This window comes from Seriola lalandi, unplaced genomic scaffold (assembly GCF_002814215.2).
Source record: "Seriola lalandi dorsalis isolate HSWRI2012SDOR001 ecotype SW California unplaced genomic scaffold, Sedor1 jcf7180002054866, whole genome shotgun sequence".
Classification (NCBI taxonomy): domain Eukaryota; kingdom Metazoa; phylum Chordata; class Actinopteri; order Carangiformes; family Carangidae; genus Seriola; species Seriola lalandi.
The window spans coordinates 1080448-1150958 of NW_019525419.1; the positions used below are offsets into that span (position 1 = coordinate 1080448).

General features: G+C 41.6%; 6 protein-coding genes across 6 annotated transcripts in view; 3 read left to right on the forward strand and 3 right to left on the reverse strand.

Annotated features, from left to right (window-relative positions):
* Window positions 1–2967: 2967 nt before the first annotated feature.
* On the forward strand, window positions 2968–22001 carry LOC111671081 (uncharacterized). Its single transcript, XM_023428081.2, has 5 exons — window positions 2968–3206; window positions 4222–4547; window positions 17295–17365; window positions 19697–19910; window positions 20187–22001. The coding sequence occupies exons 2-5, from the start codon at window positions 4427–4429 to the stop codon at window positions 20687–20689; spliced, it is 909 nt and encodes a 302-aa protein (XP_023283849.1). The 5' UTR covers window positions 2968–3206; window positions 4222–4426; the 3' UTR covers window positions 20690–22001.
* Window positions 22002–22311: 310 nt separating this feature from the next.
* Window positions 22312–24839, reverse strand: ptger4c (prostaglandin E receptor 4 (subtype EP4) c). Its single transcript, XM_023428079.2, has 2 exons — window positions 23917–24839; window positions 22312–23800 (listed from the first exon to the last, which is right to left on the reverse strand). The coding sequence occupies exons 1-2, from the start codon at window positions 24766–24768 to the stop codon at window positions 23216–23218; spliced, it is 1437 nt and encodes a 478-aa protein (XP_023283847.1). The 5' UTR covers window positions 24769–24839; the 3' UTR covers window positions 22312–23215.
* A 19399-nt stretch (window positions 24840–44238) lies between these two features.
* Window positions 44239–53223, forward strand: pif1 (PIF1 5'-to-3' DNA helicase homolog (S. cerevisiae)). The gene is made up of 12 exons (XM_023428157.2): window positions 44239–44799; window positions 45027–45150; window positions 45413–45538; window positions 46189–46342; window positions 47718–47832; window positions 48380–48486; window positions 48695–48834; window positions 49320–49426; window positions 49570–49657; window positions 50779–50924; window positions 52496–52687; window positions 52918–53223. Exons 1-12 carry the CDS (start codon window positions 44248–44250, stop codon window positions 52960–52962), a joined length of 1896 nt encoding a protein of 631 aa, XP_023283925.1. The 5' UTR covers window positions 44239–44247; the 3' UTR covers window positions 52963–53223.
* A 631-nt stretch (window positions 53224–53854) lies between these two features.
* On the reverse strand, window positions 53855–55665 carry LOC111671134 (cytochrome b-c1 complex subunit 6, mitochondrial-like). Its single transcript, XM_023428158.2, has 4 exons — window positions 55514–55665; window positions 54976–55041; window positions 54448–54609; window positions 53855–54282 (listed from the first exon to the last, which is right to left on the reverse strand). Exons 1-4 carry the CDS (start codon window positions 55559–55561, stop codon window positions 54250–54252), a joined length of 309 nt encoding a protein of 102 aa, XP_023283926.1. The 5' UTR covers window positions 55562–55665; the 3' UTR covers window positions 53855–54249.
* A 146-nt stretch (window positions 55666–55811) lies between these two features.
* On the forward strand, window positions 55812–60771 carry nsun4 (NOP2/Sun RNA methyltransferase 4). Its single transcript, XM_023428129.2, has 8 exons — window positions 55812–55943; window positions 56391–56610; window positions 56884–57043; window positions 57179–57333; window positions 57478–57638; window positions 57764–57888; window positions 58021–58153; window positions 59023–60771. Exons 1-8 carry the CDS (start codon window positions 55851–55853, stop codon window positions 59164–59166), a joined length of 1191 nt encoding a protein of 396 aa, XP_023283897.1. The 5' UTR covers window positions 55812–55850; the 3' UTR covers window positions 59167–60771.
* Window positions 60772–65598: 4827 nt separating this feature from the next.
* Window positions 65599–70511, reverse strand: part of dmbx1a (diencephalon/mesencephalon homeobox 1a) — an 8031-nt gene continuing 3118 nt past the window's right edge. The window contains exons 2-5 of the mRNA XM_023428131.2: window positions 69677–69846; window positions 69241–69419; window positions 68080–68479; window positions 65599–67913 (exon numbers count right to left, since the gene is read on the reverse strand). Coding sequence (XP_023283899.1) covers window positions 67474–67913; window positions 68080–68479; window positions 69241–69419; window positions 69677–69830 — 1173 coding nt within the window. The 5' untranslated portion in view covers window positions 69831–69846 and the 3' untranslated portion in view covers window positions 65599–67473. The remainder of the gene's footprint in view (window positions 67914–68079; window positions 68480–69240; window positions 69420–69676; window positions 69847–70511) is intronic.

The following is a 70511-nucleotide window of genomic DNA, read 5'->3' on the forward strand; positions in this document are numbered from 1 at the left end:
CCATTTTAATTGACGTAAAACAACAAAAAGTCCCACATTCACACACTGGAGAAACTGAAACCAGTGAATCTTTGATATTTCTAGCTAACAGCGATGTCCGTCTCTAGCACTGTCACGAGGTTCACATTTGTGGTTTGGAGTCTTGATTTAATGACTTTAGTGATGCCTTCACTTTAATATCTCCATCGTCACGTCACAGTTTTAACTTGTTGCAACACTGGTGTGTGGAAAACCAGCAGCCTGAGCTGTACTTTGTGTTTGTGCTAAGTAGCGAACATTAGCATGGTAACATGCTAAACTAGGATAGTAACATGGTAAACATTATATCTGCTAAACATTGTCTCTGTGCGCATGTTAGCGTTCAGCTAAAAGCAACGCTGTGCCTAATTACAGAGCTGCTAGCATGACTGAAGACCCTTAGTCTTGTTGCTTAATAAATAATTGAAATGAATAATTGATTATAGAAATAGTCCCTGTTTAATTTTTTATTATTCTTTTGATCATTTCTGATGTACTTCCTTCAGATAAGATTGAGGCCAGAGTGATGCTCTGAAGTCTCACCACTGCTTTCTTCTGTAGTGCTTGTGTCATGTTCTGTGGTTATACATCCTGGTAATAACACCTCTAATCAGGCCATATGCTGACTCTTTGCTTTATCATTTGTTTGTATGAACAGTGATACAACAAACCTGGAGGACGCCTGAAGGAATGCAGCTCTGATGAGGCGTAGATTACTGCAGATTTATTTGTGCTATATTTGTTGAGCGAATGTGGAAACGCGTTGTTATGGAGCTCACTGTTTTGCTCTTCCAGCTACAGTACGACTTTGTCCCACAGACTTGGCCTGGGGGCTTTGGACAGGGTGCTGGATGAGGGGAGTTCCCACTTGAAAAAATGAAAACAAACTTAAAAGCTGGAAGAGGCCCAAGAAAAGAAAGTCACCTTTTGGATGGAGAGAGCACAAAGAAAACAGAGAGGAAGGACAAGCGGTGAGGGCAGTGACCTGTGCCTCCAGAAGAAACTGGAGAAACTTTGGAGGGAATAAAAAAAAAAAACCCCTTTAACTGTCCTTCACATCTGGAACAGCCGCTCTTCTTTTTCTGCCTCCCTTCAGTATCACCACCCAAAATCCAAACCACCCACCCTCTTCCCCATCCGGTCCTGAACTCGGATGTGCTCATGACAGCTACAAAGGACCAGACCAGCACCCTGTATCCATGGTAACCACTGCACACATCCCAAAGGGACAACATTACCTTTTTGGAGAATAGTCAGTCGACTTCGGCAGGACACAAATGATAAAAATCAAAAAAATCTCATATCTTCACGTCAAAAATTGCTCTCCTCATAACTTCAGTTTTATATTCTTGCAAGGAAATGAAAAATTCTACAACAGCCATCATGTTCCTGTGGCTTGCCAGAGACTAAACCTGTGTGTGTGTGTGTGCGGGCTGAAGATATATGTGTGTTGTGCTTGCATGGGGTTTAACTGTGGGTGTACAAACAGTGTCATGCTGCAAATCCCTCTCACAAAGCCGAACAAGTTCATCGCCATGGCTCACTGTGATGGATGATGTAGACACACTTCTGGAAAGCATGCGCACTCTTTAAATTTGTGGTGCCCTCTGCTGAATCTCTGCCACCTGCCTGCTGACTTTTAGTTTACACGATGATTCATTTTACTGTAGATGTCTCACCCCGGAGGTTATTATCCCATTATCTTTTCATCATCTCATCACAATCATTTCAAGAGGTGCATTATTTGGAGTTAGTTTGATGTGTGCCGTAATGTTTGAAGTATGTTTCCAGGAGAGAAAACAGGCTTGTGTTTTGGGTAATATTAGTTAATATTATTTTATAAAGTCTATGTTGTCATCTTGTTTTATTCATTTATGTCACAAATATTAGCTGTTTATGGGCCCAGCGGATCTAGTTCCCCTCCTGTTGTTATTGAGTTCATCCTCATTATCTGACGGTACATTCCTTCATGTCATGCACCTCAGCTGTGTGCATTGTTGCCTTGTTGGTCGCTACTATAAATAGCGCCGTGGCAGCGACCAGGATCCTCCCTGCATTTGTCTCTGCCTCGGTGCAGAAAGTGGGCCCGGAGAAGAAAGCTAAGGAGCTGTTTACCCAGCCTTTGTGCTCAGCAGGCCTCAGTGTTTGCCCTGCAGGGAGTGCCTCAGCTGGAGGGCTGGAGGGTGGAGTGGAGTGGGGTGGCAGGACAGAACGGGACGAACCTGCAAGTCGGAGGGTGGAGAAGGTCCAGGAGCTCCACCGGTAGAGGGTGTGTGGTCTGTGGTGCAGTGAGCTGGGGTATGTGGTGTGTCCATCCTTCAGGCTTGTGACAGCAGGTGACACAGTCTGCTGAAGAGGCCAGGGCAGGACTGACGGAGCAAACACATGAAGCAGGGTAGCAAACAATAATGGCCAGGTGTGCTCACTCAATCATGCATGTGTGCATGGAGGGATTATTTAACTGGCCTACTGGGCACAGGCCCAGCGACCTGAGGGGTCAGGAGGCCCTGGGTCAGAGCCTGTGACTGTTAACATTTCTTGTCGCAAAAACAAAGGGATGAAAAAAGACTAGAAAGTGACTGAAAGCAACTTCAAAGACTCAAAATGACATGAATGACTACAAAGAGTGCAAAGAGAGACAAACCATGACCATAATGAGAAACCCTCTTCCACTCTGGGTGTCTTGCTCTTATGTAGCGGGGGGTGGGGGGCGTCTGTGCCCAGGGACCCATTGTCTCACAGTCCATCCGTGCCTGCACTGCCTGTGTGTGCACGTACAGGCGGAATATAGTGAAACACTGGACACTGATGAGTCTGTCAGTGACTGAAGGACAGATGTCACTTGGCGGATTCTTCCACTGGAACTCTTTTCCAGAAATGCTCCATGCCCGTCCTCTATGACAATCACTCCCCCTCCTTCCCTCCCTCCCTCCCTCCCTCCTCCCAGCGCAGGAACAAAAACGACATCTGAGCTATGTGGATGGGGAAGAGAAATCACAGCACTTTGTAGCGCGGCCACCGCGCTCCGATTTCACAAAAGTCTCTGACAGGCGGAGCGGCGCGCTGTTTTTACGCATAGCCTCCAGTCCTGCGGGGCATTGTAGACATTGTTTAGTAGCTGTGTAGTAGACTCCTGAGAAGACACCGGAGCGGAACACTCTCTGACAACCTGGATACCTGAGTCCAAAGTAAGAGAGTGTGTTTTTTTTTTTTTTTTTTAGAGAAACGAGAGAAGCGCTTGCTTGGAGACGCAGACTGTAGCTGCGTAAAGGCGTGACGCGTGGACTTGTAATGTTAAAGAAACATAATTTGACCGATAGAACCGGGTTGTTGTTTTTTTTTCTTCAGTTGAACTTCACGTTCAAATCCGCTGAAGATCAACTGACACGCAAAAGAAGCAGAAAACAAGGCGTCATAAATGAGCCCGCGCAGAGTCTCTCCTTGGAGGTTTTGATAACGTGTCGACCTTGACTTCACTTTAAAGAGACGCAGAACGTGTTGTGAGAAATTTCCTGCGGTGTTATTTACTCTTTAACTATACAGGCTGTTTGGAGGCAAGACTGAACAGGTTAGTGAAGGTAAGGAGAGGGGAGCCATGCCTGAAAAACTGGCTTCATTTCATTAATCGATGGTTGGATGTGAGTCAGAGCAGAGACAGCACGAGTAGCGAATTGAGGACAAGCATTTCTTACTCTCTGACTGTTTGGCCGTGGTGGACTGTTTGTGTCACCCCAAACAAACCCCTACCTAATTAGATTTTATATAGTCTTTACAGTGCCTGCACCAGTCAGCTGTAAAGTTTATGACCTGGATAGCTCTGCAGTCTGCAAAATGTCCAACTCAACATGTCATTTGGTCTTAAAATACACGGGCTCATCCAACTAACGATGTGTTTTAGAAAACTTCACTTGTTTCCAGAAGAATTTGACCTTTTTATTTTTGAAGAGATTTCTACAAACAAGCTTTTGAAACAAGACAGGATGTGACTGATGCAGAAAATTGGCAGCTGCTCTTATAAAACACTTAGCTCAGGAAATCAAACAAAACATTTGTGATAAAAAATGATCACGTCCAGTGGTGATATATCACTCAAACTTTAAATCTAACTTTAAGACCCGTAATAAAACTGTAGGATGAAATGATTTTAGCTCACATGGTGAACAGTCTGTGCTCACTATCTCCACCTTCTCTGTTCTTGTTCAGGGTGCTGAGACACGGCCAGGAGCCGTGACAGGACACCGGCCAGAGAGAGAAGAGTTTGGCCGCGAAAAAAAGAAAAAGAAAAAAGAAAAGCGAGAAGGAGGCGCCTCTCGCGTTGAAGTTGAGCCGCTTTTAGATGGATTCTTCATGTTTGCTCCAGCCTCAGGGGAGTCAGCCTGCGAGTCACCGTGACAGTAAGGTGTAAAACATGACACATCGCAGCGTATGGATTGCCAAACCCATGAGTTGCACGCAGCGTGGAAGAAGAAGCGGCTCTCCCGTCCTCTCCGGTGCGCACTGGGAGCGGAAGGTTGCGCACAGGACAGCTGGTAAGGCGCACTTCAGATTCTCTAAACTTGCCTATGTACTTGTCGTTTAAAAGATTCCCGCGGCCGTGTAGAAGAATATTATTGGATATATTTGTGCGTGTACTGCTGCTGTGAAAGCAGAGCTGCGCTCTTGTCTTCGTGTTTGCTGTGACAACACTGTTTGATGTTTGATTTCTTTTCACATCAGTGGCTTTTTTTTGCTGAGCTCCAAACATCCCTGCACGCACCTGCCAGCTGTTTTAAGCTCCTAGGGTCGCCGTGACCTGGATTCATTGTTGGATTTAATTTGGTGTTTATTGGCAGTGTTTGGTGGAGGATGGTGGAGGTGTTTGTTCTCTGCGTTTTATGAAGAAAAGTTTTTTGGATTTATGGTCTGAAGCGTTTACAAGGTGCAAGAAGGTGAGTCTGAGGAGAAGTATAAATCAAAATGACTGTGATAGTCTTTGTGTGTGTTAGTGTGTGTGTGTGTGTGTGTGTGTGTGTGTGTGTGTGTGTGTGTGTGTGTGTGTGTGTGTCCTTATTGCTAAGGGGGAAACAGTGGCAGTCAGGAAGTCTTCTAGTGTGACCCTCCTCTGTGGTGGGCTGCACATCTAAATATCAAAGTACTTGTCACACACACACACACACACACACACACACACACACACACACACACACACACAGCTGCATCCATTTCCCTCCTCTCCAGTGACTCTGAGGGGATCAGGGGCAGATGAAGTCTTTTAAGCTTCAGGTGTTTTGACGTGCTGGAAGTCAAGCTTGTTTCTTTTCAGTCTCAGATGAAACTGTGTCGATCGCTTCGGCCTCGTGCGCTGGTGGCAGGGACGCTGTTTCACGAGCTTCTCTTCAACAGTGTTTTTTCCCTCATCAAACTCTGTGTCTTTCCATCCCGAACTGTGCGACTCGTCAGGGTTTGTCCATTCAGAGATGTAGAAGAAATTACATGATGCGTCACTGACTCCCACATTGGTAGATGAACTTACATACTTGCTCACTGACTCAGTGACCCACTGACTCACACATTCATGTACATACGATGTCCTTCAACACGCAGACGAGGCTCAGTCGGAGGCCTCATGTTCACATTCGGATCTTGCTTTGGTGTTTTATCTATATTTTCTTCTCTTCTCCTCCCTGCTTTTCAAAGCTGTTGTACTTGATGAATCTGTGTGTACAAGAGCTTTGGCATCACCTGAGACATGTCACACATCCCCAGCAGGCGTCCCCCACTGAATGCCTGTAAAATGTGTGAAAACATGTCGTGAAACAACCTTGTTTTTCTTTGCTCGTGTCTTTTCAAAATCTCAGGTTTGTTCTCAGGCCGAACGTGAGAGTATCGCCTCTGCTTCAGGCATCTCACACTCCCCCGTCATGCTGCCACGGCTTTCACTTCCTCCAGTCAAAGGTCAAAAGGTCAGCGGCTCCATCGAGGGTCAGGTACTGTGGGCCAGCGTGTTCTCTTTACCAGCAGCCTCCTGATGTGTGGTCTGGTTTGTTTTAACTGGCATGTGGCTTTACGAGAGCTAGCGTGCCGTTTGTTGGTGTTATGGGTTTAACTCTTTTCTTGCTCTGATGCTGTTTTGTGTTGCACCTCGATTTCACAGAATTCCAGTTAAACACTCGTAATTAAAAGGACAATAAATTATTATTATTACCACTCATTTATGTAGAAGCATCCTCATAAATATATTTGGAGCCGCTGTGGCTGCAAACGGGCTCTAACAGTTTGTATCCTCTCCCAGTGGTCTTCATTACTCACTAAGCTTTCAGAAACACAGCCAGATATTTCAAATATTACTTCTATGTATTTCATTTAGGCCACTCCTCTGGGATGTGTTGAGGATAAACCCCCTAATTTTCAGAAAATGTAATTTTCCAAGATATTCTTTATGATCAGGTTTGCCAAGAAAAACATAACAGTCTACTTCACCTGCCATCCAAGGGGAATAAACAGGAAAAAGCAGAACTAATTGAACAAACTTTTGGAGCTCAATAAATATTAGATTTTTTCTCAAAACAAACAAACAAAAAAAAAGAATCACAATGATGGTTGAAATTCTTGATTTCACCAACATCAGCCATGTAATTTAACCGAAAGAAAAATAAAAAACAAAAACAATATATCATAGACTCATTACAAAAAAATATTAATTTCATGCGATGAGAAGAGATGTAGCTATTTACCAGATTTTGCTACTAGCTAATTAGCCACTAGCCACATTTAGCTGGTAGGCTGCGCTAATTTCCATCAGTACATCACTTACAGGTGGTAAAAAGACCATTCGCTCTAACGTTCATGTCACATAATATTACTTACCAACGCCTTTACGTGTCGTAATGGATTTGTTTACTTTGAAGTCACTCTTTAAAAATACAAGCAAAATGTGCATGTACAGTGTAATTTGTTGGCTCAGCTTGAGTTTGGTCTTTGTCATCCAGTAGGTTATGTGTGTAAGTTTCAACTAATTAACCTAAATTATGAATCACGATGATGGTTGAAATTCTTTTCAGGATTAGGATTCTTAGTCTTGCATCGCTGGTAAGACTTGCTGTTAAGTTATTAAAATGGCATTCAGGCAGAGTTAGCAGTGTGTAGTGTAGGTTTTTCTGCTCACCATTAATCAAATGCAAAATAATACTGGATTTAATGAGCTGATGATGCATCTTATTGTAAATGCCCAGGATCAGTCGTTTGTGATAACATTTTATAGATTGTTAGGAGAAAAATCAGATACAGCCGTGGGTTTTGTGATATAACTTTAATTGTTTAGAAAAATTATCCAGGAAAGAATGATTTAAAAAAAAAAATACAATACAATACAAGAGATGAAACGTGCTGACTGCTCAGTGGGCGCACAGCTAAGGTGCATAGAAAGCGTCATCAAACACAGTGACAGGCTTCAACTCTTCCAGCAACAGCTTCAACCTTTTTGCTCCTTCCGTAGCAACATTGATGCAGTGAAATATTCAACCTCTAAACTGGGGCGCAATCATTTCACATTAGTGGAAATCTGTCATTAAAAGATGGATGTGTGCTCTGCGCAGGGAGCCCTGTCTTCAGCCGTGTCTCAGCCTCAGTGTGTAACGTTACTCTGGTTGTTTTGTCCCAGCGCTAATGGAGAGAGTGCACTGAGAGAGATTGATTATGCAACCTGAAGTGCCGCAGGGCAACTTCAATCTGGAAGTGCTTAAAGTACGCAGCGAACCACAGTGATTCCTTCAGGGCAAATTGAAGGAGGCATGATCTGACAAAAAGGAATTTCAATTTGTTAGATGTATTCTTTCAGACAAATGCTTCCCATGCAACTTCTGTTTTCTGGGTCCTTGCTTTTGTGGCAGTGGACAATCTTGTGTAAGTACGCTGGGGGAATTATTTCTTTCTCTGATCTTGAATTGTTTTGTTGTTGTTGAGCACTTCGACTTCTTCAAGTTCAAACAGCTTAAATTATTTAGAACAAAGCAGCAGTTAATACTTTTGGAGCCGCTGATGAAACATAAAGCTAACTCCTGTCCTTATCGCAAAATCTCCCTCCTTAAAACAACTTTTTCTCAAAATACAGAAGAATGTTAACTAGCCCAGCGTTTGTGTCTGTGAGAGTGTTTTTTGATACAATAAGCTGTATTCTTCTGAAATTAGCAGGTCCGATTCATTAATCATAGCATCTGAGGGCTGCTTTGAACTATCAGGCCAGGTCATTAAACCCAGTCTGTCTGGGGCGCGAGCGGGCGACACGGAAACACTTTGGATAGAGCTGGTTCACCCAGACACAAGACACACTATTAATGGCCAGTGTGTGTGTGTGTGTGTGTGTGTGTGTGTGTGTGTGTGTGTGTGTGTGTGTGTCACTGATGGCCACTTTTCAGAGTGTTACTCTCAGGCTCAGTGTGGGCTTAATTTGGAGAAATAACAACATGAGATGGGAGCAAGAAAAGGTCATGAGGGTGGGGGGGTGGGGGCGATGGGATTTCAGAGAGTGTGTGTGGCTTTTTATGAAAGGTGAGCCAGTTTTTGGTGGAAATGTCCAGATACTGATACAGAGCGTGTTTGAGAGAAAATAGGCCATGAAGGGAAAGAAAGACGCAGAAACTGAGAGACGTCCTGTGTTAAATGTATGTGTGAGTTTTCTGTCTATTCCTCTTCACCCTTCTCTCTTCCTTCCCTCTGTACTTTTTGCGGCCTTCTAAGCGCCGCCGTCCTCACAAACACCGGAAAGTGAAATCCTACCCTCTGATCATCGCTCCAACACGGCTAAAATGTGTTCCCATTTAAGGTGAGGCTCACCCAACCGCTCTCTGTGTGGCTTCCTTTTAAAACCAACTTAATCAGGCAGGAATTTGGGTTATTAGGGTCAGGGACACTGGGAAGTTGCCTTAGTGAGAAACAAAGTGAAGGGGAGCGAGAAGGTGAGGACACAGATGTGTCGCATCAGGAGGCTGTCTGTATCTCAGCGCTCATGGGAAAAACAGACCCGGAGCCGCGGATGATGTTGTCCCATCTAATTTACCTGATCGGGTCACAAGACACTTATAAGTCTGTTGCATTGTGGGTTTCTGTGTGGGTAATTAGTGCTAACTGCACATTAGCTAAACTTTCCAGTGACCCTGCACGGTTAATCTTGTAGATGCCGTTCATCCACATCGTGGAAGTTACAGCTGATGTGGAAAATCCTGCAGGAGGTTTGTTGCACTGCCTTACTGTACTAGACAAAAATCTCTCTCTGCTACAAAGAGGCAACAAACACAAGCAGTCAGACCATAACACAGTTTTTAAAGCTGCATTTAATGCATTTTTTTTTTTTTTTTGGCCACTTGCAAGCAGCAGAACAAGCTGTAACCAATGACACAGTTGTTGAAGGAAACATGTAAGGAATAATTTGCCTACAACTCCAGCCGATGCAGAGCAACATTAGATTTCAGTTTCCATGTGAAAAAAGCAAGTTCAGCATTCACTCTCTTGTCGGCCCTGTCTTTTGTCCACCAGCTCCTCAAGGAAATATCCATGTCTTTAGCTGATAAATGCTACAATATGTTCACCGGCTAGATGCTAACTTTGTCTGCCGTACGGTGCTGAGCAGGTAGTGTACAGTGGGTCCATCAGAGTTTAACTGAAAACAGCTGCCGCCTGCATCTGAAAACGAGGCTGACGAGAGTGTTGAGAATGAAACAAAACAGTAAAGCTGTGGGCCCCAAAACCAAAACAGCCTGATAAAAGACACTAAAACGGTCCATGCAGCTGAGGGACCAATGCAAACAACCTCTTTTACGTTACACATAGTCATTTGATCCGAACATTTTAAATATTTGATTAGTGCAGCTTTAAACCAGATCCCAAAGCTTGTTACGCTTATAGGAAAACAGTAGAATTATTTGTATTCGTTAAAAGCATCCATCAAAGTGTACAGACTGACTAGCTGTAGGTTTTTGTCCACACAGTTCTCCTGTACAATATTAAATGATCAACATTTCAGGTGCTGTCTGTTTTGGTTTACGATAGGTCAGACAGGGTGAACTGTTGGTTTGCTAAAACACGTGTTATCGCGTGTGTTTCTTGCTGTTTCCGTAAACCTCAAAAAAATTATGCCTCAAATTACAAAAATAAGTTGCATAAACCCTAGTTCTCCTCTAATTGTTGTTTACACTGTATTACACCACATATCCATTTCTTATTGTTCCTTACAAATCAGTAGATGTTGACTAATAATCCATTTAGGTGGTTTATTTCATTTCCTCCCCACTGGTGTCAGTGATACTTGACGTGACTCTTAACCACTATTGGGAAAGTGAATGTTTTTTTTTTTCTTTTCTCATAATGAAATGTCATTGACAGATTAATTGTAACTGTGACGTGATGAGACGGAAGGCAGAGATCTTGGCAGGAGTTCACAGGATGCCTACCAACAACAATAACAGCTATTACACCTCACATTTACCACATAGACAGTAAAACATGTAGAGGAACTGAAAAGGAAGAGTTTGATTTGCATATTTGAAACTTGTTAGGTGGAAAGTGTTAGTAGGGAGTGTCTGAGCAGATAAACCTACTTATTGTTCATCGCTCCTGCTGTGCACTCTATTATTACAGCCTCAGCTTCCTTCCATGGAGTCAGGTGTCTTCGGTGGTTAAGATGCTGACAGCAGTTCTTTCTTTCTCTCTGTCCGTCGTAACGATGCCATCAGGGCTGCAGCTCCGGGTTAATGCGTTGGTCACGGATGACGCTTTTATGTCCCGTGGAAGCGTGCATTTTATCATGCTTGTTGTGACCCAGTCATCCCAGCACTCTGATGACCTGCAGTAACTCTCCACGGCACCTTTGGCAACTTGAACCTGCACATGTGAGGGCGTTAATCCAGAACTGTTCCTCTTCAAACACATTGTTCTCAACTAAAAGTGCTTCATTTATCCCTTTAAAGAACCATTAGACACGTTCCTCTGTAGTTCTCTTTGGTGTGGAGAGAAGGCTCCAGGGTCAGTGAGGTAAATCACTAATCACTTTTTTGTTTGTCATCAGGAAACCAATAAGTTTTCCTCTAATAGCGACTTCTAATGAGGTCCAGGTTGTACTGTCTAACCCTACAGGCAAGGCTGGAAAGAAGTACTGTTCTCCATAATAGTTAACCCTGCACAGGCTGATAATAATCACCATGATGCCGAAGATGTATCTTAATCATTTCTCTTTTATGATCAGGTTGTACAGTTGATGTGGCGGACATGTTAGGAAACAGTTGACCATTTATACAACCAGCAGATAAATAACATCAGCATTCATTTGGAGTCATGTCCATGGAGTCTTTGGTCTTCATCTTTTCTTAAGCTGCTAAATGCTCCACTATTTAAGCTAGTTGCTTAACTCTGCTGAGCAGGTAGTGAACAGTATGCTTATTAGAGAAAAAATTAGAAAGAAGCTTCTGCAGCTGACAACAAGACTGAGAGAGAGTGAACCAACACATTAAAGTGTTTTTGAGAACAAAACAATGAGCTACAAGATGCTAAAATGCTCCGGTGACCGGAGGGGAAGATGCAGAGTCAGGTGATAATTCTTTACACATGTCTTTTGATCAATTATTGGGGGAAAAAATGAATTAGAGCAACTTCAAATACAGCTGGACATAGACATACAAATGATTCATAACTCAATACTCCTGGCTTCTATATAAAACACTATATTCTACTTCATTTTGGTTCAACTAAAAAATATCAGAAACTAGTGAAAAATGGTCTTTATCATTCCAAAAATCCAAGCCATCTGAGCAACCTCACCCTGCTCCTGACGGATTATTCCCCTGAGCCCACCAGAGTTTCTCTCTCCTGCTTTACTGTCTGTTGCTGGCCTGAAAGAGTCTCAGACACCTACAGGTTCAGATGTTGTCAGTCGTTTAATAAAACCTCCTGGTGGGAGAAACGCAGAGAGAGGAGAGAGGGGAGGTCATGCAGATTCACTCCTCTCTTCACCATCCTCCCCCAGGCTCTGTAGTGTCCACACCTCTGATTACCCCCCGTGTGTCTGTGTGTGTGTGTGCACGCATGCACGTGTGTGTGTGTGTGTGTGTGTGTGTGTGTGTGTGTGTGTGTGTACGTGCTCTGCAGAGTGTGAGAAATTGAGGAAGATAGGGTGTATATTTGTGGGTTTTTGTAGCAGAGAAAGGATTATGAGAACAGAACAGAAAGAATGACTGTGTGGCCGCACCAGTGTGTGTGTGTGTGTGTGTGTGTGTGTGTGTGTGTGTGTCTGTGTGTGTGTCTGTGTGTGTGTGCACACATATGTGTATGTGTTTCAGGGGGGGGTTTAGGTAGGGGGCCTACCTACCTATCTGAACCGAGGCATGGGACCTGCTATCTGTTTCTCATTTTCGGCGGCGCTCTGTGGTTTTCTAGCAGTGACAGGCCTCAGAGTGGAAACTGGCACTAACGAGCAATTACATCCTGCCTGCCTGCCAGGGATTATGGGATTACGGACTGACTGGGCTTCAGTCTGCGCTCCCTTTCTGCACTCTCATTTTGTCATTCGCTCTCTTCCCTCTGTTCACCTTGTCTCTGCTTTCAGGCTTCTGCCATTCAGTGCTTCAATTATCTTTTTCTCATTTGTCTTTCCCCTGGACAATAACCCATTCTCTATTTTTAATTCTCCTTACTTTTATCATGTGATTTCTTTTATTATTATCTCATTCCCTCTATCGCTCCTCCTCTAGCTTTTTTCTCCTTTGACTTTGTGGCTGCCGTGCATACTTAAGACATGCTGTCATTAACTGCTGAAGAGTGAAATTGGTTTAGTCGTAAAGGGGAGGATAGCTCATTTAGAGAAAAAGACATTTAATGTGTATGAAACATTAAATGAAGCATGATGAAAATGAGAAACAGGGGGAGGAGAAGAGAATAAAGGATAAAGGTGCAGTAAACCATGACTCCTTGACATCCTATTAATATCTAAAGAAGTTAAATAACATCTTTTTATAGCTCCAAATCACAAGTTTGCCCTGCAGGACTTTTCTTAGACTCTTGGTTCAGATGAGGGCGAAAACATTCAACCAGTCTGAATCTGAAGGCTTGGTGTTACACCCTGAGGCCCCTTGACTGACACATTGAAAATTTATTAAACTCTGTCAACAGAACGCTACAAGCAAGATTAAAGCAATGTCACACAACCAGTTTCCACACTGCTCTGGATGCATATATGCAGAGCTGTGGGGCTCGTGCATGTACAGCAGATATCAGCATGCTTCGTTTTGTGGGACCTCCACCGATTTTTTCGATGTCTGGTAGTGATCAGACGGCTCTCCTGGTGTTCTGCCTCTCTCTCCTGCATCTCCTCTTACACTGCAGGTGTCTTTTATTGAGCCAGCGGTGATTTACTGTACTCTTGTTTTTCTCCTCGCTCCTGCAATCAGGCACCGTGTTAGTGACAGGTTAAAGCTGGAGGTCAGAACATTTCACGTACGTGCACGCACTTACAGCGGAGAGCAGAGTGCGTTTCTAATAGGAGGTCATTATCAGAGAGGTTTGGCTTTTAGAGGGAGGCCAAACAACAGGAGAGCTCAGAGCTTTCTTCTTTCTATTTTTTTTACAAGGTGAGAGGTTTGTGGAGCCTCTGTGGGCAAAGCTCAAGTCTGAGGGTGTAATAGTATACAGTAGGCACATAGATCACTAATCCGAAACACATTTACGCTATGTTGCCCTGCTTCCTTTCTGTGTCTCTGTTGGAAATGGCAATAATAAAAATCTTAATAACATTATTGAAAGTAATAAAGACAGAATTACTCTTATCATTTATATTTACATGTGAGAGTTTGAGAATGAGGTTTGAAGACTCTTAGCCAAATGTTTGACAGATATATGTAAGTTGGGACTTAACTAAATACTTTAAATATGTGATTTAAATGTAGCTTAACCTCATTAAATCAAGTGAATTTCACTTGAGTCAGAAGCTGCAGCGACGGAAGCTACTGCTACTCTGCTAAGCTAGGCTACTTAGCTGTTAGCAGGACTAGTTTAACTGGTGTTACGATTCGTCCATTATGATTAGATTTAGCTACTGTCTCATGCATGTGGCTTAAAAAAGATGTTGGAGCTTCAAATTTTATTTCACAATTACAGGAAAGAAAGTAACTTTGCTCTAGCTAAGGCTAACTCACCAGCTAGCCTTAAGACACACTGTTTTTTGCAGTTAAGATTCTGTTTTTCCCCCAAAGAAATGCACAGATTTCTTTGCCATAATAGTTTTCATGTTTCAAGATGTTCAAATATCTGATTCAGGTCTTCACTCAGTTTTGAGTTGACAGTGTTTTGGCTTTAGGGCTGTATAGTCATAACGATAATATCAGATGATGGTTGTGAGGTGAAAGTCTGAATGCTGACAATAACATATATAAAAACTCAGAATACCCCTGCTGTAGGACATGTACGCCTGTTTAGTGTACATTATATTGAGTGAGCTGACTTCCTCTTGTGCTGGCAGCCTCTGTTCTTTTACCTCATAAATATCCCCAAAACGAAATCCATCCATCCTCTCCAAGCACTTAAACAGTATTTGGAGAAGCAATTCACAACAGCAGAATAAACTCTGGGAATAGAAGCTCGCTCTGGCTTTATGGGTTTTACTTGCTTCAGGAGAGCTTACCCACTTAACTAACTGTGAACAACAACTGGAGCGCAGAGGACCAACAATGTAAATGGAAGGTGACAAGAACTCCGCTCTCCCTGCTGCAGACATGCAGCCTGACAAACCCAAGGCTTTAATCAGCCAAACAAGGAAGAAACACATGCTCACCTTTCTAAACACACACAGAAACACGCACATGCAATGTTGGATGTGAAACTGTACGTACACACACCATCAGTAGGCTTGTGTCAGTCTGGAGCTCTTCAGGATCAGTGTCCCGCTCCTTCTTTTAATCCTCTCTCCACCCCTCCTCGACTCCCCCACCCACCTCATCCCCTGAAAAGGCTGGAGGCGTCGGGCTGTAAACAGCTCCAGAGTGCCGCGGTGAAATGAACCAGCAGATAGGCCCTTGTAGACTCCTCGCTTGCTGATCTGAAAGGGACTAAACACTCCCAGCTGTTGCATTAGTGACTGAGAATGGCACCTCTCCTGAGACCCAGCACTGATCTGTAGCCCTCTGTCCCTCCTCACACTCCTCTTAGGTTTTAAGTCAGCTCTGAGACAAGGAGTCAGCACAGTTTGGTTTTAGGTTGCAGCAGTGGTGAGTCTGTCTGTCTGTCTGTCTATCTGAATTATGCTCAGTTTGTCTCTCCTCGTCTCCTCTCCCCCCTCTCGGCGTCTGTAACTTCACTTTCCCTTGACTGGATCGCTACAGCTGGAACATGCAGGATTGCATAAATGCATCAACAGGTCTTATCGTGACCCGTGATCCTGAACGTTTTGTCAGTCTTCCATCTCATTGCGCAGACAGAACTGCTGGGCTTGTTTTTGACTTTTAAATAAACATGGTACACTACATATCGGTGAGATCTACGAACACATGAACAGTACACGCTCGGATACGTCGCTATGGGCATACAGCATTGCTGTAGTTCAGTGCCAAGGTTATACAAAGCCTCCTGCAGATGATAGATGTAGCTTCAAACATGTTGGAGGTGTCTGTAGGGAGAAGGCCGTTTCACCTCACTAACTAAAAGTGAAAGAGGGAATAAAAAGGGGCAGAAATGACAGAGCATACAAACCACAAAGTTGTGACACTTTGAGGCATGGTTAAACTGGGATGTATGCACTGATTTGTCGTCTGTTAGACTGCTAAGCAGCAACAGCAAAATCTCAATTACTTACTAGTTTTTTTACCTCGACTTTGTAACAGCCAGAATTCTCCAGAGCGTCCTCCCAGTCATCAGAAGCCCCTACAGCTCTTACAATACAATGAATCAACAGCAGTTTGGATTATTGTTTAAGTCAGTTATCAAGCAAAATGAACAAACATTTGCTGGCTCCAGCCTTTTGAGTGTGAGGATTTGCTATTTCACTCTGTTTTGGATCATTATAGATTTAATATACATGGACAAGAAGTCCAATTGAAAATCTGCATATCCACGACAACCGGGCAAAATCCATTCTCTGAGAAAGATCCTGTGATACGATGGGATGGGATCAGCGACTAATGGGCCTTGACTTTTTTTTTTTCAACTGCTATTTCCAAGATAAATGATCAACTTCCATTCTCACTGTCATACATGTATTTGATTTTTGGATCAATAGTAATTTGAAGATGTTCTTCAAATTCTGATTTTCTTCAAACCAGTCTTACTAATGACATAGCCACGAGTATATTAAAAAAAATTGTTGTAATCATTCCCATTCATTTCCCGGTGCTACTGCAGTGGAAGAAATGGGGAGAAAATCCAGCCATTTTTTGTACAAAAAGGAAGCTGTTTAGTAAAGAAATTGGCGAGACACTGATTTGATTTCCGAGCATAGTTCGGTGGTCTGTTGGATGGTCAGTTCAGCCTGAAATATCTCAACTACTGGATTGATTCCCATGAAATTTCGTACGTAGATGTTCATAGTACCCAGAGGATGTATCCTAACGACTTTTCCAAAAGCAAAGCAGAACTGAAGCAGGATGGACGAGGAGCATGTTAAGTTCCTACGCCTGAGTACGTGGTGCTCTGACCTCCGCTGACTTTCACATTTAAAGGGGCCACAAAGGAACCTGATGACCTAATGCTATGGGCGCTCACTCCCTCAGCCAGCACAATCCTCCACCCTGCACGTACTATATATAAACATCTGCATCCGTGACACTTCTTATCACCTGTCCTGCATCTCCGTGGTTTTTGTCTGGGACCTCCGCGAAGTGCTCTCGCTATGCCTGGTTCCCCCTGCTTGTACCTCTGCCACAGGAGTAACCCTGAAGAATGCCTTTGACAAGTATATCTCAGATGCTGCCTTTTGTTGCTGGACTGGGGCTGTTTGCATGGATGTATGAACCGACAAGCCAACACTAGCCACACTAGCTGGCAGCAAACACTGGTCTTTTACTGAAGCAGCAACAAACATGCTGTCCTCATGCATTGAAGACGTGATTTATGTGACACGTCGGCTTGCTCAGGGGCCCGTGGGGCTGTTTTTTTTACAGTATCTGGACAATTGTGAATGTATAGACATCATATCGCCCGCATGTTGTGCTTTTAGTTTATGTTACCCTTTTCAAAAGGGAGTTCTGGGAGGAGAAAAGCTGACAGAGTGAAGGCTTGTTCTTGGTCTTACATTCCTCTCTCCCTCTTTTTCTCTTTCTCTCCAGGTGGGACCAGATGGAGGGTTCGGAGGAAGGATAGACAGGAGATTACCTCTGTAATGTCAGCAAGGGCCAAGGTTTGTCAGAAACAGACATTGTTGCCAAAAAATCACAGTGAAACTTTTCTCTTTCTCTACTTTTTCATCCTCTCATCTTCTGTCACTTCTACTCTCCACTTTCGCTCACTCCTCTTATTTGCCATCCATTTATCTGAAATCACCATCTCTACAAATAACCACCGGCCTTATCATTTTTCATTTAAACTGTACAGGCCACTATAAACCCGGGGATGACTTATGTGTAGGTATAAATTGTTAATGAAATCCATCCCCACAAGGCTCAGGCCTGAGCTTTCCATAAAACCATCTCAGCACTGAAGCTTTCATTACTAAATTATAAGCCAGTGGACAAAGCTTGATCCGGGACGGAAAGAGAGCGGAGTTATTTGACTTAAGTATTACTGAAGAGTAAGTGAGATCGCTTTTGATAAAATAGGCTTAAGACAGATCTTTGGAAGAGGTCTGTGGGGTTTGTGAGCTCTTATGAGTATTATCTCATTGTTTTTTTTTTTTTTTATATCTGTAAAGCACTTTGTCAACTTAGTTTTGTTATAAGTACATGGTGACAATGAAAGAACCAATGTGGCATCAGGATTGTTACAATTGTAATATAAATATACAGAGGTAAGCTTCCCCCGAAGAAATGTAGGCCTACGCCAAAATCTGCAGGTAGTTTAGTGGGTACAGTACATCATCCAAAATTTGTATAATTTTGGGGAAATATGCGTGTTTGTTTTTCTCACTGAGAGTTAGATGAGAAGCTTGATATCACCCTCACATATGTACGCTAAATATGAAGCTACAGCCGGCAGCTAGTTAGCTTAGCTTAGAATAAAGCCTGAATACAAAGGGGGAACAGTTATCCTGGTTCTGCTAGAAAATGCAAAATGAATAAATATGCTAAAACAATATTAAATATTAAATTGACTTTTTAATTAAAGCTCTGCAGGACCTCTCAGTTACACGTTGAAAGTGTCTTTCAGCTCATTGTTTTGATTTTGTGGCCCACAGTTTTACTGTTTTGGTTCACTGTCACAGCTTCATCAGCATTATTTTCAGCCACAGCGAGCAGGTCTGATAAACCCACTGTACAGCAGCAGATAGCAAGCAGACATAGTTAGCAGTAACAACTGAACGTGTTTTAGCATGGAAAACCAAAACAGAGCTAAAAGAAAGGTGAATATTGGATTTACATTTGCCAGGTGAACAGAAACACAACTCCGTATCTGCTGGTTCGCCATATCAACTTTATAGGATGACAGTATGTCACTGTGATGTTTACAGCTTGTTGCTCTGACCAAAACACACACACACACACAAACACACACACACACACACACACACACACACATACACACACACACACACACACACACACACACAGGCATCTCCATGATCTGACTGTCACATCAAACTGCTTTATGAATTATGACCCATTTTGCAATAATCCACCCAAACCTTGGTAAGGGATTAGCCCAGACTTGCTTTATTTTATTTTTCTAATGCTTGTAGTTGATGATTTCATCAGGTTTGACATTGGGAAATAATATACATGTGTATTGAGCTAAGGAACTAACATTAGTATTACTAGTAAGCAACAAACCAGGTCGTTACAAGCTGTAACTTGCAAATTTCCTGAGCCCAGTGACAAACAGGCTCATTAGGTGTCACAGAGATAGAAAACCTTGAAGTCAACATAGTACAAATATGAAATAAAACCACTGAATGTGAAAACATTATTAAATGATGAAGGAGTAATATAACATATTTTATATATAAAGTATATATATCTGCAATGAGTATTAGCACTTTTCCATAAAAGGAAAGGAATAGCTCCAAAGCTATATTTAGCAAGATCTGTGGCGCTCAGTTTTTTTTATGCAGGAATAAATAACTTCTAGACTTGATAGAACTATATTAATACTACACAGAAATAAACTTGCATTTAAAATTCTTTATTAGGGTAAAAAAATATAGCCTATATTTATATTTGTTTTGATTAATTTGATGGCTGTAAAACATTCAGGAACATCTTTTTTACATGAACACACTTTGCAAATGATCTTTGTTTCTTGAATGTTTAGTACAAATTTTAACCCAAGCCCGTGAAAAATAAGCGATTGAGGTTCCGAATACACATATAAGAATCACAAAAATGATGACATTTAGCCCCGAGGGCCAAACTTTAAAAAGTCATGACTAGAAAAGTATTTGAGGTAGAGCTATAGGATTTTGCAAGGTCCCATGAAATGAATATGAGTCCTAGGTGAGTTGGTAATGGAATGACCCTTAAATAAATCCCTCAGATTTCTCTCTGCCAGCTCACACGTGTCATCTGTGTCCCCGTAGGTGCTGCTCTGGGTGCTCCTCTCTCTGCTGCCTCTAGCGGAAGGAGCTCATGTGAAGGCTGGTGCTGCTGGTGTGGGATCAGACTCAGGCCACGCTGTGGGCCTGCTGGGAGGCCAGGAGGAGCGAGAGCTTCCTGTGACGTTGCCAGAGGTGGTGGAGGACGAGGAGCAGGAAGACGACAGCGACCCTTACTCTACTTGGCATGCTCTATATGGTACTGAAGCTCTGCTGTCTGCTTCACCAGGCATAATACCAGGCAGTATTAGAGTGGAAAGAGGGCATGTGGCTGGGGATCCACTTTGCATCTCATTCATCTAAATATATTTACATGTCATTTAAAAGGTGACGAGTTATTTTAAGTTAAAGGTTGGAGTGAAATTGAAGATTCTGCAGGAGAATTTAAATGTTGCTGCTTATAGTTACTCTGAAAAAATGCTGATGTTCACAGCAACTCTATCTGTTTACCACTCCTCTTTCTTCTCCATTTCAGACCCGTTTGTAATGGACGAGGTGGATGACCATCCCAGTAGTCGCTGGGCGGGGCGCTCTCCGCGCTCCTCTGACCCCACAGAACCTCAACCCAAGGGATCACAGAAGAAAAAGAAGAAGAGGAAGAGGAAAGAAAAGGAGGAAGAGGAAGAGACAGGAAAAAGAGATAAAAAGGGTAAAGGTAAAAACAGGCGGCCAAAGCAGAGCAGCAGGGACTGCCGTGTAGAGAAGAGAGAGATGAGGGTTCGGGACCTGGGCCTGGGGTTTGACTCGGATGAGATTGTCCTCTTTAAGTTTTGCGTGGGCTCCTGCCAGTCTTCAAGAACAAATTATGACCTGGCGCTGAAGACGCTGCTGGAAAATGGGTCGCTGCCTCGGCGCAAGGTCAGCAGCCACCCCTGCTGCCGGCCCGACCGGTACGAGTCGGTTTCCTTCATGGACGCCCAGACCACGTGGAGGACCATCCAGTCATTATCTGCCGCCAGCTGCATGTGTATGGGCTGAAGAGATGAACGAGGGAGAGGGTGGTGAGAGCGGGTGTCACCCATCCTGAAGAGAGAGGAGTCGAGAGGCCTGGATGTAGGAAACAGCCAGAGGGGGGCGCTGTCATATACACAGAGCAGAGGAAGGGATGAAGGCCACTGTTTGACTTCCTGTGGTGCAGTTCCAGTCGAGGAGGAAGAGGTCTGGGTGCAGCTGGACGATAGGAAGCGAAGGTCAAAGACAGAGACTGAGGGGGAGGTCATCAGGGAATCACAGTCTGGATTTACAGTTGCATCATCAAAAGGATGAATTGTTTCCAAGTGAATAACTGGCAACTAATGCAGGATACAGCCGAGCAGTTATTAGTCATAGAGGAGACTCTTTATGTGAACGTGACTGTTTTGATTTGACATGGGCGAGACCTGAAGGCATGAGCTCAACAGATAGACACAAAAGAAAAGACACAGTTAAAGGACTGACGCTGTGTTTATACTCTGATTCCAACTAAAGAGACTCGTATGATGTTCACTGTTACTCACGGTGAAGCCAGCTCCTAACAGAAGTTCAAGATCATTGTTTTCACACACAGAAAAAACAGGGACATTACATCGTATCATTTCTATGTTCAGGTGAACTCAGCCAAATGGATGCCATGCATCTTCATGTATTACTGTATAAAAGTAAAATATATTTATTTCTGATAAATTATTTATTTATTATAGCTTCATATGAGAGCTGTTTTTATGAACTATATATTGTAGATAAATATCTATTTATTGCCAAGATTCAGATTTCATGTTGGCAGTTACTTCTGCTCGCATACAGTACATTCATTTTGTTTTTTTAAAGGTGCTGATTTTTCACATTTATTAAACGCCTCAAGAACCTGATCTGATCAGCTGATTCTATCGCTTGGATGCAATTTACATTTCTGAAATTAGTTGAGTGATTTTTATAAAACAGCGACATTATCCAGAACAAGGATATTCCCTTACATTTCATCCCAGGGAGACTATTTAAAAATCGTTATAACTGACATCAGAAACAAATTGACCCACATACTTGAGAGCTAGTTTTGTGGTGCACTCTGGGTAATGATATCAGCTTTTCCACAGCATAAAGGAAATTCAGTTTTACATGTAGAATGTATGTACAGCAAACAAGTGAAACATTTATACTACAGGACCTCAACATTTCTCTTTTTAAACTGGTCGAGTAATTAAATTCTGTATGTCTCATTATTATTATTATTATTATTATTATTATTATTATTATTATTATTATTATAAAGCTTCTTTTATTTTTGTATGGTATTATCCTCTAAGGGAATAAAGTTTTTTTTAAATATACATCTTGTTATTCCTGGTTACTTGCACAGATTCAGACTGACCTTTTCCAAGTGACATCCACAATGATTTTTGCTGTGAACAGTACCAACATCACCACCTTTTCCCAGTTCAATTTACGCAGGACTTTTTATGTTGTAGCGCCACCTGCTGGTTTACAATAAACAGCAAAATTTGATCCTGTGGTCCCGGGTTTGAGCTGAGGGAGGAGAAGCTCTCCTGCCACCAGTCTGTCAGCTGAGAATGGTTTTTATAATAATAGTTTGATTCTTCTTCGACCAACAGAGCAGGTAAAACTCATCTTCACTGTCACTTTATTTCTCTGCACAGACCCACCAACACATCCAGCAAGTACCACAGGTCATATAGCTTACAGCTATAACATATATATGTCTTTTTCTTTTTTTAAAAGGTGATATGTTCGTTTTGGCTGTTTACAACTGCAAATATCAAAACATTACATGTAAATGTGAAATATAAAACAAGATCATTTAGGTCCAAAAGGTCTACATTCAGTTTTCCCTGCATCATGCAACACTGTTAAATGGCACAGAGTAAATTAGCAGCATGTACATTAAAGTATGAAATGCAACAACACATAATGAATGGTCATGTATTGTGAATGGCACATATGGATTCATACAGTTTATCAAACTCTTAGAGTGTCACACATTTGTACCCATGGGGTATGATGATATTTAGCATAAACTTCCATCTTTGGAAATGGACTCCACAGCTTCATCTAGCATCTTTCAGCAGGAGTTAGATTCTTCTATGAAAGTGACCCTAAAACTACCACTACCAGTGATACTGTGCATCTTTCAATATCCACCAAGTTTACTGCAAACATTCATACAAGTTATATGAACAATCAGCTTAAGCGGGTTTTCTGGGCCTCATCTAAATGGACACATGTTCTGGTTGATAAGAAAAAGGTGTTGGAAATGTAAAACAGGACTGTCATATACATATATGTATAGCCTACTGCACAATCTGCTGTTGTGCTTGTAATGGAAATACATTTAAAACAAAGCCTTTCTGCTGCAGGTTAAATCATATAAGACAGGTGTAGAGTTTATCACTGGCATCGTTGATGTTTCTCCTAGTTGAATTAAAACCAGTTTGCTGCGCAGCTGGAGCATCTGGAACAGCTGTCAGACTTTGAACTGTTTCTAAACTTGTGTCGGCAGATCAATGTCCATCAAAGGCATTTCGCTGACTGACAGGAGCTCGGTGTGCTGAACGTGCAGGTGACGATGTCCACTCTTCTAAGCAGCGGTGTTGGACTTCTTCCGGGAGACGACTTGGACGCCACCTCCTGTTTGGTGTGAGCTGCTACTTCCTCCTCACACCCGAGGATCGCGGTCGACTCGACGCTGAAGGGGTGAAAGTTGACCCGGGCGGTGTCGTACTCCCACGCTTGCCTCATCGCGAAGTCTGTAAAGGATTTATTTTTGATCGACACCTGGTGTTCCAAGTCGTTCCTGTAGCTGGCTGTGCGTAATGACGCGTAACTCGTGTCATTGCTGTGTAAAGACGGGGGGGAGTGTTGACCTCCTACCCAGCGAATGTTGTCCCTACGACCGTCCTTAACCTGTGCCACTGTCCTCTTCAGCCTCTCACAGCCCTTGAGCAGCAGGTTTTTCCGGCACAAAATGTACACCCAGGGGTCTAATATGGGGTTGAATGAAGCGAAGCGGATCGCCAACAGGTCACTCCGGAAGTCAGGCTTCCCCCCAGCAGAAATATAGGCAGGGTCATACAGCTGGTTGACGAAGATTCGCACCTGTCAGGTAGAAACACATGCACAGAGAGTGTGTAAGACGAGTGTTTCACATAAAACAGACGACAACAAGGAAAGTTAAAACACACATTTTGAATAGAGCAGCCTGTCGTCCTTACCACTAAAGGGATGGAGCAGACCAGGAACACGATGGTCATGAAGATCAGAAGCCAGAACATTTGGATCTCCGCCGCCGAGGTGACCGACGGCAGCCGGGGGAAGAGGCGACGTGAACCGCCCTGCTCACACAACTCCGTCCTGACTATCCCTGTCCTCTGGTTCATCCCCACCAGCGACCTGCACACCGCCAAGTTACACAAAACTGTGACTGCGATCAGCACCAGCATCACGCCGCCATACAGGAAGGAGTAGCAGGCTCCGAGTGGATCCATCGCCCTCCAGTCCAGGAAGCACCAGGTCCCGGGAAAGTGCCTGACGTGCTGCCCGAAGCCAAAACTGGGCATGATGCACAATACGATGTTGGCGAGGTAGGTGACCAGCAGCGCAAAACGCGCCATTGTCCGGTCTATGTGCTGGGAGTAGAAATACGCATGGTTTATGGCCAGGTATCGCTCCACGGCCATGGCGCACAGGATGGACATCCCCGCAGACCCGAAGAAGAGCATGGAGAAGGAGAAGAAGTGGCAGAGCAGCGCGCCTCCTGGCCAGCGACTGGCTACGTATGTGGCGATCACTACCGGGCTGGTGAAGCATGTGCCCAGCAGGTCTGTGATCGCCATCCCGCAGACCAGGGTGTAGAAAGTGGTTTCCTTCTGCTCCTTTTTGGAGATACACAGCACAACTATGGCAATCAGGTTCCCCAGGACTCCCACGGCGAACATTGTGGCTGAAGTGACCAGAGACTTGGACTCCAGCCAGAGCGCACTGCGGTTGTGGCTGAGAGTGAGAGCAGTCAGCGGCTCAGAGACATTCGCGTCCAGTTCTCCAAACACAAGAGTGTCGTTGATCATTATTAAAAGCAACACTGCACGAGGCTTAAAGTGCAAGAACTTTCTGTGGTGTTTAGAAGAATATAGCGCTACTCAAAGTAAACCGAGATTAATGGTCCAGTTACATCCTGAAATATCCTGTTTCCGACTGGGCATGAAGTGCACCACGTTGAAGTGTTTCTTCTGTTCTGTGTTTCCAGCAGCGTGTTTGGCTCCTGATGCGCCCACATGAAGGTGTGTGCCTGGCTGTGTTTACACTGCTCAGTGCTGCGGGTTTTTAAGCTGTGTGCTGATGTCAGGACAGTGACGTGCGGGCTGTGAGCGCGGCGACCCAGGTTTCCCAGGAACACATTTCTGCAGCCAAAGTATCAATATTCAACACGGATTAGCCCCAGAGGTAAAATGCCAGCTCACTGTACCCAAGAGCCACATGCCAACATCTGGCATCATTTAGCACAACTTCAAAACCTGATTGTATCTGGTCTGACCATCACAGACACACGCACATTACAGAGAGTTTTAGTCTCAGAAGTTCCGCTCTTTCTTAAAATATAACCGCATGTTCTGCTAAAGTTGCTTTATGTTTGTCAGTGACCGACTCTGATAATGCCACAAGGAAGTGAAGGATTGATCGTACCTGAGGTTACAGTGTGGACAGATTCATTAGAAAAATCTAAGTAATTTATGTCGCCATATATGTTCAAAAATTAAAGAAAGGGATGGAAATTGTACAGATGTCATAAATCTCGCGGCTTCAGCACCTAGGTCAGCGCCGTCAACACCATCAGCACCATGAACAGAGACAGTGGACACGCTGCTGTGGAGTGAGGAGACCATAGTTTGGAAACTCAATCCATTCAGAAAGTACACCTTTAAAACCGTACCATCCAAATCAGCAGCATCTGTCCCTGTTCCACCAAGTGGTTATTTCTCATGTGATTTCTGTTAAGAGTTGTGGTCATGTATTTATGATCTCATGTGAAATCAGAGCGCACACAACCTGATGAAAACCAGAGTCCACACATTGCAGTGAAAAGGCTTCCTCATAAATAAAAAAAAAACTAAAACATCAATAACCTTAGAGCTCTACGTGCCTCCTTTACAGAAAGGGACTCGTGGGGACAAACTGTCAGTGTCACTGATTAAATGTATTTATGGCTCCACAGCCTCCTCATCAGTATGTGTGGACTGGCTTTGACCTCCGGGTATTGTAACATGAATGCGTCCTTCTCTGAGACAACAAACAGTTATAAGCCCAAAGCTCAACATACCTGGAGTGTAATATTTGTGGAGAACATGTTTTTTTAATTTTATTTTGTTTTTTAAATTATTTTTTGTCAGGCTATTTTAAAGAAATCAGCCTCAAAATCATCAAGGGGTTTGAATTTAAAGGCTCCTTTTGAACTCAACCTTTAAAAAGTCTGTCGAGGCTTCTGTCTCTACAAAACATCCACCCACTGAACAGCGCTGATAGACTGAGACCTCTAATGAGGACAGGTCTAACACAGAGGTGTCACGTCGTGCTGTGCTTTCTTTTCACTGTTTGAAGTGGGGCCAGACTCGGGGAGCTGCGATGAATTAGTCAAATAACGTAAACACACCCGTTCAAATGAAGAAATAAAAAATACACACATGGAGAGCTGATTATCTGTCTGAGGAGACGGGGAGTGGCGCTTTTTGTGTGACTTGAAGTGCGACGTTCAATGAAGTGCGAAGTGACGATCAGCCTTATCATTACCGTCTGCACTGAACAGCGTCTGCGGCTCCACTCGCCCTTTTCTCTCTCCTGTATATATTTTTCATAAGCTGTATACCTTTGTGGGTCTCATGACGTCATTCCATCTCGTTTTCATTTTCTTTGGAGTGCGTTTAATACATCCTTCAATTTAAATATCCCCACGGCTTATAGGCGGTATTATAATTTAATGAGTAATCCTCATTAATAATTCAGGAATCCTCAGCAGATATTTAACTGAGGCCCGAATTTTGTTTAGACTTATTTTTATTTGTTCCCAATGGTGAATCTTTTCCTTCAACTGATGGCTAAAATCTGACAGTTCCGTTCCCACCTACTGCGTTTCCGGAGCTGAGCCTCAGCCTGGCGCTGCGCTGCGCTGCGCTGGACGCGTAGGAGCCGCTGCTCTGCGGATGCTAATTGCTACGTGCGCTGTTAAACATTTAGCCGCAGGTGTCTTTATGGCATCGCTTTGTCTTCCCTTGTATTGTGAAGATGTTAGTCACTGAACTCCACCACACGTTGGGAAGACGCAATTCTGTTTTGGGTTTTGGTTTAGAATAAAGTGGACCTTTGTATTACAACTGTAAATGGTGTAGGCTACTGGTGAAGGAAGAACCAAAGGAAAACTACTGCACTGCACTCAAATACAAGTAAAAGTAGCTACTTAAACATTCTTACTTACTTGCAGCTAAGTATTATAAGCAAATGTAGGCTACATCAAGTATAACAATGCACAAGAATGGCCCCTGTGACTGTTATATCTCATAGCCTATATATTATATATATTATATTTTATATATTATTGGATATGTTATTATTTTTAGATATGATGTAACGCTGAATTTGAACAATGTCATATACATAGTTTAATCTATAGCAGTACATTTTATGAGCTGATCACTTGTCCTATATGTAAAATGCTAATCTGAGAAGTAACTTGAAACTAAAGCAGAGCAACAGATGAAGTAAAAGGTAAAAGGTACGACATGTCCCTCTGAAATGCACAGGCCAAAGTGGAAGTAGGCTTTAATGTGGAGTAAAATGGAAATACTCAAGTGAAGTACAAGCACCTAATTACTGAAGTCTCAGAGATGCATGTGGTCCGTTCGTCTGTCTGTCCAATGTCAATTTTCTCAGCTACCGATCATTCAATTGACTTCAAACCTGGCAGGTGTATTGCTGAAGATCTGAGGAAGTACAGTGGTAACAGCCAGTGTAATGTAAACTGCACTTGCCGTTACCATGGTAACCATGTGTCAAAGAACTCTGATGTCATAGTTATTGTGGTTCCTTTTATTCCTTTGATGCATCACAGTCGTACTTCACTGAGGAATATCTACAACCACACAGGAAGAGCAGCAGATTCTTCCACCCAGATTCAGACCAATTCTGACAAATGCTAACTTTAGGTTTCCTTGTGGGCACTTTAGTCACTCACATTGTTAGACTCATCGCACATTATCTCACGTCTGATGAGACAGAGAGCGATAGAGATGAAGAAATCACTTCAGTGTGTGCTGGTGCCAGCGAACGTCTCGATTCTACTATGAGCAGGAGAATAACGAAGGCCGATCCAGCGACAACTGCTGATGCGGAGCCTGTAGCTGTTTTCAAAAGTCCAGCAGCACTGAAACAAATCTGTGGAACTGTGAGCAAGTGCTTAGATAGTTTGGCAATGCACACACCGAGATCACGTTTGTCCATCAACGAGGACCAGAACATGCGCTCCTGTCACCCCATGCAAAAAAAATTACTTATGCCACCCCTGTATTTTAGAAGTAACATTCACGCAACAACACACAGAGGCCAGTATACCATTCAAATAACGCAGTGTATGCAACGCTACAGCACAGAGAGAACAATACATAACAGTGTATAATAGTGTCTTTGTATTAGCTTTATGTCTATCACTATCTAGCGTAACTTTAACCCTTTAGCAGCAGTCTATACCCCCCCCACACACACACACTCACTCTCACACACACACATACACACACACAAAAACTAAAACACACACTCACTCTCACTCTCACACACTCAGTCTCACACACACACACACACACACACACACACACTCACTCACTCACTCTCTCTCACACACACACATACACACACACTCACACACACACTCACACACACACACACACTCACTCACTCTTTCACACACACACATACACACACACACACACACACACACACACACACACACACACTAAAACACACACACACACACTCGTAGATAATCTAATCAGTGGAAATGAAAGAATTCATCATACACAACGGCAGAAAGGTCTGTCTAATGGTAGACTGTGTCGGAGGCTGTGGCTCTCTGTCTCTGTCTGTGTAAGTAGATTCCTCTCCTCCTCTCATGGACTGGTGCCCCCTGGGTGTGTGTGTGTGTGAGAGAGAGAGAGAGTGTGTGTGGATTAGAGTCTCCATACTGTAATTACGCAAAGCTTTCAGACGTCAGTTGCTCTGAGGCCCACATATAAAAATACACTCTATCTATCTCTCTCTACACACACACACACACACACACACACAAACACACCACACACACACACACCACACACACACACACACACACACACACACACACACACACACACACACACACAAACATGCACACAAGAAATCCTTATTACACCAACTCGTCTGTCTGCTCAGCACGTGGGTGGCTACAAGTCATTCAGGTAGTGTGTGTGTGTGTGTGTGTGTGTGTGTGTGTGTGTGTGTGTGTGTGTGTGTGTAAGCATGTCATCATTCTTCTCACCCAGTACACATGATCTTCGGGGACTCCCACTTCAAATTACAGGACTTCAATCTCTTCTCACAGCTTCTAATAAAGTGTCAATGTGCAGTCTGCACGGCTGCTAAGACGGGTGCATATATGAAGAAACCACTCTAGCTTGTTTAATGGTGTTAATGGTTTGATTGGGCATCCCACTTCTCAATAAGCAATAACAGGAGCTTTGGAAGCTTGGCTCATTACTTACAAAACACAATAATTGATTTCCTGTCTTGAGGGGAATCAATATGTAAGTTAGGTATTGAACAGTGTGCAATCAAAAAGTCTGCTGACATGCAATTAAAACAATTCTTTTGGTCCAAGTTAATTTGATATTACGTGATCTGTTGTTGGAATGCAAATGATCACAGCTGTGACCTTTTCAGCCAAAAGTGAAAAAAATGGTGTTTGTGTGGCTTCCCAAACACATTTAGCCTCTTGTTTTCTGGTTAACACTTCTACAGCCTTTTTTTTTTCTTGCCAAGAGTTAGATGAAAGAAATGATACCATACTCGTATCTGTATGGTAAATATACATCCATTTTCCAGTTAGCCTAGCTTAGCACAAAGACTGGACACAGCTAACCTGATAAAACGACGGATGGTACAAAATTGAAACTGTGGTGCACTGGAAGCTGTGAGTCTCATTTCAGGGGCTGCATCCGTCGAAGGCTGCATTTGGAGACAGAACGCGTCACAGTGGCACCAACGGGTGGATCCTTTACAGCCCAACTTATCCCAAGATTCATTGCGTGCTAGTGATGAATCACTTTTCAAACAGGGAATAAGGCGACCTCCACAAAGAAAACAGCAGCAGGAAGTCGCTATTCCCAGCCAAGAAATAGTCCCACATATAACTCCGCGGAAAAGCTTGATTTGTCATTTTTAAACATCAGTTTTTGTACGGATTAAACAAATGAGATATAGCTTGTTATTTAATGAGTTTAGATGTGCATGTAAGCGATTTACCTTTCAACCCAAGCCAGGTTAGCTCTATGCTAACCGTCTCCTGCAGCTGCTTACGTATCACACAGATATGAAAGTGTATCGAGCTCTAATTTAACTCAGCGAGACACATCAAACTATTTTGTATATTTAGTCAAAACAACACATTTGCTCTTTTTCTATTTCTCCTGACTAGTACAACAAAGCAACTGCAGTGTTGTAGTACTAAAGAAGTGCAGCAACCCCAAAAATAAAACAGCACACACGGAGAGAGAGAGAGAGTGACAACACTATAACCGATCACCCCCATCATTTAGTCACACTCTCCTGCTCCTGAGGGCTTCATAGTGACAGCAAGTTTCCTTTCTGGGTAAAGTAAAAGAATGAGATGTGGTAATGGCTCCATGTTGGTGACGTCTCCACCGCTGTTCTAATTTGATGGGGATTGCTCCACTGTCTTTATGTCGTCACACTGCTCTGCGCCGCTGGTGGCGTTGCGTCGCTGCAACGTCATCATCCAGCTTTATCTGATTTTCTCCTTCCACCCACAGACGTCCAATCACACTGCTGCCTCTGCTGCAGTCTGCCAAGCTCATTACACTGGGGAGGCTAAAGCTCATTTACTCTCTCCACTCTCCCCTATGTTATTTCTTTTTTCCTCTCTGGGTCTCTCTTTTGTCTCTGTCTTTTCTTTGTGTATATGACTTTACGTTTGTACCCCTTTCCTCTTTTCTTTTCTGTTGATAGCTTTTTAAAATATTATTTAGTGGTGTCAGTTTATGAATATGGCTAATGTTTATTTTTTCCAGCTGGTATCTTATGTGAGGAAGCCTGTTTATTTGAGATGGTCAACAATCGTGTGTATATTTAGGCCTACAGTTTGGTCTATTGTACATGAGATGTACATAATAAACCCCAGGGGCTAATACATATCTGATCCTCCCACATACAAACACATGCACACACACTAAAACACAATTACTTGATGGGTGTTTTGTCATTAATACTTAATGATTGATATGACTGAACGCTCACATCCCACACATGTCCTACTGCATGTTAGTGTAGGTCAGCCGTGTGTTTGTGTGTATCCAATTGCACGCATGTGCGTGCTTCCCACACATCTCCATCTTTCAGCTTGTCTCATATTATAAAGCCTGGAGCTCACAGTACAGTGTAAGTGGAGAGCTCAGTGGCCGCCTCTTCTCTAAATGTGCTCCGTGTTTGAGTTGTTAATAAATGTGCTACAATATTTCTGATATTTTTTTCTGGCATTGAACTGCTTGCAAAAAAAAAAAGAAAAAAAAAGAAACACTCAAACTTGAACTTGAAAAGGTGGATTTTGGATTATGGAGATTTCTCCAGAAAATTTGACATAAAAAGAAAATGAACACTTTAATATAAATTCAAATGAGTTTTGTGTCTGAGTGCTTGTAGCCTGGTTTTTGTGCCAAGAGAAATCTCATCATCATTTTCCTCATTTACAGGAAATCTCTCTCTCTCTCTCATTGAAGATGATAACTGGCTCACCATGCTCAGACAGAGAGCAGCCATCAGTGCTAATGGTCCTCCATGCTGCGGTTTTACATTATGTATCAGGTGCCAGCAGGATATTAAACGTTTTCATCATGTCACTACTATCACAACCACACAGAAAAACATACAAGTTGTTTTTTTGTTTTTTTAAACAGATGTTTTATGTTTAGTATGTGCTGCAGTTGCCAAACTAATTAGTGCCTTAATTTCTGGATTGGGAACGTAACAATATTGAAAATGCTCATCTAGAGCTTATACATGTTTATGAAAGTGTGTGTATGTACACAGATGCAAAAGTACACACCAGTATTCAAATATCAAAAACAATAGTGACACATGAGAAGTTTATCATTTCAGTGATGATTTTAATTCTACATTTTAAAGTTTGAAGAAAATATTCATATTCATGTGTGTTTCTTTAGAGGATGATTCCAGTTTATTTCAACCTGGTGTTTTTCCACTGAATGTGGCTGCTGTGACTCTATGAGCTGTGATAACTTTGCACTCACCCCCTCAATTTAAATGCCCCACTGTGCCTTGATATATGCTGTTTTGCACAAGTCCTTGTTTCCCTGAATTTCATAGTCACAATTATGGGATGTATGGCAGGCTGAATGAAATAAACCTGAATCGTCCTTTTGATTAATGCTCATTTAAGTAATGGTTGTTTCACAATGGCTGTGACAGGTCGAGGCACAGCTGCAACAAACAGACTCTTCAAACTGAGAAGAATGTAAAGGAAATCTGTCTGTATTTAGCAGCATGACTAAACCATTTTTGTTTCTACTTAATATCTTAAGTTGGTGAACTGAACTTGTTTTCTCTTGTTCAGTCAACTTAAATCACCTGGTTTTACATTTTCAAAACTCATACAGTGACTTTATTGTGATTATTAGACAGGAGTTCAGTGATCTCCCAGGAGAAGTTTCATTTTTAAGTTGAACCAGTTTGAAATGATTTGCAGTGTGTTGCTCCTCATCCAATGAACTGCGTGGTGATTTTTTAAAATTTGATTTAGTCTAAAGACAATACACCAATACAATACTCACAAAATTATTTTTTTCCTTTCTAAAAACTGTCATTTAAAGAAAAAACTTAATCTGCTGGGAGCTGCTTGATAAAAAGGTTTTGCCCATCTACAATGAACAATTCTTGCCTCATTTCTTTTCCTGATATTTAGTTTTACCTTGAAAAAACATCTCAGACAATAGCTACATGTCTTAGAGGAAACAATACAAAATGACAAATACATTTAAACGTTTTAAAATGTGACATTGTTTTCAGTGTCATGATGGACTTTTCTGTGAGACAGCAGCTTGTACCTGTAGCTTCACCTCCACACACACAACACAGACGATCCGCTGCCCACTCAGGTATTATTAATATGAAAATCAGTCATCTCACCTCGTCTGTCCTCCAACATTTAATGTTAATCTCATTACAGTGTCTTATAGTATCAGTTTCCCACAATCCCAAGTGGCAGAAGACTGTGAGAAGACGAAATCACATTATGTACAGAATTTTCACAAGTTCGGTGAAACCAGGAAGATTAATAAAACTGAATTTAAAACCTGCCACATCAGCGCTGAGTATTAGATTTCATATCTCTATAATATAATAATATAGTAACTGGAATAAGTCACATCATCTTTCATTGTGTGAAATGAAAACAATATTATGAGTTTTATAAAAGCGTATCAACACTATGGAGGTAATTGGTGAGAGTGGTGTGTTTACTTTCTCTTTTTTACTCTTGTGCATTTATTTCACTTCAACAATGTGTTGCTGAGAACCAGACAAAATGTCCTCACTTTCCAAAGGTGTCATCCCAATGTATAAAACTCAAACTGGTCCTCACAAAGATGGCCATACAAGTACACAAAGACACACACACACGCACGCACGCACACACACACAGACAGTGTGTGAGCTATCACAATGAAAGGTAGATCAATGCACAACAAAATGCAGTGTTGGAGGCCAAAGGAACTAAAGTTATTTGCGCCTGTAAAGCTAAACCGGTGGTTCTCAAACTAAAGTAAACTAAACAAAGATTAGACCACAGACCTCATCTGATAAGATTGTTGCATTTGGATGTTTTAATATAGAAATTGTTTGAAACCCATGACCAAAAGAGTCAAACATTCTGTCATTGTGTTACTTATGGATGGAATTGTATTGAAAATAAATGCTTCCCCTTTTTGCTGGGGACCCACAGGAACACCCTCAAGGACCCCTGGGGGTCCCCGGACCCAACTTTGAGAACCACTGATCTAAGCTACCTGTTTGCTGGCTTCACTTCAGACAGATGTAAGAGTTGTATCAAGCTTCTCATCTAACTCCCTGTAAGAAAGTGAAGTTCCTGTAACGGTTCCTGTAAAGTCGATGAAAGGGTGTGTTGTTTTTGAAACTAAAAATTAGTATTATGACAAATATAACTCCTTTATCAGACATTTCAGTTACTGATCTGAAGGTGAATTTTAACTTATACTGGTCAGTCACTGTCATTTCAAACATACAGTCACAAGTGGTGTTTGTCTAATCAACACACAACACAGACACATGTGGATACTTTCTAATGAGCTGAGTCAACTCTGATCCTTTCAAATGATGAAAGCTACATTATCAATACCTCCCCAGAAAAGATCACTCTTCTCCCAATTACAGCCTACAGCTCATGAGTAGCTACTAAGCCACATCACAAAGGTATTAAACAGACTTCCTAACTGGAAAAAATGGATGTGAACTGAATCATTTTCACAAGCCAATTAAAAGCAGTTGGAGTCATCTGTTAAACAGAGCGAGCGAGTAACGACAGAGGGGCAGAGATACGGTGCCACTGCCAAACTAATTAATTGATAGAAAAATAAGTCGCTTATCTGTCATCGTTCCCCTGTGTCATCATCATCCCTGCCGACAACGCTGCCAAGGAGCCATGTGACTCCACTAATTAAACTATTTGGACTGTGAAAAACATCAGAGACACAAACTTCAGAGGGGTGATGCTGCAGTTGTGTTTTCGACTTCTCTTTTCTCTGGGATGATGTCTTCTGTTTGGTTCCCCTCTTACAGTCAGTTAAAAATTTGAAATTGTTTTAAACGTCTCACGATTGTTTTTCAATGGTTTTTCTGCCTGCTGACAACTCAGCTGCCTCATTGCTGTAGACAGTGTCATCACTACCAGCACCTCTGACTTATTACCAGCTGCTGAACATGTCAGTGACATCTGTCATCAGCAGCCCATCAGGAGGAGAGAACAGAAAACACTATATACGGCCAGTATTGCAATTTATTATATCACTAAGTCACAGTTAATTAACTGTGTAAAAAGACATGGTTTTAACATACGGATTATAATGAACTAATTTTCTTGTTTTTAGTTGGTTTGTCAGTCACCAGCACTTATGTATTGTTTAATGAATATATCATATATTTATCACGGCCGATTTTTTAAGCTCTACAAGCCTAAATCACCAAATGAAAGGAGCAGGCAATTATCACAGTAGATGTGTTTCCATGGCGCTGCCGTGATGGTTTGCTCAGAACAGTTATAACTTTGTTTTTGAGAGATGAAACTTTAAGATCGGACATTACATAGGATTAGTCAAGGTTAAAACAAAATGAAGAAAGCAAGAGAATAAACTAGAGAGTTAAACACAATCTTAATCCATACTCCAACTTTTGAATCACCTCCAGCTGCTTCACTGGGATGTCAGCGTTAATGAGAAGCCTCCCCGTGTGCCACCAGGCTCCATCTGTCTGTCTGCCTGTCTGTCTGTCTGTTTGCCTGTCTGTCTGTCTGTCTGTTTGCCTGTCTGTCTGCCAGGGGGAAGTTGTCCATGACACCATTTAAAGGCCTGGCACACCCAGCAGCGTCTATGCAGGGGAAAGCCTTGTATGGGTGTGATGGTAGAAGAAGAAAGCAATGCATGAAAATATGACCCTCAGGAGGTATTTCCCTCACTCCAAACAGTGCAGTGTGATCAGTCAGTGGTGCAACAGCTCTGTGGACTTAATGACCTCCAACTGTGAGACCTGAAATGAAAATTAGGGGAAAGGTGACTGTCTCTACACAAGCTGCATATGTTGGACTCCCCAAATGGCAGAGATCAACTTTTTAACTATGTGAACCACGAAACCTATAAATCACCTTCACGCTGCTCATAAGTAAAAGATGTAGGTTCTCAGAGGAATCTCTGCTGCTCACAGTCAAAATTTACAAAGAGAGCAGGGCTGGAGGTGAATGCAGAATCTGTGTGTGCACTGTTTGAATATGAAAATGTCAGTGTGCTGACATTGTGACTGTGTAACACACTGCATGTATCCTCCAGGCCAAATATAAATATATTTCTTTCCTCATAAAACATTTGCAGAAATGATTTCTCAATGCATTTGAAACCTTCATTGTTTACGACTGTTTGCATCTTAATATTCTTTTCCACTGCCTTTGTTGGCACATTACTTTATTTCTTAAGTTATTGCTGTCTGCACACAATAATAAGAAAGGGGCACCACTCTTAAAAACACTGCTCTTCAATATTACAAGTGTTTAAAAAAACAAACTCCACAGATTACTTTCAAAAACCGAATTGTCATTAAATAGGATGCAAAGACAAATGCAAATAGGTCATTAAGACATTCATGTTTCCCATTTGTCATTATTTTCATGATCTAAAGACCCTTCCTCTGTTTTACACATATATATTTACTGGGCAGACAGTCACAATATTTCAGCAAATTCCAGCTCCTCACCTCAATAAGACTTTTAAATTAGTTGCCCCCCTCTGTCATGGTTTGCCCTGATGGATTCTTTATGTTTGAACTCTTCTTGGTTTGGACTTTTGATTTGGATTTTGGCATTTCCTGTTTTATTTTGTAGTATAGTCCCTTGTGTGTCCTTGTTTGTTTTCACTTCCTGTCTTTGTCTCGTGTTTCCCTCCTTGTTTATTGTCTGCCCAGCCCTAATGTGTTTCACCTGTGTTCAATCACCCTTGCCTCCCTGGTGTCTGTTTAGTCTCTGTGCTCCCACTTGTCTTTGTCAGTCTGTCTGTCGTCATCTTGTTGTCTTCATGTTGCGATCCAGTTTGTTCTCCAGGTTTGCTCTGGTTTCCCTTTGAGAAGTTTCCAGTCTGTCGTGCTCCAGTGTTCCCTGTGTTTTAGGATTTCTTGGTTTTTGTTTCTACCTGTTTTTTTGGACTCTTGTTTTGTAAGTCATCTTTTGTTATTAAATCACCTTTTCCCATAAATCCCCTTTTGTTGTCTGCATGTGGGTCCAACTATCCTTCAAATGTGCAAGCGTCACCATCAGGGTGTAGTGGGTTCATGCAAGGGACATTTAACCACCTCTCAATATCTGAAATGAAGTTTATATCTATTCAAGGCACCAAGTTTAACATTTGGGGAAAAACATATTTGCTTTCTTGCTTGAGAAGATTGATACCACTGCCACTCTCATGACTGTTAACGCAGGAAACCACAGCCAGCAGCTGGTCAGCACAAACTGGGGGAAGACTGGAAACAGGAGAAAATGGCCCAGCTCTAACCAAAGGTTCATCTGCCTACCAGCACCTCCAAAGCTCACAAGCACATTATATTCAAAGGCATAGAATTTGGTAGGGAGAGCAGGGACCATACCGATATCCAGCGACTAAATGTATTATTGTATGTAACTTATCTAATATAACCACTATCAGTGTTTATGTATTTGGTGCACCAACGGTTAACAGATTCCTTCTTTACTACGACTCCCACCTCCCTAACCAACATCGCTAAGAGGAATGGCTTTGCCGTTTACTGGCGTGAAGCTGTAGCTACATCTGGATGTGCTAAAGCTCCTTCAACTATGTGCATGTATAAGCTAAGTGAGGACGACACCATCTTATATTAACAGTTCTGTGCACAAAAATAGAGATAAATCATATCTCAATGATTCAGAAAGGGAAAAGTGCTTTTAATTTTTCAATACCCAACGATCCTGTGTTATACGGGATACTTACAGTGGGGTATTGCTACTTTTAAACTGAAAAGATGAGTATCTTTACTCACAAAATGACAAAATGTTTTTCCAGAATAATCAAGTTCCCACAATTATCTTAATTCAACCACTGTTATTTGCCAGTTTCCTGGGGTCCAGCTTAAATGTGGCCCATTACAAGAGTCCTTCAATAAGGTTCACAGAGAGTTATGTGCCGGACTATTTCTTGGTCAGGCACAGTAACTTCCTGGAGTCTGAAGTTGACTGTCAACAGTGAAACCAAGACCCCACAGGTGCTAGTAGGTGGACAGATCAAAGCTACCTGCCATTTCCCCCGTTTACAGTCTTTGTGCTAAGCTAACCGGCTGCTGGTGGTAACTTCATATTTACTGTTTTTCTCATCTAACTCTTGGCAAATGGTAAAGTAAAGATCGTTTGTTTTAGTCCATGAGTATAAATTCACATGATTGACATTGTTTCAGTCTGGTTTGGATCACATTTTTAGCTGATGTAGCAAATGTCTACTAAATATATCACGTGGCACCTGCTGCTTGTCTTGTATTTTTTGTTCTTATGATGAAGGGAAATCTCTCTCTGGCAGCCTGTACCTTTCTTCTATCCCTTTCAATGCAGGTCCTTTTCCTCGAAAGAACTAATTGCCAGATAAAGTCTGAGATGTTCAGTAAAGGATTGGGTTGTTGTTGCAGTGGACTCAATGTCACAGTCTGCATTTGCGTTCTCAGATATAACAGGGTGAGTCATAAGCTATATTGTTCCGGTCTAGAAATAATGAGCCTTTGCTCTTCTGAGGAGATACTATATTCTTTAGGTTTCCATATCAAAGCAGTGTGCAGGGTTTATTGCATACAGAAAAAGATGCAGCTCTATGGATGGAAATATATGCAAAACCTGGTTTGAATTTTCATTTGGGTTGTTGTAACACAATGTCTGCTAATCTTCAATATAAGTCCGCTTTACATAGTTTCTTTTTACATATGCTGGGTTTGTGTCGTACACTCTGCACTGTATGCTGCCAGTTTTTACAGAACATGCGGAAAATTGTAAGTCAGTTTATATAATGAAGAAAAATATAGACAAACCTCCACTTCCACAACGTAAAAGCCTTATGGAGACACCACATGCTCCGGTTCTAAAACTTTAAAACCAGAAGTGGAAATCCAGTCACTGAAATAAAAGCTTTCTCCTCATTATATTTATTTATTGTTGTTATTTTATTGTATTTGAGATAAACCAGCAGTGGTAGAAGAAGTACTCAGATGCTTTACTTTATTTAAAGTAAACATACCTTCATGTAAGAAAATACTCTCTTACAAGTCATGGAATGAAAACCCTTTCCGGTTTTCTCTGTAAAAGTATTGCCAACAAAATATTTGAACAGTTGAAATAATCCTCCAGTGTAATGTTTTTAACATTATTACTGAGGCATTAAAAGTAAACAGCATTTTAATGTGGCTTGTTGAGTGAAGCTAATTTGAACTATTTCATAACACTACGCCTTCATGGTCCACCCCCACAAAATATATCTTTTCACACAATCCCTGATGGAACTTAGCTTAATTGAAATTTAATTATAAAAACATTTTATGAATTAATTTCACACAGTTATTGTCTGGTGAGCTCACACACAATGTTCAGCAGGGAGGGTTAACACCAGAGAGCATTCCCTCCTCTTCTTCACCATATATCAAGTCTGTACACTCCACAAAAGTAGTATTATAATATATATATATTACAATAGTCCCCAGACCGTATCCTATTTCTCTTTTAATATATAAGCAACATTTCCTTGCACAAGACTCCCACAAGCATTTTTAATTAATTAAAGCATGTTCCTCAGGGCTATGAGGGCACACAGACCTCTTTTTTGTTCTATTCTGGAAAGTGTATTTTTATGCGTGTTGCCATTATGTACAGTAAATCATGCTGAACCACCTGCATCCACTAACCACCTGTAACTCAAAACAAACAGAGAGCATTAACGAAGGAGCACGTCTCTCGCACTTAAACAAAAGGGAAGGCAGGACTTCCTCCATGATATGAGCCAGATGAGGACTGCTGCATTCGATTTACTTAACAAATCTTTTTATTCTCTTGACCCTCAATGAGAACATGAAGGGTTTAAATAAAGCTGCCACACACAAACTACATTCAGCAGAGGCGTTAAACTAAAATCGGGGGGGAAGCTGTAGCTGCTCTTTCCCACCTTAGACTGCATATTAAAGAGGAACACGTAATTGGCTGCTCGGCTTGAAAGAGGCTCTGCACCTTCAAGTGGCTCTGCAGTCAAAACATTATTTAGCGGGCGCGGTTGTGCGGATGGATGGGGGAATGGTACGGTGGATGTGCCCTTTACTTTGACAGGATACAAGAAAGGTCTGCAGCTCTGTTACTGTACAGAAACACATCATGGCAAAGGCTCCGCGAGAGGAAAGAAGAGACGGGAAGGAGGAAGAAAAGAGAAAACTGAGAAAGAAATAATGCAAATGTTCCTCTCATATAACACAATTTCAGCACATTTGCCCTTTGAGTTTGTGTTCAGGGGCGGAGTGAGACCTTTATTAGCTTGTGTCGGATGTGCCAGCATTGTAATCAAATATACAATGTGGGCAACAGCAAAATTATGTACATCAACAACCACAATACTCAATATAAAAAACTCCCATTTATCTTGTGAGTCATTGTTACCTGCTTCATAATTTGATATCAACACATTTCCCATAGGTCATCAATGAGGTCAGTGTGGGATTGTGGGAGGTGAGAGGAGCCAATATCCACCATTTGTCCAGCTAATGATGAGAGTAAGGTCAGACCAAAATTGCAAATCGTGTCCTCCCGTGCCATCTCAATATATAAGACCCACCAACACACTCAGCTTTAATGAAAATGTGCTCTATAATGCATCTCACTGCTGAGGGAAATTGGCTCTGTGAGCACAAAATGCTTTTTAAAGAACACTCTGCATTTAATACTTAAGGCTTTTAAATATTGCCTCATTGGATGTATCTTTCCATTTTCACACAGTGCTGGGAAATCACTGTTGCTGCTGTTCAGTTTTCTGTTTATCTGGAATACAGAGTATTAAAAGTTGTTGTGGTTTCGACAGAGCCGTGTGATGTTCGTGCTCATCTTCACCACATGTGCCAGAATATCTGCAGTAACATCAGAGGCCAGTGTTTACTATAAATGTACCACAAGTACAGATCCTACAAGCACAGTTGACTTAAAACCCCCATGCTGGAATCCACAGCCCGCAGGAGAACAAACCACATCAGATTACTATTCAAATATTAACCAGCTGAACTGATACAGCCTGACGCAGAGTGTGTTGTCTTTCATAACAGGAATGTTCAAACCTCATGAATAATCCCCAAGATGGAAACTTTTTAATGCTTTAAAAATCTCCTCTCATTCTATCGGAAATGTTATGATCAAGGTCGAAGGTCTTCCTTTGAAGAACCCCGATTAACATTTCGGCTGCAGTAAGGTCATCACTGCTAGTTCAATGGACATAATCACATTTGAATATAGGGAATATATTGGGGCCAACAATTTCACATTTTAATGTTAAAATGGAAGCACATCGACTCCATCTAATAAGGCTATGTAGTGACCCAGAACAAATCTTTAAAATCTGCGTTACATTAGTGGTGAAGTCAGCCGATAGTGGCTGAAGGAACTCCATGTTGTGTCTGCTCGGGGTGTATGCAAATGCTTGCTAACACATTACTGATAAAGATTTTTACTATTTTTAGCAGTATCTTCTTGAGTTCATCTTCCCCCTAGTGGCCAAAAATCCATTTATGCATCTTTAAGATGTCATCGTGGTTTTGAACAATATTATCTTTCCTAAAGTGCTATAATAGAATCATTTCATCTGACAATATCCACCTATCACTGCATCTCCATTGGGTCGTTTTTGTTTCCTATTTTACCTCAGGGCACGAGAACAGAATGTGATTGTTTTTTCAGTAACAGATGAATGAATGAATCCAACCCTTGGTCACCATCCAAATATCTGCTGGATGGTGGAAACTGCACAGAACTTTGAGATATGTTTAAAAGGTGAAATGTTTCTTTAACTACACAGCAGAGTGAATTGAATGCCATGCATTGTTGTCGAATCTTTTCATACAAATAGAATCATTTTTTTAAATTCAGGAATCACAATTACTGTTTTTAATTTAGAAAACAGACAGAACAAGTACTTATGGCAATCATGACATGAAATGTTTCACAATTTTTAGTCCCTATAAAATAGGGAATAAATAAGATTCTAAGTGACTTGAAACAAACTGTATTGCTCCATATTATTTCCAGGGTGCGTTTAAATTTGTGCCACACACACAAAGTAGCAAAATTTGCTGCTTCTCCTCACAGGTGGGGATGAGGTTTGCAAGCATGAGGACATTTTTCCATTTTTCTCTCTCCTCGCGCCTGCTGCTGCAGCACCTACCAGTTAACCTGTGTGACAAGCTCAGGAAGTGGAGTCTGATGAGAAAATAACCCAGGAGGAAGTGTGGAATATTAATGGCAGCTTGACTTGTGATTTGTACTGTAAGGCACAATTTTCAATGCAAGGTGTTTGCCTACATGTCACCCACGAGACTCTTATAAATATCAAGGCAATGGTAATATTTTAATATTTTATTGTTTAAAATGCTTAAATCTTTGGAGTAGATTGTGATTATGTGTGGCCTTACTATAACTTTTTCTTCCTCATCACCTTTTGGTTTCCTGAGACATTTACTAGATCCTGCCTGATGGTTAGTGTGTATGTGATACTGATTTGTCCAGAATCAAACTGATCAAACACCTTCACCTTGCCTATCACAGTTCAATCCCCCGCCGGGATTAAGGATCAGGGTGTTAGTCACTTTAAGATTTACTGCCTTTGGTCAAGCTTGTCTAATGACAGCTGCCCGACAGTTTGGGTACGTTCTCATCTCTTCTCAGGTTCTGGGAAGCAGAAAGTACGGTAATATGAATATGATAGATGATTTGTTTCTTGTGTGTGTGTGTGTGTGTGTGTGTGTGTGTGTGTGTGTGTGTGTGTGTGTGTGGATGTATGTGTGCGTGTGCGCGTGCGCGTGTATTATTAAACAATACTGAGGAAATAATAGTGAGTCATTACAGGGTTTTTATATGAAGCATTTGCAATATACGATAACTCACTTGATGATATTGAATTATTTGTTTATTGCTCATTAGACATCATAACCTCCATCACTAATATCCATGTGCACAGCTGAGAAGGGACGACAGGGCCTTAAACCTCAGACTTGAATGAGAAAAACATATTCAAGTCATATTTTCACCAAGTAAAGTTTAACAGTCTAAAGATAAATTTTGAGTCCCACGCCTTGGATATTTCATCATTAGTGTTTTGGTGCAGAGTTTGGCTGGAGAAAGAATATTGAGAAAATGAATCAAGCGAAGAGCTGGACACCTTCTTTCCTTTAAGTTCAGCATTTTTTGAGGAGTTACTGCAACTGCACCACCAGCACCATTTATCGATGGTCTGAGAGTTGGTTTGTTTTCAGTGATGAGAAGTAAAGTACCATTTTGAGGTATTTGTACTTTTACTTATGCATTTAAATTTGATGCTGCTTTATATTACTACTAGAATTTAGGAGGGTGATAGGCCTATTGTAGAATATTTTTTAATCCGTTACGTTTATTTGATAACTTTAATAACTTTGAAGATTCCGATAAATAATACAATATATAATCAACAAATAGACTACATTAGGATTTATTATTATGCGTCAATGTGACGTAAACATTAATACATCAATAACGGTAATAACTTGTTTACAATAATTTAAAGAAAACCAGCCTTTGTCTGTATTTAAGATCAGAATCATAGACAGGCTGTTTGACTGTGTATATACGCAAAGCTTATTACATTTACTTTTGAGAAACCGTAAACTTTGCAGCCACTTCCGGATAGCCATGTGTAGTTCTCACAGATTTGACGTCATCAGTCATAATCTATCCGATTGGTCAGGAAGATGCGGGGGCGTCACTTCTCGTCTCTCATTGGGTGCTTCTTTAAATCTCCTCCCTCTGATTGGCCGGGAGCGTCGCACTGCCATTGGCTGATTTCACGCACTGACAATTTGAAAATCGGTTGTTTCGCGTCCGGAGACGGAGCAGCTGCACAGACAGAGGGAAGACCATTTTATTTAAAAAAAAAACAAAGGTAAGATCTGGGTTAAAGTTTTCTGTGTAACTACATTTAAAGTTTCAGATCATGAAGTCCAGTTAAAATGTCACATTGTGATCTATAGCGAGACCACGATGTGCGATGTTCGTGTTGTTTAATGAATGTGTCTTACATTGCTTCAGTTCAGTCTGTGAAAACAAAGTATCGATTCCTATTTCATGCCTTGTCGCATTGTGTTGCTTTGTTTGAACGATTATCTGACGCTGCACGAGCCAACTGCTTTTCGTTCATTCATTAATATGAACCCTTATATTTGGCAGAGCTGCTGCTGCCATGTTCGCCGGAGAGGACGGGGCCCAGCTGCAGTGCTGTGTGGCGATGGAGCAGCTCAACGCCTCCGGCCAGGCCACCCGGAGGCAGGTCATCCGGAAAGCCTCCGTTATTCTGGGCCGGAATGAGTTCCAGGAGATTATCCTCCGGGTCCACGACGGGAAAGTCCCGCAGAGTTACCATCTGAAAGAATTCAAACTTTTCACCAAGTTCGCCAGAGAGGGTAAATGCACCGTCAAACTGCTCCCTGAAAACATCCAGGTGCTCATCTCCAATTGCCCCCCTGACCAGCTGAGCCTCTTCCTCAAAACCCTGAGCATCAAACACCAGGCCTGGCGGAGCAGCAAGCCCCTGAGCGACAGAGAGAAGCTGAAGGCCGGTCTGCCCCGCAGCTTCGAGGCCATCAGCCCCCTGCAGCAAAAGGACATCCAGAAGGTCAATGAGCTGAGAAGTAAAGCGGCTCCCAAAGGACTGACAGACCGCACCAACAACACGACCGCGGCAAGAACAGGACAGCAAGTCAAGAGGTCAAGGAGTGACAGCAACTTTAGTCCAGTGAGTTATGCACACACACACACACACACACACACACACACACACACACACACACACAGGCACTGAATATCACTCACTGTCTTAGTTCTGACAGTTATTGTCTTGGATCAATTATATATTCTAACTCTATCCTACATATGAACATTTAATGCCACACCATGTCCACACTGAACATCACATATGTTGCCCTTGAAAATGTGTCACCGACTTCGTGTTGCCTTTTTCAGGTGAAGACAAACCCGACTAAGAAGCCCATCCTGTCTCTGCCATCTCGTAAACTCAATAAAGAACAGGCTGCTGTTCTCAGTGCGGTGCTCAGCGGCAGGAACGTCTTCTTCACTGGAAGTGCCGGTAAGTGTCTGACAGTAAGCTGACATTTTCTGAACAATAACTAGATGTCTAACAGAGATACTTTGGAGCACAACATAATATTTGACTGATGTCGTCTGGAGGCATTTCATCTTTTCATTCATATCAACATTTCCTTAAGCCAGCCTGGTGTAAATCTGCTTTCATGACACATTTTTGGTGTTTTCTCAGCAGACGTGAGCGCACACACTATTGTATTTGTGTGAAATTGTCTATTCAAAGTTCATTTAACTTTGTTTTTCAGGAACAGGAAAGTCTTTCTTACTCAAGAGAATCATGGGATCGCTTCCTCCAAAGAGCACCTTTGCTACAGCCAGTACAGGAGTGGCTGCATGTCACATTGGAGGAACAACGTTACACAGTTTTGCAGGTCAGTTATTGTGCCTCGGAAGCAATGAAAGAGATTTTGCACAAGTGTTTCTTTTTAGCACATAATTAGTGGTGTGGGGATGTGCACAGGTTATTTTGTCCCCGGTTTCAGTGAAGATTGTCCAAATAATTGGTCAGTTTGCTGGTTTCAGCCAAGAGCCATTCTAAAATTCATTATCAGTTCATCTTCTGAGTAATTTCATGATTAATCTTTTAGTCATCAGATTGCCTGTTTTATGTGTCCAACAGTCCAAAACCAAAGCCAGACTCGAGGAACTGGAAACAGTGAATGTTTCGCATTTTGTTTGAAATATGAATGAAGTCAAAATAGTTAAAAAGTCTCTGTGGATGAACTAAAATGTTTCAGGAAGACGAGTGTTTTCAGTACAAAGAACAAAGTCTTTTAATCTTGTTTTCTATTTCTTTTGTGCTCCCCTTTTTTATGGCAGAGCTGCAGACTCTGACTCTGTTACAATATCTGTGTGATGGCGTATTTCAGATTGAGTCTTAGGTATAACGGAGGAGGAGGTGCTTTTTGATTAAATATCAATATATAAGAGAGGGTATGAATTGAGTATTTGCATGTGTTATTCATTTGTGTCCCCTCTGATCATCTGTGTTTCCCCTCTTCTGTACCTGTGCTCTCTCCAGGTGTTGGCTCGGGCTCTGCCCCACTGGAGCAGTGTATTGAGCTGGCTCAGAGGCCCGGGGTGCTGCAGCACTGGACCAGCTGTCGACACCTCATCATCGATGAGATCTCCATGGTGGAGGCCCAGTTCTTTGACAAGCTTGAGTCCGTTGCAAGGTGAGGAGAGATTCAAAGCTGAACATGGTCAAGTTTAGTATCATTGTAAAAAAAACACTCACTTCATGATATTATATTATGTCAGAAAATATGTTTACATACACTTTAGTTAGACAAAACTCTTGCTTATGTGTTTGGGTTTAGCCACTGTGTCTGTTTACCATGATGCTTCCTCAGTGGCTGCAGCTGTTAAATTATGAGACATTAGAGTAGAATCCATAGATATAAATAACAGATGACCTGAACCAAACAAAGGTTTTCATCAGTGCACAGTGATGGTAAAATGCCTCAGTTTTTTTTCTGCAAAGCTTGTTTAATAATTCTTGACACAATATACCAATAAATTTGTCACTGGGGATTTTAATATAATTTAATTTATGAAAGTAGTTGATGTTGGGTAAACACCTACTCATTGATAATTTAAAATGATTTGAAAGTCATGAAACGGTTGGACTACTCATTGAAAGGTTGACTGAAGTTCTGGAAGTTTAAAAGTATTTATTGCAAAGCTGAGTAGAAAACTTGAAAGTTCCATTTAAGTTTTGAAAGTCTGTAATAACTAACTCATACTCTGGATGATGCGATGTTACAGGATGTGTTTCCAAACACACCTTGGGGACATTGAGATTTCACACACTCCTCTTCAATATCAGTTCACACAAGGCGTCCCTCTGAAGTTTCCTGACACGGTTATACAACCAGCAGGAAGAATATCACATCAACAGTGTTGAAATTAATTCAAATTTATTTTGTGTTACAGTTTATAGTTCTAGTTACAACAGAAAAAATCCTGAGTTTTATTGAAGCTCAGCGGCGTTCTGCTGAGTGTGATCTTATATTGTTGCAGATAGTAGATATGATTATAATAATAAGTCAAACTTACTGTAGCTGCCCCTCTTTCCCTCAGCTGCTAAAACTGTGTTTTATTTTCTGTCCGTCTGTTTGGAATAAATAGATGAACTGAACACTTGGTCTGAGCCTTGAGAGCCACTGTGGCTGAACAAAGACAGAGAGAGTTGATCAAAAACAGCTCTTCTTTTGTTCTGTTTTTTTTTTTGTTTTTGTTTTTTGGTGGGGGGGCTGAACACGCTGTGTGTGTAATACGAAAATATTATGCATGGAAAAAACATGTATCTCCTCTTGCAGAGGTCGTCATGTAGGAGAGACACTTTTAAAAAAAATTTTAAATTGCAAATTTTCATCAGTTTCAGCTTCTCATTTGCTGATTTTCTTTGTCTTATGTGATAGTAAATTTAATATTTTTTGTGTCATAGACTGTTTATCAGGGGGAAAAGGCAATGTAAATTAATTTTCAGGCCGCTATAATCACTATATTCATCTTCAGTGATGTTCAACTTCTCGCTGCACCGCACAGGTCGGTGAGGAGGTCCACTGAGCCGTTTGGAGGCATCCAGCTGATCGTGTGTGGCGACTTCCTTCAGCTGCCTCCGGTTTCTAAAGGGAAGGAGAAGGCTAGCTTCTGCTTCCAGGTCAGACCATCTTGGAACTTGATGCTTCCTATGTGATTTCCGTTTTGTTAGTGCTACTGTGCGTCAGTGAGATGATGGGTTATAAGGGTGATTTGGGCATTTACACTGAAATGCTAGAAAATTGTAACAACTCTTCGATCAATACAACTAACCCAGAGGGAAAAGAGGTTTTTTAAAAAAGCTCATAAAGAAACTGTCTGAGAGGCATTCATTCAACTCTGTGCTTTATATTGAGTGTAGTTGGTAATGGGAAATCTAATATTTTGTGTACTCCTTTTGAAATAAATGAAAATGAAAAAAGACAGGATATAGAAAATGCATTGGGATTTTAAATGTGTTCCTATTTTTCCGTTATTTCGGTGTATATGCCGAGAGGTTGGTCTGAATACATAAGAGTGACTCATAACTGTTCTGAGTCATTTAGACTTTTTATGTTTGTGTTGCAGTCATGAGTTCAGATCTGTTTTGTAGAGTCTCTGCTTATTTCCTGAAGATCATTAATGGATGTTATTGGGGAGAAAAAAAACCTTTTCCTCTGAACCTTCAGGCAAGGAGTTGGCGTAAGGTCATCCAGGTCAACATGGAGCTAACGGAAGTACGAAGGCAAACGGACCAGTCGTTCATCTCCCTGCTGCAGGCAGTGAGGTTGGGCAGGTAAAATAAAGGGCACTGTCCATTTTTCAGCTAATGTGATCACAGGGCACAATTATTTTTTTAAATCTTTTTTACCGAATGTGCAGAATAATGCATTATCCATTTATTCTTAAATGGTAAAATATGCATAAAAGCATTAACAGCTCTTACAGGCACTCCAGGTGATTCTCTGTTCTACATAAAGTTTGTCTTAATTAACACCACCCAGGGTGACGGAGGAAGTTACGGCTAAGCTAATGGAAAGCGCCTACCATCACATCGAGAGGGACGGTATTCTAGCAACCAGGCTGTGCACACACAAGGATGACGTGGAGGTCACAAACGAGAGCAAACTCCAGCAGCTGCCAGGTCTGAATTCTTCCGTTCAATTGCAAAAAAAAAAAATGTTTTCAAATTGTTTGGCTTGGAACCAGGTGAAAATTGGCTAAACTGATACCCGTGGCTCGAATCATGTGTTTTAACCGTGTCGAAAACTGTTTCCTCTCAATGTGTTTTCAGTGTCCGCTTGATGCCATTTGTTTTCAAACTCATGTTATTTCCTGTTCTGGGTTACTTTTATATATTATAAGCCACAGGAACATCAGGGCAGTGTGTTTGAGTTAGGCGGCCGTTAAAATGTTTGTTCAGATTTTATTTATTTATTTATTTATTTTCATGTTTGTGGTTTGACACTCAGATATTTTTAGGTTCTTCACATGAATATTTGCGTTTTCCAATCATATTTTATATATGAAACAGTCTGTCTGCACATTATTGTTATTATAATAATTATTATTATTATCATCATCATTATTATTATCTACCTGTTTAATGGATCTGTCCCTGTCCCTTAGGGTCAGTACGTGTGTTTGAGGCACTTGACAGCGACCCGGCCCTGGTGAAGACTATAGACGCTCACAGCCCCGTCAGCAGGCTGATCCAACTCAAAGTGGGAGCTCAGGTACGACTGTAGAGTGTAATTCCATAATCTCTGTACCTACTGAAGTTTGGCTTGCAATACTGCACTTTTGATATGTGTCGAGCTCTGCACTCATTTGAGTGAAGACATGCTCTGAAATATTTCCTGAAATTTGTACTTTGAAGGTCATGCTGACAAAGAACCTGGATGTTGCTCGAGGTCTGGTGAATGGAGCACGAGGGGTTGTTGTGGCTTTTGATTCTGGAAAACATGGCAAGTATTTAATTATTATTCTGCTCAGAGACGCCAAAATTCATATCCGGTTTGACAAGAGAACTGCAAAGGGTTGCGTAAAGGAATGGTTTGACACCTATTCCTTCCTCCTGCCAAGAGTTAGATGAGAAAATTGATACCACTCATGTCTTTACTTATCAAGCCAGGGCTGAGAGACAGTTATCTTAGCTTAGCTTAGCTTAGCTTAGCTTAGCATAAAAACAGGATACAGGTGGGAGCCGCTATCTTAGCTCTGTCCAAAGTTGAGAAATCTGGAAACTCTGGAATTTACTGATTTATATAATTTGTTTAATCAATATATTTAATCAATGCACAAACAGAAATTGAACTGAAAGAATATTTCTTGGCCAGGTTGTTGAATCTTTTCAGTCTTTATGCTAAGCTAACTGTCCCTGATTCAAGCTTCATATGTACTTGTTCATTCATGAGTGGTATCAGTCTTTACACTGAACTCTATGTTTGATTTTTAGGAAAATACTTTCTCGCAAAGTGGAATTTTTCGGCTGTTCTGTCAGGTGTCTGCGCTGTCTTTATTTTTTTGTTTCTTTTTTTGATCACTTGTCAAACAGTGTCCATTTCTGTGATCCTATCTTTTTTTGTTAATGATGCGGTTTGGGTTTGTAGGAGGAACTCGAATACAGGAACCATTTTTGTTCGACCAGCCATTTCTTATGTTCACTTTAAAACATGTATCCTATGTGGGTAACTGCTGTTACAAGATTGCAGAATTGTTGTCAACAACCCTTGCTGTTAACCATGACCTTATTCAGTCCAAAGTCACGCATAAACCCCCACCAGGAAATTACTCTCTATCAGTCTTAATGCCAGAAAATTACCTGCCACAAAATTACTCTCAGAAAATGACTCTCCATCTCTCTAAATGCTGATTTCTGTTTAGCACTAACAATTCAGAGCTGCACTGGCGCTGTCCCCCTCCATTAACAGGAAAAACATCACTGGAGGATTATTAATTGTAGGACAACTTGTCTGTGTTTTATGTTGAATAGGCAGGTCAGGCTGAAACAAAAAAATAAATGACAAGCTACTTTACTGGTGGTAACTTTCTTCTACTCACTTGACTCGCTCCTTGTCTCGCTCAGGACTCCCACGTGTTCGTTTCTTGTGCGGCGCTACAGAGGTGCTGAAGACGGAGCGCTGGGTGTTCAAGTCCGGTGGTGGGATCCATCTGAGTCGACAGCAGTTGCCGCTCAAACTTGCCTGGGCCATCTCCATCCACAAGAGCCAGGTGAGCTCAAGTTCAGTCACGCAGCAGGTTGGATACATCTTGTGTACAAATGTCTAAAAGAAAAATGCTGATGACCTTTCTTTCTCTTTGATGAAGACGTTGCTCAGTGTTGCCATGGGGCACCAGTGTTTTGTGTGGGTCTCTCTTGAATGAATGACTCACTTGATGAATGGCAGTTTTAGTTTAGTAGTCGCTTCCAGACAGCTAAAAATGGCTGACAGTTTGAGTGCAGTGTCTAAGCTTGCCTTGAAGTGCAATCATTCTTCTCCACATTATTGCAAGGTTAAGATGAGAGTGATGTCATAAATATAGACTATTTTCATATGAAAACAATCAGCAGTTAAAGACAGATTTCAAATGTATTTATTTCAGCAGCACAGTAGTGAGAACAGAAAACATACAAGCATTAAGTCACTGCATCTTTTTAGCCACGTTAGCGGCGTGTGGGATAGAAATGTCTGTTGGTCCAGTGGTGCACCACTCTGCAACAACCATTGTGTCCAGACATTGATGGCTTCTATTATAAGTTAATTCAGTGGATGAATTGTGATGACGTTCCAGCAGGAGGCTGACTCTGTGCTTTTAAGTGTAATATCTCAACTATTGAATCATCATGAAATTTGGAACAGACATTCATGTTCCCCTCAAGGTGAACTGTTATAACTTTCATCATTCTGTGACGTTTCATTTAGTGCCATCACCAGGTCAAATTTTTAATTGTCTTTTTTGTCCAGGGGTTTAAGACGTAGCCATGTAATCGAATCTTCCCAGATTCAACTCTCCTCTTCCCCTGTCATATCTCTGTGTGCTGTAAAATAAAGGCAGATAATAGAATTGGAAGGAAAAGTTCAGTTTCAAGATTATATAGAGAGAAACTCGGAGTAGGTGAGGCTAGGTGCAGCAATAACATTTGGTACGGAAATTGCTACAGAGGCTTGGTCAGATACCCTGAACACTAACCCAGTATGAGTGTTATCCACAAATGAGCTGTAACTGTGTCATCACCACCCAGCTGCCGCACCAACGGCTCCCACTGGGCTCTCACAGCAAACTCCTATATCCTGACCTCGGACTATGAAATTGGTTATAGAGAGGAAACGGGGCCCTCTGGGTAATTGAGTTCATTGGTCACAACCAATGTGTCACCAGTGTTTGATCTGCAGCAGAGGCACTGAGGCATAGGGACATAAAAACGAAATCCCACACCTTCATCCCTCCAGAGGAAATGATTTGATATAAAAGAATACAGGAGAACACGGGGGGGGTGTATTGGCCATGAATCTTCAAAATAAGTTGTGCAATACAGATCAATCTTGTGTTTGATGTGCAGTAGGTGACTGGTTTTAACTTCAAACTCACACACACAATTAGTTTAATGTGTGACATAGTATTAAATTGATAAACTAATGAGGTGTGAATACAAGAGTCAGGGGTTCCTGTTTCATGTTGGATACTAGAACATCCATCCAGCTGCAACATGAGCTACAAAATTCCAATGAATTCTGGGTTGTAAAATGGTTTTCATATGTTGGTTTGTTCTGACTCGTAAAGTCTTCCATCATTTCTTTTAGGGAATGACACTGGACTGCGTGGAGATCTCTCTGGCACGTGTCTTTGAGAGCGGACAGGCCTACGTAGCCTTGTCTCGAGCTCGGAACCTGGAGGGTCTGAGGGTCATGGACTTTGAACCCCGTGTGGTGCGTTCGGATCCAGATGTTCTCCTCTTCTATAAGAAACTGAGGAAAGAGAGGCTGCTCATGCAGGTTAGTATAGTAAGTCTACTTTTCATCATCATTCATGTACCAAATTACAGTACTCACATTAAAGTGTTTAGAGTGCATTGAATACAACACATAATTCTAGTATTCCTGTAGAGTCACAACAACACAATCAAGACATTATCCCTATATTACATGTTGTAGCAAATCCTTTAAGATGCATTCATTTATTATTGGATCTCGTAAAATGACTTTGTCTCTACCACTGTCTTCAGGCTTCCATGGACGATTTTGTTTGCAACAAAGAAAACTCCTGGTGAGAAGCAGAATGCCTCTCCATCATCTGTAATGTTATGCACTGTGTGCATGAGTTTTTTTAATTATTATTTTGGGGATAATATGGTTTTATTACATGTCTGCAGTCACAGAAATCTACATTCACCTTCTACCTCATGGTTCCTGTTTTAACTTGCAGTACATGAGGTCACACTGCCACCATGTGTTCATTACTGTAACTTTTGTTGTGTGAGAGCTTATTTTTTATAATGCCTTGATTTTTTTTATTCTATTTATTATGATTCTTAGCATGTATTCAAATAAAGTTTTAGTCAACATAAAATTGTGTTGACTATTCTTTTATTGTTGCCTTAAGTTCTAGTTCATGGAAAAGTAACAGATGAAAACACTTAGCTTTGTGAACTCAAAACAAAGATTGCTCTTTGCTTTACTTAGAAATGGAAAATAAAATCTATCCAATTTTGGCAGTCATTAAGTAGTGCGAGCATCCATTCAGTGTGAGTTCCTTATTGCTGACGCACCTGATGCAATATGGAGATGTGCATACACTACATATTTTATGTCGTAGGAACACTTATGTTGTCTGAACGAATGTCAACTATAAAGGTATCTTTGCCTGAATTGGGCTACAAGTCTGTCCCAACAGGTCTGGTTAACCATAATTTGTCATTTTGAGATACTGTAATCACTAGTCTACTAAAACTGACACTAAATATCATGACAGGATCAAACATAACATGCACTGCTGGAATTACTCCAATATTAATTTTGTCCATATCACCCAGCCTCTTTCGCATAGAAAAAGATCAAGAAAACGGCCTTCATTGATTTGGCAGCCTGGTATAGTAGATATACAGTCACTCACTTCTTTAGCACAGGTGAGTGTAAAAAATAAAAGGAGCAATTCAGACAAACTGGAAACTAATGAAAACCTTTAATTTTTCTGGTCAGAGCAATGAATCCATGATCAAACCTGAGGTAAACTCCATTACTGGAGCAGAATACTTGCTATTGCATATGATGTAACCACATTGTGAAATTCTGAGCCTGTATTTTCACAGCCTTTTAAGACAGATGTGCCCATCACCCATACAAGCAGTGATTCACAATTTACAAACTGCTTCTGATCCTTTTTACAAGCATGCACTGTCTACAAAAAGGGTGGGGTGTATTTAGTCCTGGAACCCAAGGAAGCTAATTTACATTAATACACAGGAGACGACAACAGACTTCAGAACTGTCCTGATTATTATTACTTTAGCAGTTAAAGAGATTCTACAGCTGCAAATGGTGAGAAGTGGGCAGGCAGGTCATTTCACATTGTGGAACAGCTTGTGTGATACCTATAATGAGAAAGAACACAATTCACATTATCATTGTTAGACAAATAGGGCAAAGATTGAGCTCTTCACAAAACAAGTCATATGCATTCTAGTCCTTCATATGCAGAATAAAGAAGGGCGCATGTATGTTTTCCTCCATTTCCACTCTTTGTGTCGCACACTTACACAATGGTCCCGTGCATGTAGGAAGTCAAAGAGCTCCTCTGTGCAGTCCTCCACTGTGTTGGACCTGGAGCTGACCCTGGCTTCACAGACCTCCAAACGCTCCTTGTAGTGCACACAGTGTTCAGACTGCTCACACTTGGCTCGTATTGTTTCTAGAGGGTCCTGAGAGGGACATGAGAGAAATGTGATATATTGGGGGAATTGGGCCAGGACTTAAAGTACAATCTTGAGCTTGAACATGGCTGCATAGGTCAAATAACTACAGTAAAAAAAAAAAAGTGCTTATATGTGTGATGGACACCATACGATTAAGCTGCACAGTACATACTTTATCATGTATTGCAGCAGTTGAACAATGAGAAGGTGACTTTTAAAATAGCTTTTCATTACTGTCTACTGGTTTATATTTAGTCTTTTATGTTGTCCATATTTTTGTAGTGTTTCCTAGGAGAGCTTTGTGTGTGATGACAGGTGAGTTAATATTCGGACACAATGAAGGTTAATGAAATATATAAAACACAAACTTACCACCATATCTTCCTCTTCTTCCTCCTCTTCCTCTTCCACTTCCTCCTCGGCAGGTACATCTTCCTCCTGGTCAGTGCCAATAATACCAGTAGACATTTTATTAGTTTAGTCTGAAAATTAAGAGTTTAATGATGCTAAAATTACAATAACATAATATAGTCAACACACATTACATTTTAGGGCTACTTGTCGTGTTAAAGCCACGTTAACTAAGTAATGAAAACCCAAGTTAACAGGAACAAATCGCAGGCATTACATGTAACAGAAAGGGGGTACCTGGACCAGTCATAATAACAAGTCACATCTTTCTTATAATTTAAACTCGTGTACAGTTGTTACAATTTCAGCTGCTGTCCACATTTGATACGTCAAATAAAACTTAAACGTCTTTAAAAGAGCTGACACTGAACTCGTACACCACCAAACTAACAGCAGAGTCGGGCTAACGTTAATGTGCTAACTTGTTGGGTAACTCAGACAAATACTCTTACAGCAAACGACTATATATATATATACTATATCGATGTTTTTCCACTACCTCGTCGTCGGGGTCGCCGTGCGTGAGCATTTTCCTCTCGAAAACCATGATTACGGCTTTGAAATTCACCACAAAATCCCGACGGAGGACAGAAGTCCCAGCTCAGCAGCAGCCCCGCTTTTCGTTGAGGACGTGAGGTCGGTCACACACAGGAATTAACTAGAAGGATAACCGGATAAAGCTTCCTATTGAGGAAAAAGTGATTATTGACGTTGCTTTGGTCCAATCATCGACCTAGCTTGTGTGTAAGACCCGCCCATTCGAATAGTTCATGCATCCGGAACGTTTCTTTTTTCCGTCCGAGCGAAGTCGGACTTAAAAACTGTCGCACGGCACGATGGCGCTGCTCATGGACACCAGATTTCTCTTGAGAAAAGTAAAAGATTTAAGGAGTTTGACGCCCAAGCGAAACCGAGTGAAAGAAAAATGGGTAAGTTGTCAACACAGGAAAACATTAAGCTGTTGATAACTCTCGTTATCAGTGAAAATTGGACACAGTCAAAGGTTTAAAAGATCTTTATCTGTCAAGAATTACTAGCTACATGCAGTAAATGTCTCTACAAAATGTCCTTGACTTTTCACAATAACTGTGTGCACCCATGTATGCTCCTGAAATGTAAATAATTAACAGCTGTGTTGATGCATGACAGTATCGCCCACTGTGTAAATGTAATAAATGGCGCTATGTATTCATTAAATTTTCAACTGTAAGACATAAATAAACTTCATGATGTTTCTGGTGTTTCATTTAATTTTTATTTATTTTTCATTGAGGAACATAAAACTAATCCTCTATAATCGTGCCCCTAATTGTAAGTGTTTTACTTTACTTAAAACATTTAAAATCGGTGTATTTACCTCTCCTCTTTTTGATCAGGCTGCTACGCATCCCAAGTACCCCCCTACCAGTCTGGCCCTGCAGCACTTTGATGCCACCTACAGTGTCCAGCTGGGGAAGATGTGGCCATCAGTTCGAGTCGCCTTGCTGTCAGAGAGAAAATATGGAGCCCTGCTCAACAATTTCTCCCATGATGCTGTTCTGGCAGATCTCCAAGAAAAAGGATGCAGAGACTTCATCAACGACGCAGATACAGAGGGTGGGCGTGCATTTCCAGAGTTCACAGTAAACCTGCCAATGTTGGCTTATTAGTTCACCCTGGTAGAGAAAGCGCTGTGCTTTCAAGTTTTGATAGTGAATGTCAGACATTTAGAGTTTTCATCTTTCAGAGCAGTAAAAGACACATTTATGTTCACAGTGACTTATTCTTGAATATGACGGATGTAATTTTATGTCAGAATTCACTGAGAAAATGTAACTGCAGGGAAACAAATCTCTCTCCTTAATTCTATATTGTTCATCACTTCTGCAGCTCAGCCATGCTTGGAACAAGTATCTGAGGAGGAATCCAGTGATGTTCCCGTGAAGAAACCTGACAGTGACGGTCAGCAGCTATCTCCCCCACAACTTAGTCCTAACATCAAGTGTGTCGTGTTTCCAAGAGGGGATATCACAAGATTCAAGCCTGCGAGGTGATCTTATTCAACTTAATGGACAAAAATTCAGAATCTGAAACATTTTGATATCTGTACTTATTGCAGCTGTGAGTCAAAATGTTTACTTCCAAATGAGTGTTTTGACTCTCAATTCCCTCTTGTTCTCTTAAGACCAGACACGTACAGGTTGCTGGGTTACTACCTGCTGGACGCGGCATCTGTGCTGCCTTGTCTCGCTTTGAATGTTCAGGAAGGTCACAATGTGCTTGACCTCTGTGCTGCTCCAGGAGGCAAGACCCTGGCTTTACTTCAGACCCAGGCTATCAGTAAGTGGACTGCTCTCACGTTTCTATTTTGCCCACTTGGCCCATGCCAAAATCTTTCTTTCCTGTTCTCTGTTTGTGAATAGTAGTTTTGTTGCTCTGTTGGCAGTTGTTACTAACTATTCACCACTTGTGTTTATGTCGAAGGGTTTTTGTGTGTAAATGACACCTCAGTGTCTCGGACGTTGCGACTGAGAAAGGTCCTACAAAGCTATGTTCCTAAAGAGTTTTTGACTGATGAGAACATACGCATCACCTCCTTTGACGGCACCAGGTGGGGGGATATCGAAAGGAACAGTTTTGACAGAGTAAGACACATAATCATGTTAATCCATTTTCAGAAAAAATTACAGATTAGCAGCGTTTGAATTAATGCCATATTTATCCAAATCCTACCACTTTCTCCACCTCCTCCTTTATTCTCTGTGTTCAGGTCCTTGTTGACGTTCCCTGCACTACAGACAGACATTCTCTCACGGAGGACGACAACAATATTTTCAGTAAGACCAGGACTGGAGAGAGACGGAAGCTGCCACAAGTACAGCTGGCGCTGCTGCTGTGAGTATTAAAGATGGTGTAAGTGGCGTTACTACAGTACATCACTAGATACACTAAAGGATTCCACTGTAAAGCTACAAGTGAACGTGATTATTGTATATGAAACGAACAAACCCTCTCTCTATCCTGCAGGGCAGGAATCGAAGCGACGTGTCCCGGTGGGGAGATCATGTACTCCACCTGCACACTCTCTCAAATCCAGAACCTGAGTGTGGTGGAACAGGCCATCCACTTGGCTCGAGAGAAGCACGGCATCCACCTTGAGGTGAGTCAGACACACGCACTGTCAGTATCAACAAAAAGCTGTATAGTAGAGACACACTTCAGAGTAGTGGATTATTAATAGGAATGTGACTTCTGAAATGTTGGAAATTTATGGATGGCCCTAAAACAAAGCAAATACGATCGGGAAAGCACAAACATTAAGGGAAACCAGAAATGCAACGAACACCAAAAAAACATACAAATAAGGAAAACGTGTGTAAAAAGAATTGCTGCACTAGTGCTCTGGGCCACTAGGGGGAGTGGTGGGCTTGATTTGGATAAACAACAACTTTCAGTTTCTAAAATATATAAACCCCACTGCCTCTGACCATTTTCCTTTTTATATAATTATTTTCATTGAACTATGGAGATAAACAGTATCTGTACATATTTGAACAGACACAGCATTGTTTTTAAACTGTCCAATAAAATGTGTATTTAATATGTATTCAGCTTTGCCTTCAGACAAACTGGCAGCAAATTATATTTCAACTCTGAGACAAAATATTCCAAAAGAAAATTTAATGTATTTCGAAATGCGTTGGACGGCTGAACTATTGGTACATTACCAAAGAGCTGTCACCCCAGGACAACAGCGCTCATTGAACAACCAGTCATCTCTGGAGCCGCAGTGCGAGCTGCTGCATCCTCACATCTCCAAATACACTTCCAGTGCAGCAGTTTGTATTGCATGTTCCTATTTGCCTTCGTGTTTTTGTTATTTATTACATTCCTGGATTTCAAGGATTTTTCCCTTGATGTTTTTGCTTTGTCTTCTTGATTAAGACTCCGGAAACCCAAACCACACCAAATAAACTGACCTTTTCGTTGACCCCCCCCCCCCCCTTTCTTATTCATATCCACCTCCAGGTTGTTGATCTACAGCCCTTCACACACATGTTTAGGAAAACCTTTCACTTCGCTCCTGACCTCCACCTGGGTGAGATGGTCATCCCACATTTAGCCGCCAACTTTGGGCCTATCTACATGTGCAAGCTAAGGAGGCTGACGTAGACTTCGGACTGATGACCAAGTTTATCTAAAAGCTTGTGGACTTCTGGTCTCTCGGGTATTGAATGACTCTCTGCTGCCAGATTAATACATATCTACATTTACAAACTACCTGTTGGAGCACAGTTGATGGACTTAACTGCTGACTTTTTTTCAACACTGGAGTAAACGAAGTAACCACTTGATGGATGTAACTGTGGACACACTGGACAGCGCTGAGCTACAGTTTGTTATGGAGACTTGTAAGCTAACAGGAATGCCACATCTCAGTTTGGGATTCTTGAATTATTTGAGAACATTTTTCGACGAAACATAATGTACTGCGGACTGGATGTGTATTTTACTTGCAGTTTTATTTTTGCCCCATAGGTGGCAACAGCAGCTCAAGAGTCAAAGTATCCTGTATATTCTGTGGCCACTAGAGGACACTGAGCATATGTCTGGAAACGTTACAGGAACTCCAGTACATACAGGATGTCCTCCTCTCTGTTGGACACATAGAGATGAATGTTTCAGGTTGTGGAATCACATTACTGAGACACAAATTCCTGTCAGAATTACCTGCCCTCTTTAACTCTCCAGTGAAAATGGGTTTGGTTTGTTCTATGGTTATTCATCAGGTTTGATGGCTTTGCCTAATAATGCGATATGTGGCTGTGTGGAAGGAGGCCGTAATGAACAGGCAGGTAATGACTTATTTGACCATTTGGCTTCTCACATCTGAATCTGTGCAAGTTTCATTATTATAGCTGGATTGACTCCATTTTGCATTGACATCACCCAGAGGTGAAACGTTTCCTCTCATCACAACCTAATGTGAGCGCAGAGGTGCCTCTTTTTCTATCACACCGCCGATGACCCTTTATGTTGTCCTGCCCAGGCAATGTAGCGTGAAAAAGGTGTGTGTGTGCGCGAGTGTGTATGTGTGTGTCTAACGAGTCCACCAACCATATCCCACTGTCATTAAGCTGCTCCAAGTGCAGGAGCTGGCTCCCATCCGCATGCAGGGATGGACGGCAGCCATGCGGCTGCCAGATGAACATTAAAGAGGCAGCAGAGAGCTAAAATGGGACGTCTCGCCCTGTTTTGCCCCTCCGCTTTTTTATTCCACAGATGAGTGCAGATAATTTTCTGTGCGATTGTGAGTGATTACTGTATTACTGCGGTAAAAGGGGGATGTATCGGGGAATGCAGAGGGAATTAATGACACATAAAAACTATTTTTGTATTGACTGCTTTCGTCTCCAGGGCCCTGAATGCCTCTTCGCGCATCTTGTGATTACCTAAACGTATTGTAAATATGTGTTTCCTATGGGCTCTTACATAAATTTACATGTTTTAACACTCAGGAGACGGCAGACTGTTAGAGATGACTTACTCTCTATTCTGCCTGTCTATAGACTCGACTGGCTGCCCGCTTTATTATTGAATTAGCCAATGAAGCGCTATGCATTTGTGTCCTTGTGTGTAAGCCTGTGTTAGGGAGACGTATGCTGTGTATTAGAAAGATGAATATTATGGATTTAACTACACAACCGTGCTTCTGTTGTGTTTTCAAATACAATTTAAATGTTGCGTTTTTTTTGTCAATAAAGATGCAAAACACCATCATTGTCATATATTTTCACCTCATACGACACAAGCTACTGAATGAATGATCTTGTACCCTTTAGTAATGAACTCTATATGTTAAAATTGAACTTACAGTAGGTTGTTAAATGTCAGCAGAAGCAGAAAGTGACTGAAACTTAGAGGACGTACAGGAGTCATTGGAGTTGTCTAAACAGGCTGAGAACCTGCCACTTCTAGAGTTAATGATTCAGTTTTGTGTCTTCAGTGGTTCGAGATGAACATTAAGGTGTCTTTATGGTTAGTAAATGCACACCTGGAGGCAAACGGTGTCGTAGTTCTAGTCTGTGTATTTAAAGCAGATGCTGCTGTTCCGGCTGTGGCGGGTTTTTGTTTTTTTTCCAGCCCAGGGGTTGAAGATCAGACGTGTGTCCCAGTTGGTGGCGGGAGAGAGGATTTCACCAGCGGGGGTCTTTGTCACAGAGGCGCTGTGTAGACTGAGCCCAGCAGGACATGCTCTCTGCTGGGCTCAGCCACAGGCCGCATAGAAAATGCTATATGTTTTTTGTTTTTTTAAATTCCAGATTACAGTTGTTCATAAAAAAAACAAAGCAGATTTCTGTTTCTGTTATCCAGTTGTCTATTGACAGTAGTGACAGGATCATTTTCACTCAAACTGATATTACAGCACAATGACAGACTGAGGAGATGGATCACCTAGATCTCGTACTGTCCTCTAGAGGCCAATTTATATTCTGTCATGATTTTCATGATACTTCTTACATTAAGTCGTGGGGTTGGACTGCATGACAATTTCTGATTTGTCAACTGGCAGTTTTTTTCTCTGCTATTAATGCTGAGGTAAGAATCTCTTTAACATCTGTGGTTTTTGCTTTAAACCATTGTGGACAAACCTGCAAGTCAACCAGTCAACTCTTTCACTCTCAATACGGGTCATTTCTTTTTTTTCTTTTTTTTTGCATGAACCAGTGGTGGAGGAAGTAAAATATATTAAATTGAAAATACTCTATTAAAAGTAAAAGTCCTAAATTCCAGTGGCCCCAGTAACTGATGTACTGGTGAAACTATCAAATTGTTAATAATGATCCATCAGTGTGCAAGAAGCATTTTACTGTTGTAGCTGTTTGAGCTTGAGATAGGTTTAACTTCTGTATATACTGTACAGTCCGGCAGTTTAGTCACATGGTTCCCAACCTAAGGGTCCATGGGGCAGGCCCCTCCAAAGGGTCACAAGATAAATCTTAGGGGTCATGAGATAATTAATGGGAGAGGAAAGAAGAATACCCAAATTTCTGCTATTCAAAATTGTATACATTTTTTGACTTTTTTGGTGAAATATTCAATAATTGGAAATGGGAAATCACTTGTTTATTTTTTTCAAAACCGTTTGGAACCACTGTGTTCAATCTTAGCAATGTTGTGTTTTATAAACTCATCAATGTTTGTTTTTAAATGTAAAATCCTAATCTCAAAAGTAACTACAGTTGTCATGCAGTGGAGTAAAAAAGTATAATCTGGACCCATGAATGTTGGAAAAAGGAAAAAGTTAAGTAAGAAAAAAGTAACATATAAGTGCAATACTTGACTAAATGTACTTAGTTACTTTTCACCACTAGTATTAACATAATGAAGCATCTTGTCAGGTATTTAATTTTTACTGATTACTTGTTCTTCTTTGCTTAATATTTCCATAAAGATGTTCCCCATTCATTTCCCAGAAAATATACTATATGCCGCTAGAATAACCTAATCTTTGATACAGGATTTTATCCATATCACCCGCTCCTAATGTGTATTTCACATGGACATACAGTGGGACCGGCCTGAGAAGACAGGGCGTCCCACATGGTTGCCTTAAATAACATTTAATGATACCATGTGAGAAATTTACTCTACTTTTTGTTGCAACAAACTGCTAAAAGTGTTTCCCCTCAGAACTAAAGAATCTCCTTTTAAATTGCTTCCAACAAGCATCGTACACCAGACATGTTTTCGGCGTGCGAGCTAAGCTTTCACCGACAGACTCCATACTCCATGAACTGGCTGAGAGCACTCCCGTTCGGTTTAGTGAGGCCCGCATTGGAAATGCAACCGTAGGTTTAGGCTGCAGACAGATTAAGAAGAGAGAGAATGGGGGTTTTCTTCTCTCTAAGAAGATTACCCGGGGAGGGGCGAGATGGCAGTCAGAGTGTTTAAGAAAAAAAGGACAAGAAGAAAATGGAAGATGAAGTGGAACTAAAGGAGGGTGGCCCAGGATACACAGTTTAGCCACCTGTTGTTTGCCTCTTGATATCACTCCTTTCTTTGTTTTTCCATCTGTATAACCAACCATCTCCGCTCCATCTTCCTCTCGTAATGAATTAACATATCAAGATAAAAGTCAGTGTAAAACACCTCAGGGGAAAAAGGCCAGGGATTGTTGTCATGTCAGATTTTTTAGAAAAGTTTTGACACCTTCAAGCATCATGTATGAGTTAAATTTCTGTGTGAATTATAGCGTCCAACCAAGTTTTAGCTTTTTGTGCATGTGTACTATATGTGCAGCTGTGAGCCTGATTATACTTGTGCTTCGCTCACCCTTAAGTTCCCGCTGGTGGTTTCCAGGAGGGCTTTGATGTGTATCTGGGCAATGCACTATTAGAGGGATTTCCCTGGGCCTGACAGCTCAGAGAATATGCGGCGAAATGGCAATGCCAGTGGGCTAAAAGAATGCTGGAAATAGGATTAGGATCATATTCTGGCAGACCCTGTCACCTCCTCAATGGGCCGAGGTTTCTAACGCTGGCACTTTTCATTCTCGCCATGGTTAAAACCTTTAAGAGAACCATGGAGAAGAGGGAGAAAAACGCACTGATTGAATGGTACACTGTGATTTTTGTGTGGGGGGCTTGCTCTGGGGGGCTGTGTGTGTGTGTGTGTGTGTGTGTGTGTGTGTGTGCGTGCGTGCGTGCGTGCGCGTGTGCGTGCGCGTGCATGTGTGAGAAAAGGAGAGTCGAAGCAAAAGATACAGCAAACTAGTGTGGGTCAAATACAAAACTCTTGTTTGGATGTGTGTGAAAATGTAAAGCTGACGTTTCTATCGCAGTCTTAACTCTGTGGCAAAGAGAAAAAAAGAACACTGCAATAATTTGACTACATGTTTACAAGTTACTTTTATGAAATACGTTTTTGTGAAGTTAAGGACTCTTGAAAAAATGTCTGAGTTTTAAAGTATCGGGTTCGTACCGTGGCATCATTTCCATTAAAGGTTTTCACACACACACACACACACACACACACATGCACACGTCACCACTTCCTTAAAGGAAAGTAGATGGAGATGTGTGTGTGCCCATAAATAGGTGGTTATGGCGTTAGTGGTGAATATACAGCCCTGAGTGTTAGAGATGGAAGCACCTGATCCAGCACCAAGGGCTCAACACACTTGACCCTGCAGCAGTACAATCTAGCAATCCTTGTTCAACCCTCGGGGCGTGTGTGAGTGTGTTTGTGTGTGTGTGTTTGTGTGTGTGTGTTTGTGTGTTTGTGTGTGTGTGTTTGGGGGGGATGGGTGTTAAGAAAAAAGAGAACATTTGGAACAAGAGTATTGTGTTATGTTCTCCGGTCCAGAGCCCCATGGGAGGAAATCCTGCCGTGCACAGATCCCTCTCCTGGATAACAAGGACATTCACTCCGGCTGCATATCCACACCACAATCTTATCAGTCACACAATCGGGATGCCCTTGGCCGAGGACACACATATGTATGTGGTGTAATAAAACACAACAAGGTTAGGGTGAGGTGTTACACCCATATTAACGCTGCTAATCTGGTGAGATCATTATCCCCTTCTATCCGATTTTTTGGAAAGCAGCCATTCATAACGGTTGGAAATATGGCTCGGTGCAGCCGCCGAGGTGGATTTGTTATTTACACACACTGAAGGGAAAATATATGTTAAAGGCCGATTCAATTAAGAGCAGAGCAATGTCACACAGACAGGGCGATACATGTGAAGTTTACTGTGGGAAGAGCAAGGGCACATTTTGGAGGATGTGGAAGAGATGCCCAGTTTCCCCAAGTGTGTGTGTGTGTGTGTGTGTGTGTGTGTGTGTGTGTGTGTGTGCGTGTGTGTGTGTGTTTGCGTGCATGTGTTTGAGTGTGTGTAGGAGCACGGTTGGGTTGGGGGTCTGTGCGTTTTGACAAACCATGCTGTTAAAGATATAATAGCAGCATAATCACCGCCCCAGGCCGTCATTCTTCAGGATAATGGCCTGCTTATTCATTGGGGATGGCTTATGTCTCCACGCAGCTTTTTATTTTTCAGATTTTTCAGATTACGTTGTTCTTTTTCTGTCCCTTTTGCTGCCCTACTCTTTGTCTCCCTGCAGATTCTCATATATTTTACTTGTATGTTTGTTGTTCTTTCAATTTGACCTTCTTCTCACCGCTTCATTCTCTTGATGCTTTTTCTTCACCTTGCTGTTTCTTTTTCCTCTCAAATTACTTTTTCTCCCTTAGTTTAATTTCTGACAGAAGGAAGGATGGACTGACACTGGACTGATATCACTTTAAGTATATAACTTGCATTATATTTTTCTTGCCTTTTATTTATATTTTACACTGGCCAAAGTCAGAGATTGAACTAACTTTCTTTTTGTGCACTCGATCAATACATTTTCTAGTTTGTTTAATACTCACTGAAAGATTACACCATTAAAATGCAAGATCCTAAACCTTATATCTACTTGTTGTATTTCTAAATTCATGCAGTTTAATGGACTAACTGTAGCGCACCACCCATGTCAAAGTGTGGTCATTACCCAATATTCAGCACAGATAGAGAAGTCTTGATTGTAAAGATCTTCAAGCAATGTTTTTATTTGATGATTATTTTACAACAACACTAGTTCAAGTCTACATTGTTAGGGAGGAGTAAAGGAAAACAACACTGCTGATGGTCCGATCACTTTCTCCTCCAACAATAGAAATCTATCTACCACTGGACCAAGTAGTTTGACAGAGACAGTCGGGGAGACGGCATTAGAATAAGAGCGACAACAGAACTCAAATAGAGTCAAGACAGCAGTACACAGAGAACTCGGCTCAATTATTCACTGAAATCTTTTCACCTTCTTTGACTTCAGTCTGGATTGATTGCAAACTACAGAAGGAGGCAGTTTTCCAACTATCCAAATTTGTTCCACTGCTTATTTTAGGTCAAACCCAGAGAAGAAACTGAACACACTTAAAATATTAATTCAACCCAGAATCGGTACACAGACAACCAAGAGAGGAGGGGGAGACGGGGCTGTCGGTGAGCTCAGCAAATACAATCTTACAATCTGACAGCTAAAGAAATTTTATCCGAGACAGAGTCCATTATCAATTATACAACATAATAGGAACTTTACAATTACCCTACCAGTAAACATTAATAGATAAACTTTTTTATATTTTACATATTAAAATAATGTGCATTTTTTTTCATATGAAGACTTTACTTGCCAGAACACATGAACAGAAAACATCAGAGACGTGTGTGATTCTCCTCACCAAGTGCTAACAGTCCGCCTGACTTTCAATGAAAAGCTGCATGTTTCCTCAAGAGAATATTAAGGCAAGAATAACTGCTGAGAAAATGTGAGTCAAGACAGTATTTATCCAATAGTCCAAATGTGTTTAGCATATCATTGTGTATTCAATGGAAATTGATTTACATTGAATACAAAATGATTTCCAATTGATGTCAGTCATGCTGCTACCTTAATTGAACGTTAGTGTACAGACCTTTTGAATTTATAAAGGCTGCTTTAAATGGTATGCATGTTCATAATTGCATTTGCCCCAGCTCCCTCAGCCCAGGGCAAAATGTAATTAAAAGCTTTGAGAATTTAGTCACTGAAATCATTTTCTCATTATCAAGCCAGCCTCTGTACAAAGTGGCATATTACTGGCCATTAAACTGGTAAATTAGTCACGTTTAATTATGCTGTTGAGGACAACATGGCTTGGGTTTATTTTTATTTATGTGCTGTTATGTAGTACATGCTATGTACATAACCACGTTTCTTAATTGAAATGTCAATGGTCCTTTGACAGAAATGGTCTCTTTGCTGCACGAACGGGATCTTTTTTTTCCTGCTGGCTAACTGAGCCTAATTCTTCTAAAAGTGCCTCATTTCTTCACATTATTCTTGTAAACATTGTTTGCATTTTCTTTTTAAACTGAGTGCATCCATCATCAGCTGTTCACATCATCTTTAGTGATTCTTTTTTTTTTTTTTTTTTTTAAGTATTTCAGATGTTAGGAAGGTCCAACTTTACATGTCTGTTGGAAACGTCATCTTGAGTCTGGAATACATTTGTTGTCCTTTGAGTTGGGACATTCACTTGATCCGTTGCATCTTTTTCTAGCGATGTTGAGTATCTTATGGGTTTTGTTTTCCCAAGGATGTTCTTTTGGACCTTGAGCTGCAACAGAAGCTAACAGGAGTCAAACAAGCCGTGGAGGTGTGGTTTGTCTTTAAAAGCTGTTGAATGGAGTTCTGTAGGTCCAGTGCATGTTGGCATGTTTTATTTTTGGACATCTCTGCATGTCGTGTGCCCATCTGCTCAAGTAGGGGTCAGTATACAGCCCCTAAAGACCTATCACAGTCACATAGACACACAGTTGGATGGGATGATTTGTAGGCCGAGGCTGTGGCCTAGTTTACATTGTCCTCCATACAATCTGATTCTCAGTTAGACATTGTGTCCAGTCCCAGTGAGGCAGCGTGTTGTTTGGCCCTCAGACGCAGGTTTTCGATGCTTGTGGTCTTGCTGTTGTGGCTGGTGAGGCTGCCGGCAGCCGACGCCTGAAGCAGCGGGCTGTTCCACACCTGCTGGGCATGGTGGGACAGGGACTGGTAGTAGGACTGACAGGGCAGAGAGCCAAGCGGCGCAGGGGGCATGTTAACATTCATTCCCAGGTAGGGGAGTGAAGACGGGGCCGCAAGGTCAAAAGCAGGGTAGTGCACCAGGTTGTTGGTGGCGGCCATGTGCTGGCGGAACTGCTCCTGCAGACGAAACAGGCTGAGAGGAGAGGAAGAGTAAGAGTGGCTCTGAGAGAGAGGCCCGCTGCTGGCCAGGCCACTGCTGGAGGAGGAGGGGGTCACGGATGGAGAGACCAGGGGAGAGTCTGGACAGGGAGAAGAGGGGATTAAGTTGTTAGTACATAAATGTAATTATTAGTCAGCTGATGAGTAGAGTGTTGCAGATGTAGGATGCTATCTGTTTCACATGTTTGTGAAGGATAAAGAAAGGAATTCAGCTCTTAGTCAAAATAAAGCACCCTAGGTTCTTACCTGGTTTAGGGCTGAGTCTTTTGCAGGGGGACACGTCCCCAGGTGTCACTGCTCTCTCACACTTTATCTCCTCTCTTTGAGATTTACTCTCATCCTCCTTATCTGTGTTATCATTATCCTCCGTCGCCGACTCGCTGCCTGAATGTTCTGCCGACGTGACGTTCAGCTCCATGTCCAGCGGTACAGGACGGACCACAGGACCTTCTGTCTCCAGAGAGGATGAAGAGGAGGAGGAGGATGAAGGAGGCAGCTGGGTGTCAGGAAGGATGGTGGTGGAGGGAGGTGCGTCCTCCTTCTCACTTCCTCCTTCGCCTGATGCCTCCTTCTGCTTTTGAAGCTGCTCCTTCTGGAGGCTCCGTTGCTTCTTGCGGAACTTGGCTCTGCGGTTCTTAAACCAAACCTGATGGCAGAGGAGAGAAGAGCGAGTTAGAGGCAGAACAAGCAGAAAAGATGTGCAGCAGTGGATGAAACCTGTAGCAGAGACTTCAATGGACACCAAATGGCTGATTTGAGTTGGCATCAAATAATTAAATGGCATATGAAAAGCACCAAAAGTAAAAAAGAATTATCTTAAAGTTTAAAAGCAAATGTTAATAGTATTTAAATTGACACTATATTTTTGAATTTATTGTATTCAGATGAATAACCTGCATTTCCTTTGTGCAAGCCTAAATGAGAAGCTTCACTGAGTATGAGAGAAGCAAAAAGAACACCCCCTAAAAGTATATGTATGGGTTTTTTTTCTTATTTCTGTATTTATAATAATGCACAGTCAGTATCTTCAGCTCAAATTGTGTAAAGCTGAGGGTTTTTATAATTAATGCAGATCACAGTTAAAGTAGGCAAATCCTTTTTTTCTTTTTCTATTATTTTGATTCATCTCATCACTTCTTTACCTCTAATTAAAAAAATCTCATACCAGAAACATAGATCAGTCCACCCCTGCGAATTTAGGTTGGTACAAATACTAGATAAAACTTTATTAGTCCCCATGACAATACAAAATCTCACATTAAAATGAGAGAAATGCTGTAATAAAAGGCTCATGCATAAAACCAAAATTAAGCTTAATAAAGCTCCTCTGAATTCACTATTGACAAACAAATCCATATTGGCGCATTTCGTCTTCTGCACAGTGATTTCTCTTCAGGACAGGCCTACCTGCACGCGGGCCTCGGGCAGATTGGTACACATAGCCAGCCGCTCCCTCATCACCACATCTGGATAGTGGGTCTTCTGGAAAGTCTTCTCCAGCGCTTCCAGTTGCTGCGCTGTGAAGGCCGTGCGGCTCCGGCGCTGTTTGCGGTGCTGAGAGCCGTAGCGAGCCTCCAGGATGATGTCTTGAAATGCGCAGCCGTTGGAAGGGAAAACACACGGCAAGTTTTATTTTACTGGGCGAATGGGATCAGGGAAGCCTACTTTATTTGCATCGTGAATGTCCAAATATTAAACATGCACATGATTTAGTCAGGCTTTACAAATAAAGATGCATGCAGGGTTAAAGCTTCTGAGTCTGTTGTGTGTGTCCGTACAGAAGGTGTGTGTGTGTATGTGCAAGAGAGAGAGAGAGGGAGAGAGAGAGCATGCACTCAATTACCAGCTAGTCTCTCGGCCAGTGTAAGCGCGTGCACGGACGGCCGGTAGTCGGGCGCGTGCTGTGCCTGTTGCGCTGCCTGCTGGTGCAGGTTGTACATGGCGCTGAGGGAGTTCATGGCGTGCAGAGAGTAGCCGTTCACCCCGTAGTGCTGCATGTTGAGAGGTCGCTACCTGCGGAACAGAGGAGAGAATGGTTGTGAGTTGCAGATACGAGAAGGCGGGAGTTCAGGGTTTTTATTCAAGGGCGCGTGGCTACTGATGGATGCGGTGTGACGCTATTGAACATGTGATCTTCAACCCACTCCCCGTTTTTTTTATGAGATACAAGAAACGCATTCAAAGACAATCTATTAATAGGTGGTCCAGTGATATGACACACACGAGCTTTCTGTTTTTGGTTAATGACTGCAGGTCCACGCGCTGAAGGGCCAACAGATTTTAATGTGCCCACTCAGACAAAAGTGTTATCCATTAACATCCAATTATCACTGTGTTCATTCCATTAATTATACAAAAGACTTTTAATTGGGGTAATTATCAGTCGTTCCCATAATGAACCGAAACGGATGCCTTATTCATGAATTTATTCACGTTGCTGTGATTCTGGAGAAGCCAAATCCCCATTGAAAACGTCGCTTTGACAGATCAAGGCTTTGATGAAATGTGTTGGAAAATGATATAAGGAGATTTGTTCCGGGTCTCGGTGGCAAAACCTGCAACCGGATACCAGGATTATTTTTAATGGGCTATGATTACGGAAATGCTATTTTCAGTGCTGTTCGATTATAGTGACGGTCTTTTCACATTAAAAAACAATTGTGTTGCAACATTTAAAA

Bases quoted from the DNA above. Each gene is read 5' to 3' on its own strand.
- LOC111671081 (XM_023428081.2), top strand. From the start codon at position 4,427: ATGACACATCGCAGCGTATGGATTGCCAAACCCATGAGTTGCACGCAG. The intron at 17,366-19,696 runs GTTTGTCAGAAA...GTGTCCCCGTAG, and splicing joins TAATGTCAGCAAGGGCCAAG to GTGCTGCTCTGGGTGCTCCT. The intron at 19,911-20,186 runs GTACTGAAGCTC...TCTCCATTTCAG, and splicing joins TACTTGGCATGCTCTATATG to ACCCGTTTGTAATGGACGAG.
- ptger4c (XM_023428079.2), bottom strand. From the start codon at position 24,768: ATGATCAACGACACTCTTGTGTTTGGAGAACTGGACGCGAATGTCTCT. The intron at 23,801-23,916 runs GTAAGGACGACA...TCTACCTGACAG, and splicing joins TCTGCTCCATCCCTTTAGTG to GTGCGAATCTTCGTCAACCA.
- pif1 (XM_023428157.2), top strand. From the start codon at position 44,248: ATGTTCGCCGGAGAGGACGGGGCCCAGCTGCAGTGCTGTGTGGCGATG. The intron at 47,833-48,379 runs GTCAGACCATCT...CTGAACCTTCAG, and splicing joins AGGCTAGCTTCTGCTTCCAG to GCAAGGAGTTGGCGTAAGGT. The intron at 48,835-49,319 runs GTCTGAATTCTT...CCTGTCCCTTAG, and splicing joins CAAACTCCAGCAGCTGCCAG to GGTCAGTACGTGTGTTTGAG.
- LOC111671134 (XM_023428158.2), bottom strand. From the start codon at position 55,561: ATGGTTTTCGAGAGGAAAATGCTCACGCACGGCGACCCCGACGACGAG. The intron at 55,042-55,513 runs GTAGTGGAAAAA...GGCACTGACCAG, and splicing joins ACGGCGACCCCGACGACGAG to GAGGAAGATGTACCTGCCGA. The intron at 54,283-54,447 runs GTAAGTGTGCGA...TTCTCATTATAG, and splicing joins TACATGCACGGGACCATTGT to GTATCACACAAGCTGTTCCA.
- nsun4 (XM_023428129.2), top strand. From the start codon at position 55,851: ATGGCGCTGCTCATGGACACCAGATTTCTCTTGAGAAAAGTAAAAGAT. The intron at 56,611-56,883 runs GTGGGCGTGCAT...TCACTTCTGCAG, and splicing joins CAACGACGCAGATACAGAGG to CTCAGCCATGCTTGGAACAA. The intron at 58,154-59,022 runs GTGAGTCAGACA...ATCCACCTCCAG, and splicing joins AGCACGGCATCCACCTTGAG to GTTGTTGATCTACAGCCCTT.